At 47.4% G+C, this 60948-nt stretch overlaps 1 protein-coding gene, 1 long non-coding RNA gene and 1 other non-coding gene across 3 annotated transcripts; all 3 read right to left on the bottom strand.

Moving 5' to 3' along the window:
* Positions 1–13321: 13321 nt before the first annotated feature.
* On the bottom strand, positions 13322–41651 carry LOC149339505 (uncharacterized). The gene is made up of 5 exons (XM_089550937.1): positions 41408–41651; positions 34442–34712; positions 32715–32883; positions 23021–23394; positions 13322–13391 (listed from the first exon to the last, which is right to left on the bottom strand). The coding sequence occupies exons 1-5, from the start codon at positions 41649–41651 to the stop codon at positions 13322–13324; spliced, it is 1128 nt and encodes a 375-aa protein (XP_089407063.1).
* TRNAT-AGU (transfer RNA threonine (anticodon AGU)) lies at positions 17944–18015 on the bottom strand. Its single transcript has one exon. It is a non-coding gene; the product is annotated as a tRNA-Thr (tRNA).
* Positions 41652–43440: 1789 nt separating the features above from the next.
* Positions 43441–58858, bottom strand: LOC149339507 (uncharacterized). The gene is made up of 3 exons (XR_016283804.1): positions 58566–58858; positions 48253–48294; positions 43441–43519 (listed from the first exon to the last, which is right to left on the bottom strand). It is a non-coding gene; the product is annotated as an uncharacterized LOC149339507 (long non-coding RNA).
* Positions 58859–60948: the final 2090 nt, after the last annotated feature.

Here is a 60948-nt window from a genome sequence, read left to right on the forward strand (position 1 = left end):
GTGTTCATGCTTCTCGGCAATACACACTGGTGGACACAAGCCTTAATGACGACGTCACGTTCGGCGGTGCTATGTACGCACCTTTCTAAACATTAGGTATTGCTGTACCTAAGGCTCTTATTACGGATTGGAGTAGCCTGAATATCGTCGCCATTTTAAGGCTTTCGCACCACAATTTCAAAGAACAGCGCAAAACTACTTGGCACGCTTCATCTAAGAGCCTCATGCTTACAAATTCTTAAACCTTGAATTCTCAAAAAGCAATTTCATTTTGCTTCAAATATTAGAATTGTTTACAGATCTTCTGAACAGACGGAAATTATTCTCGACAAAAACATTTTGGAACGAGAAACCAATTGCGACCGCAATATTTTCGCATCATGCAAGATTTCATTATAACAATCAATATAACCGCAAATCACCCGACAGCAGCCTTGAAATTTTTATTCAGTTAATGTTTTTGCTATTGTCAAACGTCCCCCATTACTTTTCTAAGGGATCGATGCAATCGATGGACACACTTTAAAAGAAAGATTTTGCTATATAAGGGATCGTTCCCTTCAGTATTTCCGTAAAAATATCTTGTAATTTTCCAGGTATCAAAATTTTTGTCCGAAATTGTTGGACATGGTTCGCTCGTTCTTTTGAGGTATTGAAATATAAAACCTCACCATAAGGGCAACCCCAGCGCTCTGCCATGTGTGCGGTGGCACACACATTCCCAGTATGTGTGTGTGGCGGCAAGACAGGGAAAGAGCCAGCAGAATTGCTCATTACGCAGTTTAACAGTAAGACAACATTCTGGTGGACTATAAATATAATGTTACATACTCTGATGCATAAATATACCGGAAAATAGAAAAGTGTCCAAGTTTTAGTAGGGCTCACGTGAGGCTGCGAATGTTGGCCACCTGAATCCAAGTCATAAGGAACCCCGGACGCGTCTATACAAAGTGCACAAGGGTATACGAGGAGCCTCAGGGTGCTAAGCCAACGCTTCGACAAGAGGCAGCCTTTGTCCTCTTGAGGAAACGCTGACAATCCTCTTTCACTTAGTTTGTATTGTCAAGAAAACCAACATCGTCATGCCCTGTCTCCGCTATGGTCTCCTCACGTTGGTTGTATCATTCCGAAACTCTCCGTTCTTCATAACTGCGGGACACTTCCAAGCAGCCGTCGTTGCCGACCCGCAATTCGCTAAGCTTCTGTACCGCTGTAGAGGCGTCCTCATGTGCTGACATCCGACTGCTTTATGGCTACTCGGTCACGGGCTCTGTATAGATGTCTAGTAGTGACTATCGGGCATGGAGAGAGTGTGACGCATTATGCACCACGCACGACTGGTTTTATAAATAAGAATTCACACAAACAAACAGAGCACAAGAACATAACACGGAGGTCGTGGTCTTCGAGCAAACCCTTTTTCGGCCACATCAGGCACGCAAGATGTCCTACGGCCGCAGGGACTTTTTCAGCAGCTTTATCCGCGAGAAGCTGCCGTTCCCGCAGGTGTTAATGGAGTCGTCCAATTCGACGTCGAAGAACGCGAAACCGTGATTCCTCGGCACTTGTTTCGCGCGGAACCACTTCTCCACCTGCCGCGAAAGAAAGGAAATACATAGCTCAAGAGAAACGCAACATAGCAGTATATGTCTTCCTGCTATAAAGCAGGAATGGTTTTGTTAATGGTTTAGTTTAGGGGGTTTCAACGTCCCAAAGCGATTCAGGCTCTGAGAGGCGTGGCAGTGAAGGGCTTCGGAAATTTCTACCGTGGCGGTTGAAGCAGCAGCATGGAAGCCTTCTATGAATCTGAGCCCTGAAGTCCAAGCTACAGGTGACGCCAGCAAATAAAAGAGCGAATGATGTGAGCTATAAGCGCGTTAAAGAGGCCCGTGATTGGCCGCTGAAATGGTTATCAACAGCAGCTATGCTCTCTAGACTGCCGAATTCACCAGAGCCACTAACATTTTGCGCACGGCGCACGCAAAAATACTGGCGCCTAGCTTTCTGCAGCCTCCTGCGATCTTTTTTGAAAGCCATCAGTGACAATTGAATATAGAACCCAAAAAGCCGCCTTCCCCAATGTTTGTTTTTCGAGATTCATTTTCTCACCCGTTTACGATAGATGGTTCAGCATATGAAGCAAGTATTGACGACTAGCGGGCGATATCGCTTATTCCATTTTCCATTTTCTTGCGCTCTGATTGTCATGGGAATGGTGGCGTTGCCTCAGCCAATGGCTAAAAGTATACTAAGGAATTCGAATTGAAATGCCCATCATGCTATCATGGCCCAGGCAGCGTTAGCATAAACCTAACCCGCCAGATGGCGGTTCTTGAACAGAAGGCTTCGTTACATGACCAGCTATAATCAAGAACTACACAACAACGGATGGGCGGCAAAGTACAGTCGATATCGTCATTTGTCGCCTGCAATTTTCAACCCTTGAATAACTCAAGCTGCATGGGCCTTGGATAGCTGAGCCCTCTAGAGAGAGTTCAATGTGACCACTAGAAATGTACTTCTTGAGTTACACGAGAGGGGACTGCACACGAAAACGAAAATGACAGGTTTCCTGAGCCGCATACCTAAACAATAAATCTATCTTGAGAAGAACTGAGGATTTTTCGCTGACATAGGAAGGGCAGCCCTCGTGTGAGAAAGCGAGAAGTGCGGGCCTACGAAACGACGCGCTCGTTTCTTTTTCTCTTCTCGGCACAGACGAAAAACAAAAACTTCGTTTGTTCTTTGCGCGTGCGTTGAAACAACTCCCGATTTATGAAAGCAATTAGACCCTTAGGTCTGGGGACGCATGCAAGTGCATCGTTCGTCGCTGCTAATGGGTGATGGGTGACTGGAGCTCAGTCAAGCCGCAACGAAGCGGCTCTTTCTCCAGACATTTTTTTCGCTGTACAATGTATGCGAAAATAAAGATTGATTGATTGATTGATTGATTGATTGATTGATTGATTGATTGATTGATTGATTGATTGATTGATTGATTGATTGATTGATTGATTGATTGATTGATTGATTGATTGATTGATTGATTGATTGATTGATTGAATTAATAGAGTTGTGACCTATGTAAGTTGGAGGATTTTTGTAGACCAAGGGCGAAAAAATGAGCTTAACAACATAAGTGCATTGTGGTTTGGCAATAAGGAAGCATTACAAGCGTTTGATGCCTTGACATCGAGTTTTGTCTTTTTCACAGTTGTGTTTGCGGACCCCTACACGCTTGCACACAACCGGACCCCGCCGCGGTGGCTCAGTGTTACGGCGCTCGGATGCTGACCCGGAAGACGCGGGTTCGATCCCGGTCACGGTGGCTGAATTTCGATAAGGCGATGTTTAGAGGCCCGTGTACTGTGCGATGTCAGTGCACGTTAAAGAACCCCAGGTGGTCGAAATTTTCGTAGCTCTTCACTACTGCATCCCTCATAGCCTGAGTTTCTTTGGGACATTAAACCCCAATAAACCAAGCTTGCACACAACCAGACATCGCTTCGGGTCCTCTATCCGGTGATTAGATGAGCTATCTAGAGGTGGCGACAAGGACGCCATCCAGATACATCGCAACGAATAGTTGTCAGTTTCGGTCTGGTGACGTCTCTACCCTCCAGCCAATCAATATTATGACCTCGATCATATTTTCCCCCCTAGTGAGCCTTCTACTACTATCGCGTTAAAAAATACGGTTAACAGTTATGTTGCGCCTATACATCAAATTGCATCGACATCACAGCGGCCGCCATCTTTGGGTCTGGCTGATTTGCTATTCCGCTCATCACCAACCGGCCACTTTCTATGGTACTTCAGCGGAGGCCAGCCAAGAATGACGAGACGGTCCTTTTTCCCTGTGCCATGTCGAGTGAGTTGTTGGTCGTTCGGGCTACTTATGCGGAGGAGTGAATGATAGTTAAAGGCTTAACTTTGAGAGAGGGTGCAGGGTCGCTAGTGCTCAAGAGGCTACTCCCCATGGCACGGGAACAAAGGACTTTTTCCTGCCTCGTCTCTTCTGCACACAAATACGGCACCTCTGACGTCACGGGATAGCTAGCCATATCCCAAGCAGCACAGGTAATCCGTGCATTATTAGAAATGAATGGCTTCACTCTGGTCCTATGTAGCACCGCCCTCTGCCAATACATTTCCAATACTGGGTTGATTACCTTGGGATGTCGCATACACGCAGGAACACATTATTCCTGTTCCAAACCTTTATGTACTCTACGTTTGACGTCTCGCGTGAATTACGTATTTAAGTGCAACAGCCTTCACAGTAGGTTTTACGGAAAGACCGAGCTTATTGATGATCACCGCAGGTGCTAAGCAAGGAAACGAATGGCTGGACACGACAGAATCCAACATCGTGTGATCAAAAACACATTCCGCGCCAGTGGTTACCGTATCTTCCTCTTCATATTTGCTGGTTCCAGCGGCGTTAAACGCTGCAGCAACGAAATAATAGCAAGTCTACCGTGCTTTAGTACTAAATGAAAATACGCTTCAAACATATGGGACGGTGATATGTCCAGCCCGTCTGCAACATCTTTAAAGACACAAAATCGAGCTAACCATTTCATTTATTCTGTTTACTCAAATTGTACTAGTGTTCCAGCTTTAAAACCTAGAGCCAAACTACCTGGCCTCAAAGCACCGACTTGAGACGGCGTCCGGTACCTGGGCCTGGCAATAAACGTTGTCTCTCAAACAGAGCAGAAAATTTCTCGATTATGCATACTTCAAAAGTATTGTCATCCATCTATTGGAGTCATAAATACCATCTATCCCATTCCTTTTCCAGCGGAACAGCCACCACATGGCAGCCTACGCTCTCCTTCACTAAAACTACCCCTTATCTCCGGCCATTTTTCGTGAAGCAAGGTGGAAAGGAGATAATCCAACATTGGACGCCATACAACATACCAGTCCCAGCCATTCCTCTAAGTGACTGCCATGCCTACAGCTTTATCTTAAGTCCCATACACAGGGTATTTACGAGAACGAATAAAAAACAATTTCTTTAAAGCTAACTGCATCTAGCATGCGAATATTCAGTGCGGAGACGTGGTTCACCGAGGAAGAATACTTAATATATGCAAGGCTGACCACTTAACGACGATGGTTTAGTTTCTCCTTGATTCAACTTACTCAGCATGGCGGCATCCAATTCGCGGCTCTTCGCTGCCAGTTTATCCTGTCCTCCTAATATATCTAGGCAAGTAATTGGAAAATTCTCTAAAAAATTCGCAGGACACTTAACATCCGCCTTAAGGCTCATTCACACTTGCGAGTCGCAAAGGGCATGCGACCGCCAGTCGCTTGCGACCAGGCAACAGCTCCAGAACACTGGTGTTCACACTTGAAAGTGCGATCTGTGCGCTGCCTTCTCGTTAGATTCTCGTTAAAGCGAAAGCTCTCGGGGATGACTTTGTTCGCGCGCCTTCGAGAGTTTCGTCTCGTTTGGTTCCGTCTCCTGCATCCGCGGTCGGTCCTCTAAAGTGCTATTCTAAATGTACTGCAACGACCTGAGTGGAGAGGAGAACGTCATGGCGGTTTTGATGTGCACTGCGGCCGTACAAGCGTCATGATGGAAGGGGCGTGCTTCTCAGCGCCGGCCTGCCAGCCTGTGTACTGGCCACCGGCGTCAGAAAAATGAGTTAATATTGTTTGTTCGCGTTCATACCGAGCCCCGTACTTGAGGAAAGCCGAAAATTAATATGTTTCAGGATCGTTGTCAAGTACTGATTGCTGGTAGAAGTGATAACTGCGACACAACTAATTTTTTTTCCATAGCCGCTCTGCTGCTGCTGCCCAGGTCGGCTCGCCTGTCGTCTGCTACATCCGCTGCTGAAGATGTCGCGGAAATCGAGCATTTCTTTATTTTGTTACGAAACGAGGTTCACAGTAAAACGGCGACGAGAGTAGCAGCTTTGTTATACCGCTGGCAAGCTGCGAAGCGCCCTACGCTGCGGCATCGATGTGAAACGGTTAAGCTTGGAGACGACTACGGCAGCCAGGGAGCAGCTTAGTTTGTTGCCCAGAGCGCCCGCAGTAGGCGTCGTTGCCGATCGGTCCCGCGGTTCGCGACTCGCAGACCCAAGGCTGGAGATTCGAACGCGGAGCTACTGGCCTGCGACTGTCGCTTTTCGACCAAAACAGTTGCACAACTCTGCGACTCGCAATTGTGAATGGGCCCTTGAGGGCATTGCGCGATAGAGTTAATGGGCCCCTTCAGCGGCCTCAGTCATTTTTGCGTATCACATCGCATGCATATCGTATTTTTTCTTTATTTACCACAAGACGCCAATCAATCGCTCAACCCTTCCTCAATGTCGAGTTGTATTAGCAGGCCGGCTCACAAGTCAGTGGGCACCGCTTAGAGTGCCGGCTCAATTATTTTTCTTTACAGCGCTTTCCTTCCTTCGGAAGTACTACGTAAAGGTGATGGAATGACGTCACGACCACGCAGAACAATCAGGAATTGTGTAGTGATGTGATCACTTTTGTTCTGTGCGATCCTTTTGGAGTGCACTACCTATACGAGGTCATATCACTGTGACGCCACGATCCTCTCGACCAATTCCGATTGTTTCGACATGCCGACGCCATCTAGGGCTGTTTTTTCGCGTAACGAGACCCTTAACTCTATGGCGTTGAACTAATTAATGCACGTGACGTGAGTTGTGCAAGCAATGCAGAAAGTTGGGCGAGTTGGTAATGCATGTTGAATTTAGCAAAGCACAATAAAAAGACAGGGACAAGAAGAAGAAGCACGCAGGACAAACGCTTGGTCCTGATTTTCCGAGCAAGCGTTTGTCCTCTGTGCTTCTTCTTGTCCCTGTCTTTTAATTGCGCTTTGCTAAGTTCAACGAGTTGTGCAAGCCGCGACACATGTCTTAAACGGCACATTTCACAATTTCATAAAAATTCCAATAATGCCACTATGCCCGTCACTTGATATCCTTCATCACCCAACTCTCCTGCTGCTTCGCCGCAGAAGAGTGTGTACAAAATAAAATTAAATACAAAACATGCGTGGCGTAGACGAATACGCGCTTATCCACATAGCCTGCTATCGTTTTTATTTAATATAATTAAAACAACTTGAGACCCACCTTCGACAGCATCGTTTCGGCTGTCTCGGCGCATACCCTGAAGAACTGGGTACTCTTCCACATATAAACTTCCGCTTTATCAACTAATTCTTTCGTACCCGGGTGGTGCTTGCAAGCCTGCGAGTGCAATAATTTAAGCCATTTCACACACGATGCTTTTCTTAAACAAATTCGTGCACAGTTGCAATGATAGGGCAAATGTGCTGTAATAATCGAATACTGTATGGTTGGGTACATTGCGTGCAATCCTTAAATACCCTTAAATAAAATTTAGAGTCTCCAATCCTTAAATAAAATTTAGAGCCTCACTTCGTGTGATCTACTATTCAAAACAATAACGTCAAGACTTTTATACACGCTGCGGCAATTAGCAGGTAGCTTTGACAAATCAATTACAGCTTTTCCAGTAGGCGAAGCCGCCAAAATTCTCCTTCGCGGACTCCCGTTTTCAAATATGCTAAAAATACCAGAAATAAGTTCATTCAAGTGTGCACATTTAAAGCGACCGACGTGATGTAGTACTGTCTCACGGATCGCATTACGTAGAACCGCACAGTTGAAAGCGGTGCTATTGGCTGCTGAGAAGTTTCCGATTGTGCACCTAGGCATGGAAAGCACTCCATTGAGTTTGAAATTTGTGATCAATAAAACGGAGGTAATTTTTAACGATGAGAGAAATCAGCACAACTTTGGCGGTACGTAGTTAGGTGCCGAAAGTTAGTAACTGGTAGGTTTGTTAGGGGCAACCGTTGGCAGCAGATCTAGACAAGGCAGCTCAGAAGAGGATGACAATTGAATTTGAGCGCAACTGGCAGGCATTTTCGAGTTGTCATTAACCGCCTGCCGCTTGTGCCCAAAAACTGAGCACATAATAGATGCTTCACTCCAATACTCATCTCATAACAAGGAAACATGCTCAGCGAATACTCAGCGAATAACAAGGAGAAGTGAAAATGAAAAAATACAGCACAGCGAAATGTGCCAAAGCAATTCATCGGGGTAACGCTGCGCACAGAAAGACAGAAGCATTAATAGACGAAAAGAAGTTGAGGCGGTGATGTGCAAGCTCAAATAAAAGGCAGCAATGGTTTTTCCGAGAATCATAATACAGACAGCCACTTCTCTGTCACCGTAACCGTGGATTTCATGGGCAGTTGTAAACTTCGCTCGGATGGTGGCTGATTGGAAACTAGGGAAGGGTCCCTTTGTCCTGCTGTGGGCGTCGCTAGTGATTGTGATATCAATACTGGGATCAACGCAACACGACGGTTCCTGTCTATTAAATTCACTCATAAATGAACCACTACAGTGCTTATCTGCCACACCCGAGATGAACGCTTTCTTAAAATCCTCATCTAGAGGAATTTTTCTCCAAACCTTTTGAAAGCTAGGTGTTCTTTGATGAAGCTACGTGTCCTCCGAGTGCCCAACGTGCAGGAGCGTGTGTGCGTGTAAAAGACAGCTCGTTGCTTCATGCCCTATTGAATCTAAGCATTGAGCAGCTCGGCGTGAAAATTAACATCCCCCGAGGTGCACGTGGAAGGTCATTAGGGCACTTACCTGTGCATACCTGACGAGCCCAGCGGTCGTTGGAGTGAAGCTCTTGTCCTTAGCTGGGGCCTGGGTCTTATATATCAACGAGCCCATGCTGAACGATGTCAAGACGATGGTATTCTTGGGTACGTTGGCGTTCGGAATTATTTCATTAACTACGTCGTTCTAAAGGGAACGCACAGATGAAGACGAATAAGATAATGCAGCTTGAATGATCATTCTTAAAAAAGCACAAGAATTTTCTTTGCCTTACCTAACAGAAATATGAATGGAATTTATTGACCACATTATGGGTGACATTTAAAACGAGCCGTCCAGACGAGAAATGAAGGGTGAGCTCTCCTAAGCCCGTATTCTTTCAACTTACATTTGTTGAAGAAGCGAAGCTTAATTCGCTTTAACTAGTCGGGCGTTTCTTTATTATCTACGTGGACATTGAGAGCAGAGGTTGATGCGGCGCCGACTCCTGCTTTTCAGAAATTTAAAGAAACTGCTCGTACAAAGAAAATTCGGCAGGCAAAGTTAAGCCTGATTACGTGTGCGAATACGAAAGCATTACTGTCCTTGGATGCATTGTTTACGCGTTATGCTTATTCATGCATTAATGTTATTTTCTACGAGTTTATATGTCTGCGTATTCGGTGCGCACCAGACCGAAAACGTTCCGACCTTGTCGCTATACGGCGATGATGTTGCCCGAGTATACTCATCATGCGAGCTAGAAGTAGACGTTTGCTCCTTCGGAATGCCAACGCACAAGAAACCGTATACCACCACTCGGAACAGTGTACGACGGACGGTTGCATCATAGTTTTGATACGAAATGTTGCGAGGCATGAGATTGAAGGTGCATTTGTCATTCATTAGTATCCCTGTCGCAAGTTATCTTACAACTTGACATGAAGATGTCAGCTATATACATATTATGTTGGGGCAACCTGAGAAGATTGAAAAATAATAAGGACCTGAATGCAACACATACGTATAACAGGCTTAACCCAATTTGAAGATAAAAGAAAAGGCCCAATGGCAATGATAATTTTACCAGCTGTAGGCGGGGTAAAGGAAAAAATGGGGAGGGGGCTTGAATCTACTGTAGCGCACCACAGCCGGGGGAGCGGGCCCGGGGTGACTCCCCTGATCTCCCATGGGAGGTAGCGGAAAGGATGGGCGAAATGGATGGGATGAATCATCATCATCATCATCATCAGCCTGACTACACCCACTGCAGCGCAAAGGCCTCTCCCATGTCTCTCCAATTAACCCTGTCCTTTGCTAGTTGCCGCCACTGTATCCCCGCAAACTTCTTAATCTCATCCGCCCACCTAACTTTCTGCCGTCCCCTGCTACGTTTGCTTTCTCTTGGAATCCACTCCGTTACCCTTAAGGACCAGCGGTTATCTTGCCTTCGCATTACATGCCCTGCCCAAGCCCACTTCTTCCTCTTGATTTCAACTAGGATGCATTAACCCGCGTTTGTTCCCTCACCCACTCCGCCCTCCTTCGATCTCTTAACGTTACACCTATCATTTTCTTTTCCATAGCTCGCTGCGTTGTTCTTAACTTAAGTTGAACCCTCTTTGTTAGCCTCCACGTTTCTATGGGACGAATGGTTGTCAGGAAAGGGATTATGGGATTTGGGATTGGAATGACGACAGCGAGTTTTTGCTCTGATCCTTCAGTTACCTCGACTCCATTGCTGGCCTGCCTGGCCAGAGCAGGGAGGGCGACAAGACTGCCCAATGGTGCGGCCCCGCTCACGGGATGGCCGATCACCCACCAAACGCAACGGGCTCCGACCGCCGGAGACAGAAGAACCAAACTCAGGTCACCTACTTGGGGCCCTTCACCGACTTTCATGGTTTGTTTCTAACCTGCCAGCTACCAACCGCCGAGTGCTTTTCGCTGTTTTTCAGGCACCGGAAGTATGTGTGGTGTGGTCCGACCAGTGGAGGCTTAAGACTTCAGCCTATCGACCCTCCGGCCCACGGCACCAGGCTGTAGATTCGAATTTAAAGCGAGAAAACGTACCACGCCACTCGGAACGCTGTACAACAAACGGTTGCGTCAGAATTTTGGTGCGACTATCGGGAAAACTGGCGCCACATGGAGGTTGGCCAGATGCGAGTATATATAGACGAACGACATGTGCAGGTTTTTGCCCAGTAGCGGTGCCTTGCTTGTGTGCGTCATACGGCTGGTCGATAACCCCACCCCAGTTTCCTTGCCATCGCTGGAAATTCCTGTGCCATCTGAGAGTACACGTACACGCACACACACGCGCCGCCGGCGTTGCTCGTAATAGGACTAGTAAGGGCTCCAGAAATTTTGACAACCTGGGATTCTTTAGCGTACATTGACATCGCACAGTACACGAGCCTCTAGGATTTTGCCTCCATTGAAATTCCGTTGATATAAATGTATGCAAGCGTGTAATAGGCACATAAATTAAATAATTTTACGCCTCGCAAAAACAATAGGTATTTTAGCAAAACACCATTTCTTCCTAGCGTCGAAAATTAAGCTACATATTTGTAATCCGTTATTCTTGTCTCAACTAAACAATTGTTTTCTTGTATGGAGTACAACTACACAAACAAATATAAATCGAATATATGCACTACAAAAAAAGGCTATTCGCTATATAGCTAGAAAAGACTACTGCACTCATACCGCGCCGCCTTTTAAGAATTTCAAAATAATGCCAGTACACTATCTCTACTCGTATAACTTAGCAGTTCGCTACAAACAGCACATAACTACTTCTGAGAGTACAATGCCTTCGATCGCCAATTTAACAACACTTACACGAGCATATTCTTCGCGTTCTGCTCATAACTGCACGGTACCTTTCGTACGAACGACGTTTGGCCAGCAAATGCTCGCCCATACTCTGCCTACTCTGTTAAACTATTTTCGCCAAAATAAAGTTAATATTGAAAATGTTAATAAGAAATTAATACATTAATTTTTTCTCTCACAAATGTAATTTTTTTCTGGTTTACTGCAGTGTGTTCCTCCTATGTCTTTTTGTATTTTTGTGGGTTGGTTCCCTTCCACAATTGCTGCTATTCGCTCATCATGTTTATCATTCACACTGTGCCTTTACCCTTAACACACATACACAAAAAAACTGAACTATGTGTAGTAAGAGCTACAATGTCTGGTAAATGTACTGGTATAACTGTTATTACCGACACCTCGCTGTTTTGCCATGTAATGGGGCCCGAGCGCCGTCAAGTTAATTAACGTTCACTTTTTGTCTCGAGTCCCTCATTTCTCACTGAAATGGAAATAAACTTCAACTTCAAGTTATTACAATTTACTTGAAAGCCGACGCTCCTGTTGTCTGGTTCTTTGTCTTCGTTTTCTGCGCTCTTATACCATGCATATTAACTCTTTCGCTACCGCGCTATAGGCCAGGGGACTGGAAGTCCATAAAATCTACCTACATGCTTAGATATTCTACACATGAGATAAATTTCAGGGCCAAATAAGCAGCTAACTTTCTGTAGTCGTTTGCACTGTTGAATGCATCATTTTCAACGCTCGGTTTTCATTAAGCATTGAAATCACAAATGCGGATGTAGTTGAGTATTAACGACTGCAGCCGTCACTAAAAAAATACATCAGACAGAGCAGGTGCTAACTGCTAAGCAGCAAATATCATTATTTCACGCTTCCTAAGTATGCGATCGCCAGATACCTGTATTACGGGGTTAAATAAAACCCATCGAGGTTTTGCTGCCTCTACTTTTAAAAATTCATAACTTGGAAAAACATTGAAGGTGGTATCGGAACACAATCTATATGGCTTCCGTCTCAATCCTGCAGCGCGGTAGCTATTGGGTGCCTTTCATGCTGGGGCGCCAAACTGAAGCTGTGCCTGCAAGTGTTTTTCGTAACCCTTCAAGCGGTGGCTGCTGCACCTCTGCCATGACCAGAGCGATGAAAATTGCTTGAAGAACTCCGAAGTGCACCCAGTGACCCCTGTACAACGGACTTTGAAAGCGATCTTCCAATTTTCTCCCTATTCCTTGAAATACAATCCAGGAATAGGCAATTTTTTATATATAAGTGCAATTGAGATCTGAGCAGATATGACGACGAACTTCCCCAAGGCTTGCCTGCAAATCTGCATTATTTATACCTACACTAGAGGCTCACTTGCAACTTTTATTGCAGGAAGTGCATGATACGGTTACATTGTGACTTTGCTAGTGTCGGGTCATTGTCCCTGACGCCTTTAAGGTACATGAGTGGTTCCCAGCCTCACAGACTGATGTCTGCCTGTGCACTGCGGCTCGTCTCATTCTGTGGACAGGTAAATTATGCAAACCTATGCAATTATGCACAGGTGCCATTATGCAACTGTGGGGACGGCCAACCTCTTTCGTACATCAATCTTTTTTTTTAATACACGGTCTTCAGTGTGGCCTCAGTAGGAATGTCACGCAATTTAGATAGGTTTGACCGTAGTTATCTTCACTGAATTCGCTTGGACGGTTTCTAGAAAAAAATACTCATAAAATTCTAGCCTCCAGAAGCCCTTTGTTCCTGACATAAGCTGTGCGCTAAAATCATGAACACTTCGTCTGCTGCTGCCATAATTTTCACACACAGTAAGGCACTGTTGAGTACTTTTAGGAGTCCGCCATGGAGGTGTCCTGCGTGTGGAGCATGTCCTTGGACCCTGATGTGATGCCGCTTCGGCTGCACATAGAAACAGAGTGCTTACTAGTTCACCTTAAGGGCCAGAGTTTGATAGGCACCCTTTGAAAATCGTGTGTGTGTATGAGTGCACGAGTGTTATGTATGCTTATTTCTGTGTCACCTTTTCTTTTTACAGCGATACCTGTAAAGCGCCCGTTCTTGGGTTTCGCGTCACCGTTGCCGTGGTCGCAGTCGACGTAGTCGTCGTAGTAGTAGTGGTAGAGGTAGCAGTAAGTAGTACTAGAAAGTATTAAGGTGGTTGTTTGCGCTAGTTGGTCTGTGATCATGGTTAATGAATGCAGAGCAACAAAAACGAGGACAAAGAAGTGGACAAAATTGGCGCTGCTAGCGCCTGTCTTGTCCACTACTACTAATACTACTATTACTACTTATTACTACTACAACTACTATTACTACTTATTACTACTACTGCTGCTACTACTACTAATTACTACTAATGCTTACTACTTAGTCATTGTTAAAGAAAGCAACGCGCAACAAAAACGAGGACAAGCGAAGAAGTGGACAACGCTTCCATCGCGCCAGGACAAACAAAGAAGTGGACAAGACAGGCGCTGGCAGCGCCTCTCTTGTCCACTTCTTTGTTTGTCCTCGTTTTTGTTGCGTTGCTTTCTTTAACCATGACTAAGTAGTAAGCATTAGTAGTAAGTAGTAATAGTAGAAGCAGTAGTAGTAATAAGTAAGTACTAATAGTAGTTGCAGTAGTAATAAGTAGTAATGGTAGTATTAGTAATAAGTAGTAGTAGTAGTATTAATAAGTAGTAGTAGTAGTAGTAGTAGTAGTACTAAGTAACAGTGGTACTAGTAGTAGTAAGCAGTAGCAATAGTAGTAGCAGTAGTAGTAGTAGTAGTAGTAGTAGTAGTAGTAGTAGTAGTAGTAGTAGTAGTAGTAGTAGTAGTAGTAGTAGTAGTAGTAGTAGTAGTAGCGCTGGATGCGTTACTATGGTGACTGAGTAGTCACCGTACAAAAAGGAAGGTATGACGTTAGCGGAGAAATACGTAACCAGTGGGTTACGTATTTCTCCGCAGATGCCATTCAGAGGGTGGTTACGGAGGAGAGAGGAGGGTATCATTAGGAGGAATCCCTAAATGGAGGATGGTTACTGCGGAGGGAGAAGGGCATGGCGAGAGTGAAATGGCGAAATTCACTGCGAGGCGAGGCGAAAAGAGCGCTCCAAACCGCCTCGGAGGACAGCGAACATCGTCGACCAGCGGAACATGCAGAGCGCGCAGCGGAAGTACCGGTTCCGGGAGTTGAAGTCTGGCAATTGTGGCGCCAAAATACGCGTAACCAGACGACGAGACGCGGCGAGAACAGCGGTGAGCAAGCATTTCTTTCTCGATGGAACCTACCAGTCGTTTTCTTCACGTAACGCCTGAGGTGCACCGCATTTTGGTGAACCTCGTAGGCAACGAGGAGCACAGTTGTTCTCTAGGTAAGTTCATAAATGAATATATATCCCATGTCTGCAGAGAGGATGATTAGCGTGGAAGCTGGAGGGTAGGGCGAGAGCGTAAAAACGCGCAGCTAGTACGTGGTTGCCACCGGAAACAATCGGATGGTAGTTACCTGAGAAGGGGAAGGAGATTTCCCGTCGAAGAAGGAGGGTATAGTCAGAGCGGAAGAATGTAGCTCTGTCCAGCTGCGACTGCTTCTGCGAAATGCGCCACCGAAGAGAGGAACGCAGGTGGTGGTGGTGAAAACTTTATTGTGTTAACTGAATCTTAACCTGTACAGCCTATAAATGGGAAGGATATAGGCTGTGTATAGTGGCCGGCAACTAGTGCCGCTCAGCGACTGTCAAATCCCAGTACATAAGCACTTGTTCTACAGCCGGATTCGAGCTGGACACCGCGACCTCCCATTGCTCGAGGATGATGATCATTCGGATGGCGGTCGCAACTTAGAGCAGATGTACAGAATGCGGCGGAAGTCCGCTCGGGGTGCCCCACAAAAAGATGCATTCCGGCGAGAACAGTCCCGGGTGAATTTAGGAGTGGTGGGAGAAGGAGCGAAAGGTGCGGGATTACAGTTGGCTCCAGGTCACCAGCTGTAGTTTACTGAGAGATTTGTGAGGCATGGGGTATTGGAGGCTCCACTCGCGGTAATGTAGGGAGATTGCATTGTGGGACACCATGCCATCCCGGGCATCCCCCAAATCTTTGGCGCTCCCTGCTCTGCAGAAAAAATGAGCGTAGGACTGGAATGCTTCATTGACTACACTGATTATGCAGTGATGGCGCTGAGGTAGAGCATTCGCTTAGCGTGCAAGAGGACCGAGGCTCGAATCCCTGTGCCGCGAAATTCTCCACCAGCCTTAAAAAGGAAAAAAACTCCGCGTGTTGATGGAATTGCATAACCAGGCCTGGGGGGCGGCTTGGTCTCGGGGGCCAGAAATGACAACGCACTCCCGCACCAGAGCGGAATTTGGGCACCCTGGGGTAGTGTTTGGCCACAACCTTCTATGAACAAAGCAATTAGCCCTCGGCCCTTAGTCCCCAGCGGCAGCGAAGCAACTCTGCAAGGCAGCGGTCAGACCTGTGATGCAGAGGAGGGTGCTAAGAATCTCTGGCTCCGGACAGGCCGCCATTGAAAACTGGACCTGGCAATGTTTAACGCTAAAACATTATCCAGTGAGGCTAGCCTAACAGTGCTGTGCAAGAAACTAGCGGGTATCAAATAGGATGTCATGGGGCTCAGTGAGGTTAGGACAGATGAGGTGCATATAATACTAAAGGGCGGGCATGCACTGTGCTATAGTGGATTAGCGAACAGACGAGAACAAGATGTCGGATTACTTATCAATGAAGATATAGCAGGCAACACAGAGAAGTTTCACAGTATTAACGCGGGGGTGGAAGCTATCGTAATTAGGCTTAATAAGAGGTAGTAGGTGATGCAGGGCTAGGCATAAACATCCAGCCATGATGATCAGATCGTTTAAAGCTATGAAGACGTGGAATCGCCAGTGACCAAAGTAAAATCAAAGTATGCTGTACTAATGCGCGACTTCAACGCCAAACTAGGCAAAAGGCAGGCCGGAGCCCAGGCGACTTTCGCATAGGCTCCAGGAATAGGTGGGGGGGGGGGGGGGGTATTCGTAGAGTTCGTAGAGAGAAATAACTTGCGGATGTGAATGCTTTCGTCCGGAGACGAAAGAACAGTAAGTGGACATGGATGAGCCCGAATGGTGAGACTAAAAATGAAATACCTTCATACTCTGTCCTAAACCTGGTATCGTGAATGATGTGGACGTCATTGGAAAGGTGCGTTATAGCGACCACATAATGATGAGGTCTCGAGTTAGCTAGGCATGAAGAGCGATCGGAAGAAGGTAGTGAAGCGGAAGTCCATCAAGGAGTTAGCGGTAAGAGGGAAAGTGGAGTAATTCAGGATATCGCTGCCAAACAGAAATTCAGCTCTAACTGAGCAACACGATTTCAATGTTCAAACAATGAACGATGATCTCACAGCTATCATTATGGAGTGCACAGTAGAAGTAAGCGGTAGGATGGCTCGATAGGACACAGGAAAGCTATCTTAAGAGACGAAAAATCTAAATAAGAAACAAAATCATGAAAGTGTCTAACCCTACAGAGAGAATAGGACCGACAGAGCTATCAAAGTTATTAAATAAGCGCAAGGTAGCCGACATAAGGAAGTTTAATCTGCAAAAAATCGAGCATGCTCTAAATAATGGAGGTAGCATAAAAGCAGTGCAGATGCAACTAGGCGTAGGTAAAAACCAGATATGTGCGTGAAGAGACAAAGGGGGAAATGTCATTAGCAATATTCATAACAGTTAAACTAGCCGAAGAGTTCTACACACATCTATACAGCAGTCAAAGAAATCTGAACGTTAAAGAAAGAGGCAGCAAAGCACAGCAATCGGACATTCCGCCTGTAACGAAAGAGGAAGTTAATGAAAGAGTTAGGAGCAATGCAAAGGGGAAAAGCAGCCGGAGATGCTCAGGTAGCAGCAAATCTCATAAGGGATGGAGAGGAGATTGTGCTAATAAAACTATCCACTCTGTATACAAAACGCCTTATGATCTCGAGAGTATGAGAAGCTTAGAAGAACGCTAAAATTATCTCAATTCGTAAGAAAGGAATCGTCAAGCACTTTAAAAATTACAGACAAATCAGTTTACTGTCCGTTGCCTACAAGGTATTTACAAAAGTAATCGCCAATAGAATAAGCAAAACCTTTGACTTCAATAAACCAAATGATGAGGCACACTTTCGTGAAGGATACTCGACAATGGACCATATTCACACTATCAATCAGGTGATGGAGAAATACTCAGAGTATAACCAACCCCTATATATAGCAAACAACGAAGGGGAATGAGGGGCTCGTTGTAAATATGTCAGAAGCCAACAGCCACAGAAACCAAGGGGCACAGGGGATTTGTTTTTTTTTTTTAATTAATTTATTTATTTTGTGCTGTTGTACGATTTTAGAATGTTACTGAATATGTTATCGCTTAAAGGTAATTGATTAGAAAAGCCGAAGAAAAAACAACCACATGCCGCCGGTGGGATCCGGACCCACGACCTCCGAATTACTCGTCCGGTGCTCTACCTCTGAGCTACGGCGACGGCTGTCAAACCTTCTGCTTTTGGGGGTATTTATGTTTACAAGAATAAGAATGGGGTGGAGCGCATATGGCAGGTTCTCTCAGATCATGAATGGTAGCTTACCAATATCCCTGAAGAGAAAAGTATACAACAGCTGTATCCTACCGGTACTCACCTATGGGGCAGAAACGTGGAGGCTAACAAAGAGGGTTCAGCTTAAGTTAAGAACAACGCAGCGAGCTATGGAAAGGAAAATGATAGGTGTAACGTTAAGAGATCGGAAGAGGGCGGAGTGGGTGAGGGAACAAACGCGGGTTAATGACATCTTAGTTGAAATCAAGAAGAAGAAATGGGCTTGGGCAGGGCATGTAATGCGAAGGCAAGATAACCGCTGGTCCTTAAGGGTAACGGAGTGGATTCCAAGAGAAAGCAAACGTAGCAGGGGACGGCAGAAAGTTAGGTGGGCGGATGAGATTAAGAAGTTTGCGGGGATACAGTGGCGGCAACTGACAAAGGACAGGGTTAATTGGAGAGACATGGGAGAGGCCTTTGCCCTGCAGTGGGTGTAGTCAGGCTGATGATGATGATGATGATGATGTTTACAAGTAACCTAACCTTGAGAGTGTTCATCAGCGCCACCCACGTTCATAAGCGGCGGACGTAGACCGTCCTGATTTACCGCAGGTGTGACGTAGAACGTCATCGAACGGAGAGGGTGGAAGCTGTGTGAGAACCCTCTTATGCTTCCTATGGCATCAAGGCTGCCAGAATCGAGGCCCTCGCTAAGCAATTAAGCAAACAAGGAAGGGGAATTAGGGGCTCGTTGTAAATATGACAGAAGCCAACAGCCACAGAAACCAAGGGGCACAGGGGATTTGTTTTTTTTTTTAATTAATTTATTTATTTTGTGCTGTTGTACGATTTTATAATGTTACTGAATATGTTATCGCTTAAAGGTAATTGATTAGAAAAGCAGAAGAATATATATATAGCGTTCATCGATTACGAGAAACAATTTTACTCGGAGGAAACCTCAGCAGTTATGCAGGCATTGCGGAATAAGGGTGAAGAAGAGTGTTATGTGAAAATACTGCAAGATACCTATAACGGCTGCACAGCTACCATAGTCCTTCATAAAGTCAGCAATAAAATTATTATGAGGAAGGATGTCATGCAAGAAGATACGATTTCGCCATTGCCATTCACCGGCTGTTTACAGGAGGTGTTCCGAGGCCTAAATATGGAACAGTTGAGGATAAAAGTTAACGAAAAATACCTAATTCGAGATTAGCTGATGACATTGCCTTCCTAAGTCGCACAGGAGATGAGCTGCAAAGCTTGATAAATGGGTTACAGTGACAGAGCAGAGCAATTGGTCTTAATAAACTTGCTGAAAACCAATGCAATGCTCAACAGTCTCGCAAAGGAACACAAGTTCACAATTGGTAGCGAGGTGCTGGAGGTGCTAAGGGAATACGTTTGGTTGGGGCAGGCAGTGGCCGCTGATCCGGATGATGAAAGGGAAATACCTCGAAGGATATAAATTAGGTGGAGCGCATATGGCAGGTTCTCTGCGACAACGAATGGCGGTTTAACAATATTCCTCAAGAAAAAAGTATACAACAGCTGTATCTTAATAGTACTCACCAACGGACAGAAACGTGGAGGCTATCGAAAAGAGTTCAGCTTAAGTTAAGGACAATGAACCGAGCTACGGAAAGAAAAATGATAGGTGTAACGTTAAGAGATCAGAAGCGGGCAGTGTGGGTGAGGGAACAAGCGCTTCTTTATGATATCCTAGTCGAAATCAAGAGGAGAAATGTGCTTGGGCAGAGCATGTAATGTGAAGGCAAGATAACCGCTGCTCCTTAAGGGCAACGGAGTGGATTACAAGAGAAAGCAAGTGTAGCAGGGGTGGTACAAAGTAAGGTGTGCGGATGAGATTAAGAAGTTTGCAAGGATACGGTGGCCGCAGCTGCCAAAGGACATAGTTAATTGGAGAGACATGGAAGACGATGATGATGATGCTTCACTGACGGGGTGACCCGCATGTGCGGAAGCCCAACAAATTTTAAAGGTTCGTATAATGGAGGATGGGGGGAGAGGGGGGGGCAGCAAGTCAAGGATACGAGTTTAGGGGCCTAGGAGGCGTCCGCTGGCGAAGTTGCGGATCGCCGTTCTAATAATCACTCAAAAGAGTATGGCATTGTTGGAGGGTTTGGAGAGGGCGTTGGCCGTTTCTTCCGTCTTCAGCGAGGAAACTGCGAGGATTGAGCAGACTGCTTGTAGAGAACGGAAATTGCAGACCACACTTAATGCAAAAGCGGGTGTGGTGGAGTAGGAGGCTTCATCGTCATACACGGTGTCCTGCCTGGAGCAATAGTGCTTGTGTAGTGCTTGTGCTCGGCAGGCAGTGCGGTGGGCCTGCTGACGTTCTGGGTGCATGTTTTTGGGGAGGGGGTGCACAGTAAGCAGTTGATGTATTCCTCTCGAGACTGGGCAACTAGGGAGGTATTGGCTCATAGCATTGAAGCTAAAGCAGGCTAGGATGCTACGTCCTGTGAGGGTGGAGGAGAGGCGGTATAGTCGAGCCGTTCGGAGAGGTTCTTTGAGCTCATGTAGCGTGTTGTGAACGCCCATAAGTGGTGGACGCTGATTGGAGGTGTCTCTGGGCAGGTTCAGTGTAATTTTATGCGCCTGGCGTATGAGGGCATTTGCTTTCCATCTGCCTTGGAGAGGTACAGATATGGCAGGGAATGAATGACGCGGCTGATGACGAACGCCTGTATAAGGCGGCGGAGGTCATGCTCACGCATCCTTCTGTGTCGCTTGGCTACACTGAGTATAAGGCGCCTGGCCTGCTGTACGGTGGTTGTGAGCTTCGTGGCTGGGTTTTTGTAGTTGCTCTGGAGGTGTATACCGAGCATACGGACTGCGTCAACCTCCAGTATGGGGTTACCGCTAATGGTTACCCTCAAGGTAGGAGGGGATCCTATGTCTGCCCTTCTCTTGGGTGGCCGAAGTACAAGGAGCTCGGGTTTAGTATGTTAAGAGGCGAGCCCGACTCAAGCGGCGTGTGCAGAAACAACGCTGGCACCTGTCTGCAACGTTTCTTCCGTAGCGCCGGCGTTTCCTGCGATTGTCCACATAGAGAGATTCGCCACAGCGGAAAGGTCTCTTCCTATGGGGTTCCCGGCAGTGACGTTTAGTGTTTTCCGCATGACGGCTATGAGTGGTGGAGGAGAAACGTTTGGAGGTTGAGTATACAGTGGCTGGTAGCTACCCCTTGCGGGTGCGGGGTAGCAGCCCGAGAAGCAACCCGTCTATGTCAGGTATCTCCAGTGGGTGTCCCTCCACCGTGAAGTTGTGTAACAGAATGGTTATGCGTGTTTGGGGTGGCTGGTCGATTCATACACAGTGTAGTTTCTGAGTTAATAAGTACAGAAAGTTGGGCTAGTTGGTGTGGATTCATACTTAGCAGCGCAAAAAAACGAGGACCAAAGCGATTGTTGTGTTGTGTCTCCTCGTTCGCTTTGGCTGCGCTTGTGTCTCCTCGTTCGCTTTGGTCCTCGTTTTTTTGCGCTGCTAAGTATGTAGTTTCTGAGGTTTGCTGGGGCGATAGTCTGCAGTGCCACGAGTGTGAGTATTTTCGCTGGAGTTCGATTTAGGAGGAAGAGCTGCTGGTTGTCCGATTTTGCTTGGAAGCTCATGCTGTTCTACTGCCACACTCTAATGCTCAGTTGGCTCGCAGCCATGAAGGGTTATGATTGAGGGGTCGTAAGGGACGGAGAGATTAGTTGCGCCTTTGGAGAGCGCCTTGCTTGCCTGGGTTTGTAGTTGTGCAAAACAGGCCCTTGAGCTTTTCTTGGGCCTCAAATCGATTGGATATATAAGCCATCCAGTTTGCGCTGTCAGAGCGAAGTGAGAGCAGGGCGCGCTCTAAGGTTGTGGGGGGAGCAGTCGGTAAAGATTGTCGGCAGCGCTGCACTTCTAGAGCGGCAGATTGGAGGAGACCGTGACAAAAAACGACTGTGTGGAAAGTGAAAAAAAACGCCCTATATCTACACATATGTGAGGTTGTTCGCATAATCTCTACCAGAATATATCCTGGAGTACAAATACCAAAACAGCGGGCGCTGAATCTTGTATTAGCCAGTGTAACCACCCAGTAAATTTTCTCTTTTTTTCTTTCCTCTTCACCCCTCCTTTGAGCCTCATCTGGGGTAGTATGTCAGGTTAACTACTTGGCACATCTATCCTGCAATCATTAAAACGTCTCCCTCTCCCCAAAACATGTCTACGCCTACCTGGACAGCAGAGCAACACTCATGTATTAGAAAAACCACATTAAGGAGTTTGTGAACAGTGTGGAAAAAATAATGCTCAACATAATTTACTTCAGTAGTACAATTTAAGCACAGCAACAACCGTCGCGCAAGCGTTTGGCGCAAAAATTCCCAGAAACACATCTTTCCGGCTTTCATCGGAAGAAGACTCGACGTCGTAGAAGCGATGCTGTTTTGTACTGAAAAATTACCCTCATCAACCACGACAGCGCACTAATATTGTGCTTTCCTGAAACGTATGCTGCACTTGTAGACCTGCTGACTCTCTTCTCTATTGGGGAAGTATAGCTGCCTTTAACAGGTATTGGTCGCAAGCAAAGAATATTGGTATAGTCCGGGTGCTCCGCAAGGTGCAATATGCATCATCTTCATGTCGTAGTCGAGACTACCTCATTACTGCCTAAAACAAGTTACTTAACCCCCAATGGTTTGTTGCTAACGAATTTTCGGAGCAAATGCCTGTGACACCTCAATGATGCACTTTGCTTGACCCTAGAATAAAGCCGTGCTATTATAAGCTGATAACGGTTCTTGTTCGCAAACTGCTTCAGTTTTAAGCCTTCTCATTTTTTGACAGTAAAACCACAAAGCGTACTCCTCATGGATCACGAAATGCTGTTCGGTGTCGCCATTTCGGCGCGAACGATTCCCGCACACTCACCATATTTGGTTGTTCATACCGGCTGCTCGGGTACTCCCATGGTGTCATGCACAATGGCGCCTGGCCGGACTCCCATGAGTTGATGTGAGTGTGCACTACCACGATGGTAGGCGTCAGCTTGCTGCAGAAGCCGCCGGCAAGCATGTCGTATGAATTCCAGGTCCGAATGTTTGCAACGTACGACACGTTGCTCGGAACTTGTAACTCCTTACAGGGGTAAGAATAAGAAAGCCGCTTAACCAGGCGCACTTTTTTATGCACAAACCTGATGATGGTATTTATGGCAGCGGCCTTGTTCTTGTTGTTGCTTGCGTATTTGTAAGAGGTGAAGCCCAGGCCGACGACCAGGTGGCTTTTGGTAGCACCCCACTGATTGTGCAGCTGGCGGAAGGTCTGTACGCGCAGATTGAATGAGAGAATTAAAAGAATGGTTTCTGAGGGCGGCGGCGCATAAATCTTCAAGGATGCATAGTTAGACAGAAACAAGCGATAGAGCCAGCGAGGATTTCGCATAGGCGGTTCTTCCTCCATACCGAGAAGTAAAGGTGTGGTGACTGGGGCATTTATTGCGACTTGCCTGTCAAAGCGATCGATGACAGAAAACGGCCAATTAAAGGTTTTATTTAGGCACCGCGTTCCCATCTATATCCTCCACTTCATAAAAAAGATCTAAGTCTCATGATTCAAAAAGCAAAGCCACTTTTGAAAGAGCAAATCCTGCGAAATGACATGGAATGTGGGGCGGCTATTGACCATTTTGCTTTCACTATTTTCCAAAAACAAACAGTAGGTGCTAAAAGAAAGCAGGTTTCAAAGCTAGTTATGCTGGCCTGTGACCACACATTGAGAGTATGACATTCGCTGTCAGTTTCATCATAACAAGAAGTAAATTCAGAAACTTTTCTGTAGTTGCAACTAGTGCGCATTATGTCACACACATAGAGTCAGATCAGTTTCCCTCGAGATGGAATTGAAAGATTAGGATTTATGGGACTATATAAACATATTCTTCAAAATAGGGAAATCCTGATCTCGTATTTGGTAAAGGAAAACATAGCAAAAGCATATCTGTCTATTTCGAATTAATAAATAAATATACAAGAAAATTATTTTCAAATAGCTGAGTCTCGAGAAGCATGGCACCAGCCTCTGGTCATTCCAAGCACCTTCCTCATTAGTATCGAGTCAAAATCGAGTCAAAAACCAATCAGCTAACTTCACTCTAAACTCTATCACTCCATTATTAAGGCAAGGAAAACACTTCCGCCAAACCAGTAAGGCCCTATCATTTTATCCCTAATTTTCGAAAACCCAGTAATTTCCCTTTTCTCCTTACGCCTTGCCAAGCATCCTTGGTTTTTTAGGGATGCTAAGTATTCACAGACACCGCACGCAATAAGCGCATACAGATTTAAGGAGAATTCTTCGCAGAAACAAACTCAGACATATAAGGCGTTATTGCTTATAACTCGAAGTCCTGCACGCACACACGCACGCAGCTTAGCGGCAACCGATGTTTTAGGAACCCATGAGGACAAAGAGCGCCTATAGCGTCTGCAGTATTTCTCTGCGTACGTGATAACTAGCGCCAATGAGTGGACATTCATAATCTTAGCGAACTAACTGTTATTACACTTTGTCGCGCAGCGTGTTACCGCAGTGCCCGAATGTGTTGCCATCCGCAGTGAATTATCAAGATTGACTTCTCTTCTTTGTGCATTTGCATTGCTATATGCAGATCAAAGAACTAATGACGCCTAGAGGGTCTAAAAACAACCGCACATGTGAAGGGCTAGGAGACAAAAAAAACTTGAGGGGACAAATTAGCTCTGCCTTAAAAGCATGGCGCGATAGCGAAAACGGGCGCCCCATCAACGGCGTGGAGTCCTCTTTGCGTACCAGTATGAAAATACGGACAGTTTCTTTTTCCTTCACCATCACATAACGCTTAAGCTAGCCTCACGAGTACATGCAATAACATTAGAAATTCCTGCCGTGCAAGTACTCCTACACAGTCGCCTATTTGTTGTCTACCTCCATATATGCCGAATTGGTAATTCTCTAATAAACATACTGTACAGGTGCGCCTTCGAAGCGCAGGTCGGATGCCGTTGATCGAAGACGCGTCACGGCAGGCACACTCCCAGGAGTCACTGAGGAACCAGCACAGCACTTCGTCCACATCTTCGTCCCACCGCGTGAATGGCTGCCGGTCGTTCCCATAAAACTGCGAAGTTCTTTTAAGGTGGTCGATTTGGGACAGTCAGCGACGGCACGAAGTTTGGAAGGGTCAGGAAAAACGCCATCTTTGGAGATGACATGGCCTAATACCGTCAGCTTCGTGGCACCGAAGTAAAATTTCTTCAGGTTTAATTGTAGCCCGGCTGCAGTAACGCACATGAGAACACGCTGGAGGTGCAGTAAATGGGAAGAAATATCGTTGGAAAAACGGCAAAGTGATCCAGATAGCACAGACACGTTTCCCATTTGCGCCCGCTGTGAATATTATCCATCATTCTCTCGGATGTGGCTGGGGCATTGCATAGGAAGAATGGCATGACATTGAATTCATACAAACCGTCTGGGGTGACGAAGGTGGTTTTCGGCCGGTCAGCGGCAGCCATCGCGACTTTCCAGAAGCCAGAGCGTAAGTCTCAGGACGAAAAATACTCCGCTCCCTGCAAGCAATTCAGTGCGTCGTCCATTCGGGGTAGAGGATAAACATCCTTGCGAGTAAACTGAATGAGACGACGGTAGTCCACGCAGAACCGAATGGAGCCATCTTTATTCGTCACCAGGACCACAGGAGAGGCCCAAGGGCAGTGAGAGGGCTGTATGATGCCGCGCTGTAGCATATCGTCGACATTGTCACGGATGACGCGGCGCTCTGTGGGCGAGACGCGGTACTGTCGCTGGCGCAAGAGGGCGTGCGTACCTGTGTCAGTTTCGTGAGAGACGGCCAACACACAGCCCAAGATGGTTGGAAAAGGTCAAAAGACGTGCTGAAGCGTTGGAGAAGTGTCAGTAGCTGGTTACGTTGAGCGGGCGGAAGGTCGGCAGCGATGGCGCGATGAAAGACGTCGGCGGGAAGCGGATCGAGCGTGGTCAAGACGTCGGCGGGAAGCAGATCGGGAGTGGTCGCACAAATGTCCAGGAGAGCAGCCTCGGGACAGGCACGGTGATCGGAGAACTCGTAGGCAAGAGCAGGGTCCAGTTCTTCGATACGACCGAGGCATTCCCCGCGAAGAACAGAAGACGGGCAAGCAAAAAGGTTGGAGACACAAATGGCACAGTGACCATCGGAAATCGTGAGAACGGCGAAGGGAATCAGAAGACGGTGATGGCGGCTGGCAGCTGTGGTGGATGTGAAGAGAACAGGGCTGCTGAAGGCAGAGTCAGGTAGGAGCGGGACGAGGGCAGAAGAGAAGGGAGGTATGGCGGTGTCGGCACCTACGAGAAGTTTAGCGGAGGGCACAGGCAGGTCGCACAAGGAAGCGTTACAAACGGAAGATAGCGCGAGTTCTGCACGGGCACAATCAACAACTGCAAGGTGGGTTGAGAGAAAGTCGCATCCTAGGACGACATCGTGAGAGCACTCACTCAGCACAACAAACTCGATGGGATATGCTACGTCGTTGATAGAAACGCGTACCATGCAGACTGGGATGGGGTGGCTGCGCTGCGAGCTGGCCGTACGGAGCGATAAGTCACAGGGGCGTCATGACCTTGCGAATTTTGCGGCGAAGAGAGTCAGTAATCACAGACACGGCAGCGCCCGTATCAACGAACGCGAGAACAAGACACCTTCTACAAACGCCTGAATCACGTTAGCGGGAGGAAACGGAGGACTTGACGAGTTCGCAAAAGACGCAGTTCTTGCCTCCGGAACTGCGGCATTTAGTTTTCCTCTCGGAGCGGTTCCGGTCGCCGAAGGATTGGGGAAATTTAACGGTAGAGATAGGAAGGCGAGCTGCGAGTCGGATACTGGGGCATGGTATAAACGAGCCAGAAGAGCCACTTGGCAAGGGCGGCTCGTGATCGTATCCGTCAGGGTTCACAGCATCCCCAGAGTGAGGCAAGCGCTGACGACAGAGACGTGCGTCGTGGCGAGGAAGCCCACAAGCGTTGCAGATGGGCCGATTATGGGTGGTGCGCCAAGAGTTCGTAGGGTGTCGTCGTGTGCGAGGAAAGGAGGCCGGAGGAAGTGGCATGGACGGGGGTGGAGCATAATAGGCAGGACTGCTGCGGTACGCGGGAGGGGCAAGCGAACGCGGTGTCCGGGTGACGGCTTCAGCATAGGTGAGTGGTGCTGCGACAGGAAGAGGCGGGGAGCTGAATGGTAGGACTGCAGCGCCCTGCTCCTGAACAACACGGCGGATAGTCGGCGCAAGAGAGGGCGCTATGTCGGCAGTAGGGCAGGCAGGGTCTGGAACGGGATGGAGAAGAGAAAGCTGGCGTGCGACTTCCTCGCTTATAAAATCTTTGACGCGCTCCATGAACAGGGATTGCTCCGAAGACGAGGGATCAAGGGCCAAGCCAGCAAGACTCTCGGTAGGCGCACCAGACTACCGTGTAGAAGCGCCTTGCGTGCGCAACTCGTCAGAGCTTTGGCACAGCTCGATGACGGCACTGACGGAGGTGGGGTTCTTCGCCAGGAGCATTTGAAAAGCGTCATCGGCTATTCCTTTAAGAATGTTGTTAACTTTATCGGTCTCGGACATCGAAGGGTTGAAGCGCTTGCATAAATCGACGATGTCTTCAATATAGCTGGTGAATGTTTCGGCCGGTAGCTGAGCTCAAGCACGGAGACGTTGCTCGGCACGATGTTTCCGCACGGCGGGGCGGCCGAAAACGTCGGTAAAGCTTGTCTTAAATGATGACCAGGTGGGAAGGTCGGTTTAATGGTTACGAAGCCATAAGTTGGCTACGTCTGTGAGGTAGACGAGGACGTTGCTCAACTTGACGGAATTGTCCCATCGATTGTAAGTGCTGACGCGCTAGTAAGAGGCCAGCCAGTCGTCGACGTCATGGTCGTCCGTACCGCTGAATGGAGAACGGTCGCGCTGGCGTTGCACCCCGGAACCGAGGACTGTGGCAGGGATGGCCGGCGATGACTGATTTGGAGCGTTTGGCATTGTTGGTGGGGTTAGTAAAGTTCCGCTCCTAAGTTCCAGGTTGAGCACCGGGACGGGGATCGACGCACCTCCACCAAGTGTACAGTTGCGTCTTCGAAGCGCAGGTTGGAGGCCGTTGATCGAAGACGCGTCACGGCAGGCCCACTCCTAGGAGTCACTCAGGGACCAGCACAGCACTTTGTCCGCCTCCTCGTCCCATCGCGTGAACGGCTGCCGGTCGTTCCCATTACAATACATATATCGCGGGTAGTCATACCGTTTCTGGCGCAGTGGTGCAGCGGCTAAACGATCCGCCATTGCGGAAAAGTGGTATGAGAACTACCCGCGATATATGCATGTAAAATAGAGAATGACCAAATCGGCATGCATGCATTCATATATCCCGAGTAGGCCTTATACTACTTCTGGCGCGATGGTGCAGCTAAGCGATGCTCCACTGCGCTGGCAGATTGTTGTTTCATAGTCCCGGTGGGGCTTGTGAAACCCAGGTTGGTTTCTCTTCCCAGCAACCTCTCGCGACCAATCATAATTTAACTGACAGGTGCCACGTTGGACACTTTTCTCACACCCTAGTGGGCTTGCGGTGGTGACGTAACAAGATCACTTGACCTAAGACGCGCCGACGCCGAGGTTACCGCTAAACGGGACCCTTAACATGACCACCAGAAAATACGAGGTCTGTTAGAAAAGTATCCGACCTTTGGCCGAAGAAAAAAAACTGGCATAACTGGAGCGTTAGAAACCTAATAACCTTCAAAGTAGTCTCCTTGGGGCTCCATATACATCTCCCAGCGGTGCTGCCATTGCTGGAAGTATTCCGAAAAGGCCCTTTTCGGAATGGACTTTAGCTCTGCTGTCGTTGCAGCCATAATGTCCTTTCTTTTATGAAGTGGCGCTCCTTTCAATGGCCTCTTCATTTTAGGAAACAGCCAGAAGTCGTAGGGGGACATATCAGGAGAGTAAGGAGCCTGTTGAACTACAGGAGTCTGGTTTTTCGCCAGAAAAGTCTGAATCAAATGAGAGGAATGTGCAGGAGCAATTCCGCGAGGGATGCGCCAATGTCTTGTTGACCTCAATTCCGGTCTCTTGAGCCGCACAGCGCCACGTAGGCGATGGAGGACATCCCTGTAGTACTATTTAGTCATTCTTTGACCCTGTGGGGTGCGTACTCGTGGTGTGCCACACAGAGGGAGTCAAAAAAGCAGTCAGCATCACTTTGACACTGCTGCGCACTTGGCGGGCCTTCTTTGGTCTTGGTGACGTGAAATGCGTCCTCTGTGACGACTGGGATTTGGTTTCCAGGTCGTACCCGTACACCCAAGACTCGTCACTAGTGACTACGGCGTCGGTGAAGTCAGGGTAACTGTTTGTGGAATCCAGCATCTCCTGTGAGACTTCAACACGAAGCTGCTTTTTCTCCACCGTCAGCAGCTTCGGCACGAATTTCGCTGCCACTCTCTCCATGGTCAAATCTTCGGTGATAATGGAATGTGCAGAAATATTGCTGATGTCCACCTCTCTCGCAATTTCTCGGATAGTCACGCAACAGTCCCGCATCACCACAGCGTTCACTTCGGCAATTACCTGGTCATTTCGGCATGTTGATGGCCGACCGGAGCGTGGCTCTCTCTCCACGGATGCGCGGCTGTCTTTAAACCAGTTGCACCACTGCTTAATCTGTGTGCTGCTCATAGCATCATCACCGAAAGCCGTCTGAACATTTTGAATGGTTTCCACTTGGCTATCGCCAAGTTTCTGGCAAAATTTGAGGTAGTTGCGCTGCTCCTCTCGCTCCGCCGTTTTCCTTGCAATAAAAAACCGACGAGAGCACTGCGCACTGCCTCACTCAAACGCTGCTTCCCAGCGACTGACGCTATCGGCAGGCGGGGAAAAATTCGTGCATGCGCACGAGGGTTCAAGGTCGGCTGCTGTAAGCGCGCTTGTTTCATATCCATCAGGTGCTCGCAAAAAAAAATAAAGTCGGATACTTTTCTAACAGACCTCGTATATTCCTGGTTTCGCACATTTCTCTAGGGTCCGCAGACGTCGTCACGTCAACTCACCCCCTGGCGCTGGCATTAAGGGCTATTATTGATCCCTACCCTCCGCAGTAAACTGACTAAGGAGAAAAATTACAGACGTCATCAATGCAAACACAAACGCAGCAAACACTCAGCGCAGCAGCTTCGCAAGGCCGGTCATATCCGTGTATTATGACATCCGGTACAATTCTGGCAGCACTCCGGTGCTCCGAAATGTAAGACTACACTAAATCCACGTAATAACGGAAGCACTACTGCAAAGTTAAGCGCGGTAAGCAGCTTCTAGTGTGATGCAGCTGCTACAACAAAAAGTCTTATGCACCTAAATATTAGTGGCAACAGGTTGGTACCACTAATACTTTAGAACGATTCGACTTTTTTGTTTCCGCCGAAAATTAGGACGATTAGACTTTTTTGTTTCCGTCAAACATCACTAAATGGTACTAATTTCCTCTTTACAAGTGTTCCCGCAATGTCAAATGCAAATCTTGGAATAACCTTTCGCTACCACTTAGTACATTCAGGAAATCTACACGCAACTTTCTCGAAAATAGTGAATCAGCCCTGCACAAGCCTGCAGACCTCATGTTGTGATGGTACAGAACTTAATAAACGCTTTGCAAGGGCCAACAACGTGGGCGAAGCTAGAGCTCTGCAGTATAGCACGACATACAACCCATACAATCCCCTCTGAAGGGAAACATGTAGTAGCATGTTGTTGATAACATCTAACTTATATAAATATTACTTAAGGGTTTGCTGTGAGTGACAGTGGCGAATAGATGGTAACCAGAACGTTATAACAAAATAATGGGGGGGGGGGCTCTGTATGCAATAAAATCTCTGCCTCTCCCGTAACCGAGAGTAGAGTAAGCATGAAATGTTTACGGGCATAACACATTGGTTGTAGATGGTACTAATGAAAATCTTGAAATGGGTCTAGTGTTCAACACACCACACTACACATACTGTGCACTGGTCCATGTGGACGCAGTCGTTTTCTGTGCGTGTCTGGGGAATCTTTTCCGCTCTGCCTCGTCAGCTGTATCCGGTTTGTTTGCCTTTCATCTTTGTAATCGTTGTTTTCATTCCTCGGTTATTTGTACCACTTTGCCTATGTGACACTGGTGACGTCACCACTGGATTACGTCACACATAATTGATGATGAAGTAATGACAAATTAGTAATTAGTGGCTAATTACTGATTGACAAAATATTAATTACCTACTAATCAATGACGCTTAAGCTTCGCCTTTAGGAGAGGTACGCGATTGCGTGTTGTAGCGCTACCAGGCAGTCCACGGAACGCCACCACCAGTTCGTCGCGATGCCTTGCCCTTTGATCGCGACGCTTTTTGAGGAAAGGAAATAACGCAGTAATTCTCTGTCATCTCGGTGGACACCCGAGCCGCACCGTACAGGAAGGGAGGAACGCCACCGCCCGTTCGGCGCGATGCCTTGCCCTTTGAACGCAATGCTTTTTGAGGAAAGCAAATGGCGCAGTAATTCTCTGCCATCTCAGTGGACACCCGAACCACACCGTAAAGGAAGGGAGGAACGCCACCACCCGTTCGGCGCGATGCCTTGCCCTTTGAACGCAACGCTTTTTGAGGAAAGGAAATGAAGCAGCAATTCCGTCATCTCGGTGGACACCCGAACCGCACCGTACAGGAAGGGAGGAACGCCACCACCCGTTCGGCGCGAAGCTACCGGCGCTTGTATGCCGGTCCTGTGGGAGGGCTTAGAGAGCCTCATTAAATCTCGTTAAATCTCGTACGGTGCCCGGATGCTCTCGTTTCAGCTCCCGGATGTGTGGAATTCAGTGCCCGGATGAGTGGAATTCAGTGCCCGGATGTTGGCTTTCGGTCTCGGCGTGACGTCACCACACTGCCGACAACGGGAGCTAAAAGCATTTCATGCTTAAAAACCGTCGGTAAACATGGTATCGCTTCGACCTCTGTTCCAGGCTCCGGTTAATTGCGTACCCTACGGCATACTTTTCGACTGAAGGCAGCTGATACCTTTTTGGGAACTTAAGGGTTGGTTGGTTGGTTTATGGGGTTTAACGTCCCAAAGCGACTAAGGCTATGAGAGACGCCGTAGTGGAGGGCTCCGGAAATTTCGACCACCTGGGGTTCTTTAACGTGCACTGACATCGCACAGTACACGGGCCTAGAATTTCTCCTGCAAAGAAATTCAACCGCCGCGGCCGGGATCGAACCCGCAAACAAACGCAGCAACATTGATTAAAGCAAATTTTTTTTGCTTCTTTTGAAATTAGTGTCTTAAGCACGGTTACTGCATGTGTCATGGCTAATCTATACGATAATGACTTGTATGTCCACTAGACACAGTACCATTTCTTTCTCTTGGGGTCTTTCCTAGATGACAAACTACGCTAGTATTTATTAGCCAGTAAAGTCACTATGCTGCCCCTAAATGCAATGCCGATGCGGCATTTTCACAATTTCCTCCTAATCTAAAGCGCACTGAGCCACTGAATTTGCGAGATCGTCAAAGGCAGATCACTCTTACGTTAATCAAGCCAAGCTGCTTGGAGTCTCCCGCGGCATTAGTCAGGGCGGTTTCGGTGCCCTTGGCGTTCAGGATGCCGTGGTGGACGATATTCTTGTCGAAGTACTCCTTCAGCATAGCCTTGCCTTTGCCCGAACCAGTGAAGGCGTCCGAAAATTTTGAGATGGACCTGTAATGAGCCCAAGCGCAAGATTACCGCTTTACTGAGCCCTGTATAAAAGAAGAATGGGCATTCTCTAAAATCGCTGAATCACTAAAAAGAGGCTAAACGATTTACACTAAGCAGATCACACTATTATGCTGGTAGAAGTAAGCTCCGACTTTGTCTCACAGCGTCAGTTGTTCATTCCGGTTACTGGGCACGCAATAATTCTAGGTACTGTTTTCGGGAAACTCAAGCGAACATTTTCCCAAAAATTCCGCGACGTTGACACCGAGACTGACCGCTACCAAAGCCGCATTTTCCGTCCAAACACAATCCAGCTACAAACTTTTGATATGTGCGCATTCGAACCGACGCTCAATGAGGTACCAATAAGGTTCAATTGAGTTCAATGAGGTAGAAGCGTAAAACATGAAAAGATGTAATGGACGCCAATAGCGCAGCCCAGATGGAAGAAGCGGCTTATCAAGACTAAACCAGCCAGGGAGATCGAATCTGTTGATAAGCTGAAAAACCAGGTGCTCTCGAAAGTGGAGGTGCGTCCAGCAGCCAAAGAACCTAAGAGTGACGTATCTTTTTAAGGAGTCTGACTGCCCCACCTACGTGCAGTCTGAGAAAGCTGCGCGCGGATCCCGCAATGCACTGCATGGTAACAACCAGTTTCAACGATGAGTGAGACTGCTATGTTTTGCAGCATCAGCAGCATCAGAAACCTGTTTTCAACGGGAAATAAGCACATCGTTCGCATCGTGCCACTGCACGTTCCTGCATACGTCCAAGCAAATGAAGGCATCTAACATTCTTTATTACTTTTTTTCCTGCCTTAAAAGCAGAGACTACAGCAAGAATAAATGCATTTTAGTGGCTTCTTCCGGTAATCGCCGCATGCTCAAAAAAAAAAGAGGAACACAGCAATCAAAATCATTCTACCCGAGGAGGATTGCAAGAAAAAAACTGGAGAGGGACACTTAAGCTCTGCCTTAATCGTATGACTCGATAGAGTAATGGATTAATTCCCATATACGCAGAAGGGCACTCTATACATTGATACGTCGTTGGGAGTATTCATACCCCCCTGGCGCAGTGGTGAGTGGGTAAGCGAAGCGCCGCTGCCTTGCGATGGCATGCGCCCCCCGTGGTGGGCCTTGTGTGACCGAGGTTGCTCTTCCAGAGCGACCAATCATTAATTCAACTACCATCTGCTACGGTGGGCGCTTTGCTCACTATCCGTTGAGCAGGTTGTGATGACCCCTGTCACGTCACGTATATTCTGGCGTATCACGATACCTTTGAATTTGTCAGGTGTTGTAGCACGATAAGTATGGCAGAACCGTGCTTTTCTTGCGATTATAGGATAATATAGCTATCACAACACTGAGAATGCACAGCTATTCAGTATTACGTAAGAACGCTTCTGAAGCACACACATTTGTATCGCGCAAGGAACGATCATCAGCCTAGCTACGCCCAACGCGGCACAAAGGCTTCTCTATACCTCTTCAATTAGCCCTGTCCGCAACAATGGCAGACACTTATTCGAGACCTAGGAAGTGTGTTCTCTTGCCTGAAATCAGCAGACACGCCGTAAGTAGTCTTGTTGGATAGCTGGGCCACTTCCTGGAAGGTTGCCCAGGTATCTGAGAGCCGTTTGGTCATTGGATGCCCACTTCCGCGGAAGGTTCCGTTGTCGTACACCAGCTCGGCGAAGAAGGTCAGGGTACAGAGACCGTCCTCCGGGAACGAAATAATGACCCCCTGTTGCCCTATCACGCACAGCAGAGTGTCATTCTGCTCCCCTGGCTGTGGCTTGGGCGGCGCCTTCGTCACTGGTGGCTCTGCGCAAAGCAAGACTGGCTGTAGTTATGAAGCTGGCTTGCTCTGTGTGAGAAGCTGTGAACAACTCATCAGCGGCCATATGTGGCTGTATGAAGAAAGAGGAAAGTGCGTGGGCGTGTCGAATGGCACTAACTGGGCCGCTGTCCCTAGTAGCGCTGACATGAATGCGACAGACGTCTACTGCAGTCCACGTTTTCAGGAAGACTGCAAAAACGACGAGAAAGAGAGTAGAGGACGACTCGCGCCTTTCCTTTTCAAATCCTGCTCTTTCTGTCGCAAAATCAACTCAAGGCGCACTCTGACACATTCACGTAAACGCGGCTACTGCCGCGTTTACATGACTACGAGCTATACAAGCGAGAGGGTAGACAGGAGTGAAGCGGAAGTGGGGAAAGTGTACACGTGCCTCGCAGCCACCGCAAGCAGCGAAGCGACGACGACTTGGATACCCTCCATTCAGCAGCCGCTGCGACCACCATTCCTCAGCACACAGATATACCAAACACACCGCAGAAGAGAAAAATCGTGAACGTACTAGACCAAATGTGTCCTAGAGAGTGTTCTAAAACTAGACTTTGGTCTGGTCCGAGAAAACAAACGGGCGGCCAACGAGAGGAGCTTCCGGTCTCAGCTCTAGTATTGCCATTCCAAGAAGAAAAGCAGTACTAATGATGCCACCCACGTTCTATAGCCAACCGTTCTTAAGCTTCTTTCTGGGTGTTTCTACGCCTGATTTTGCCACGCTTCAGCCAAGGGTTGTCAGTTTTTTAGTGCTCATAGCGCAGGTTCTCCTCTTAATGAAAAGGAATTCATCCGCATGCCACGCTGGAAACACGCATGAAAATAAGCGGCTGAAGTTAAGCCTTTCTAGAGGAGGTTGCCTATGTGTAGACATTCACCTGTACTGGCGTATCATACATTTAAGATTCTCCTGTACAGCTTCGTCTGATACGCCCTTTTCATTCACTAAGCTGAAAGCATGGCTTTTTATCCAAAACGAAAATTTTTATCCACAGGGCTGGGTCAGAGCTTTCAGTTTCTTCGCCGAAAACTGCCACAGTTTCAACCTTGTGTTTGGCACTCGACAGACTTAGCTGCTTATTTGCCATAATATCCAACACAACAAATATTGTCCAAGCCAAGGGAGTGGCGCTTTGAAGGAAGTGCGCGCAGCCCCTGCTCTCTTGAGATCTGAATTAGCATTGCACCTGCATTCCAATATGAAATCCCGCCAGACTACTGCAGACTATAGGCGGCGATAAAAAGTAGATTACCACTCTGGCACTGCTCCTGTATACCGTGTCTCATGTCGTTTCTGCCTGCACGATACAACGAACTGGCGATTATAAATTATTGAAGCAACTATCGGCTGTGGGTCACTGTAAAGGGAAGCCACCTATCCTGCGTGTGCCACTTTTAGTAACACCACGTTTTTACGGGTCATCTAGTGGCATGGTAAACGCGTTGCCACTATAGAAGTCGGTCATTCAGCCAATCAATCAAACAATCAGTAACTCAAACAATGAAAGCGTTTAGTTTTCTCTCAAGAAAAGAACACGACGAAGAAAAGGGCTCCAAAGAAAAGTCAAGGCGCCCTCCTGACGTGCTTTTAGCCCCTAGCTGTGAACACCGGGACAAAGACTTCATGATCATGTTGCTAAGATTACGAACAAGAATTCCTTGGGAATAAACCTGGAGAGCAGCTTGGCCATGTTGGTTACTCATTTGTGATGGAACAGCGCAGAACACCGAGACAAGGACTAAGAGCAACTTGATGATCATGTTGCAAGACTATGCATGTGAATTCCTTGGGATTAAACCAGGACAGCTGCTTGGGCATGTTGGTTACTCATTTGTGATGGAACAGCGCAGAACACTGGGACAAGGACTAAGAGCAACTTGATGATCATGTTGCTAAGATTATGCACAAGAATTCCTTGGGAATAAACGAGGAGAGCAGCTTGGGCATGTTGGTTACTCATTTGTGATGGAACAGCGCAGAACACCGGGACAAGGACAAATAGCAACTTGATGATCACGTTGCAAGATTATGCGCGTGAATTCCTCGGGAATAAACCAGGAGAGCAGCTTGGACATGTTGGCGCTGTGTGCGTTGGCGCTGTGTGCGTGGCATCGTAGCCGAGATCTAATTAAAATTCTTCCGCATCATCAAAAACACCAACTACACCTATATTTAATGCCTAAGAAGTAATATGGAATGCAGGAAAGTAAATTAAACGAGCTGTCAAATACGTATTTTTCCCAATTTGGAAAACTTAGATGCACCCCTCACCTTCCTTGTTGACGGCCGTCAATTTTTCAATATAACATTGCCTCTTAAAATCAAAACTAAAAAGGTAATTCTTTAATTTTATTTAACTAATCGTTTAATTATTGATCCATATGAGCTTCATTACGTCCACCTTGCTGTGCAGTCCAGTTTAACAGATCGCACCAGTGTATCTCTCGCAGTTTTTTTTAATGCATATCGTTTAAGCTTAAAAGAAAAAGCACCCTGTATATTATCACGCCGCCGCACTGACGTCTCAACAGGCATTTAACAAACTTGTCTGCGTTTCCGGGAAATACGGCTTAAGTAACTGCATTTGAAGCCCATCTTCAACTGAAGAGCAACATAGGCGTCAGCGTCACCTTGACAAGCCATTTATTTCCGACAATGTTTCTGCGGAACGAGTACATCGAACAGCAGAGGATGCTTATCTACGCCCCAGTGCACTTTCGGGACGATGACGCAGGCAATGCACTCTCGCTGTTTACGCGCACGACAAATTCTTCAGAATCAAGAGAGTGCGACCATCATACGCACTGAACGACGAACTACTCATTGAAGAGCAATGCGAGCAATTATACACATTTGGCGATTAGGTTGACCTCATCTACGTCAGAAAAGCGGCTGTTCAGTGGACTAGGACTACCTTTCTTCAAAGAGGAACAAAATTTCCGATGTTCACTTTGAAGCTCAGTGGCGGTGTAAAAAAAAAATCTGGAAATTTTATACAAATTGTAACTAGTATTTCCAAAAAAAAAATTTTTCCAGCGACCATATACCTAACCGTCACGTGGCGCCATCTGGTGCCATCACGGAGGTTCTTGCGTGAACGGCCGCGTTCCGCGCGGCGTCTGTGCGCGCACGAGCTCAATGCTGCTCCGGGTGGCGACTGCTTAGTGTTTGAACATTACCCTTTGTGATACCATGCGTAGCTGCCTTCGTAACATCATTATTGTACGCGATAATCTGAAACCCTGCGTAGCCGGCTTAGCTGGAATCGACGATTTCGTGAACTCTTCGAAAGGAGAATTTTTGAATATTTTGTAGCGTGAGCTAGACTGCCCATAGTCTCGCCCTTTCGCGCGCTCTCTTGCACGGCCATACTGCGCATGCGTAACGAGCAAGTGACGTCACTACGCACAGCTGGCGGGCCTCGCCGCACGCGCTCGCCTTCCTTCCCTTAAAATGATCGGAGTGTAAAACGCTGACAACGCCAACGCCAATGAACACAATGAGCGCCGACGGCCTATGGCTTCAGCGCCGTGTTTATGGCACAACCTTGTCAATGCCTGGAGCCCACATTTCTTTCTCATCACCCAACCTACCTATAAGCACGATTCAGGCGCCCACTGTCCCAGAGAGCCATTATGCGCACTTCCTTTCCTTAAAATTATCGCAGTGTAAAACGTTTGCACCCCAACGCCAATGAACACAACGAACGCCGACGCCCTATGGCTAAATAAATTGGTAAATTGGTTTTTGAGGAAAGGAAATGGCGCAGTATCTGTCTCACATATCTCGGTTCAGCGCCGCGTTTCTGGCACAACGTTGTCAATGCCAACACAGGTAGCGCACACCGGTCACTACCGCCACTTAGCTCAAAGCGCGATTGAGGTGTCCACTGTTCCAAGAAGGCAGTTATGCGCCTTCCCTCTGGTCCAGGTGTCCACCGAGATGTGGAAGCCCCGCCCTCAACTTACGCTACGTATATCTTGGCATAGCAAAGCTAAACCACTGCGAACTTTTTAAGGAACACCTTGCGCACTTATGCAAGCCCTAGAGGACAACCTGGACGCACACGGGACGTGCAAAATTCGCGAACAAAGAGAAGTACTGCGGCAAGTGAGGTCTGGGCAAAACCGGCATTCATGCCTTCTATCGGAGGCCATGGCTGATAATTCTCGTCCCTCTCATCAACTCAGATTTGGCACTTGTTTGTTCGCATTTGTAGTCAATAACATAATGTCATTTTCCGAAGCGCATGAAATGACGGTCACAAATAATGTGCTGATTTTGGGCTACGTCCCTCATATCCGAGGCTACTGTTGCGTCTTCCGAAAGCTGCAGCGTTAACTCCATGAGTAGCAGTGCTGCATCTATCTCTCCGCTATTTCTCATTAATTTTCGTCTTGAACGAGTATTCGCACAAGTAGCAAAATAAGTATTAAAAAAAAATTCAGGGGGGAAATTTGCTGACCTCAAGTGCGGTGAGGCGAAAGCCTTAAGCGCGGTGTTGCTGCTTGTGTCACTGATGAGTGGTTAAGATGTTGAGCTTCGCCTCTAAGAGTGGAACGCGACAGCGTCTTGCAACGCTGCCAGGGAGTCCAAAGAACGCCAACGCCCGTTCGGTTCTACGCCTTGCTCGTGGGTAAATTGGTTTTTGAGGAATGGAAATGTATCTGTCTTGCATATCTCGGTGGACACCTAAACCTCGCCGTAACGGGAAGGGAGGAAGATGGGAGTGAGGGAAGACACCGTATTCACTAGACGCGCCTTTGTTCATTCCAAACCTTCGAGCTGGCATGGCGGAGTGGTTAGCATGCTCCCCTCGCACTCTGGAGACCGGGGTTCGATTCACCAACTTAACTGATTTACTACTCGGTTTTATTTGTTTATCTAGTCTTTCTAGACAGGTTAATTAGGCTGATTGGGTAATTAAGCAATTAACTAAACTCAGTCCCACTTGAAGCATTACTATACGATCCCTTTAATTGGTTGCATGGTTACTAGCCAAAGTACAATTGGCCCCGTTTGAAATTCGCGCACTGTGACGTCACGACCGTTTCGACCAACTGAAAAGCGTGAAATTTCTGTCGACAACTCCTGCTTACAACGATGAGGCATTAAAGGCTTCCGCCTTAATATTCGATTCGTATTCAATTCGGTTTCGAAGAAGTACTGTTCCTGCACCCCTACAGCACCCCTAGCACCACCCTACGGCACTGTGATTCGTTCGCTTGCTGCCTTGAATGAAAATCTCTGCCTCTCCCGTAAACGAGAGTAGAGTAAGCATGAAATGTTTACGGGCCTAATGTCATCTCGGTGGACACCCGAACCGCACCGTACAGGAAGGGAGGAACGCCACCACCCGTTCAGCGCGATGCCTTGCCATTTGAACGCAAGGTTTTTTGAGGAAAGGAAATGGCGCAGTAATTCTCTGCCATCTCGGTGGACACCCGAACCGCACCGTAAAGGAAGGGAGGAACGCCACCACCCGTTCGGCGCGATGCCTTGCCCTTTGAACGCAGCGCTTCTCCCCCGGATCACGTATGACAACGAAGTGTAACGTGGCATTTATGTGCTTTTCGCACGCGTTATTAGAAATCGGAAATTATAATTCCGTGCATTATCAAACCCACAGCTCCACTGATATCTTGAAAAACATTGAGAAGGCACTGGCAGCAGTTATTTTTTGTCTCGTTTGGAGACCGACCGGCGCTTGCATGCCGGTCGCGTAGGAGGGCTTTGAGAGTCTCGTTAAATCTCGTTAAGTCTCGTACGGTGCCCGGATGTTCTCGTTTCAGAGCCCGGATGAGTGGATTTCAGTGCCCGGATGAGTGGAATTCAGTGCCCGGATGAGTGGATTTCAGTGCCCGGATGACTGGAATTCAGTGCCCGGATGAGTGGAATTCAGTGCCCGGATGAGTGGATTTCAGTGCCCGGATGATGGCTCTCTGTCTCGGCGTGACGTCACCACACTGCCGACAACGGGAGCTAAAAGCATTTCATGCTTAAAACTTTGGCGTTGGTTTACAGCGAGTTGACGCAGTGTGATGATGGTGAAAGTATTTCAGGAAGTACTGTTAGAGGATGGGGAACAGGAGGTAGCGTCCCTAGTAAGGGACTTCAGTGGTGAAAGCTGCTGCTCTTGCTTGTTCTATATACTAACGTTGACATCCTCCATCCTAGCTAGACAGTGTTACCTCCCACATCTCCTGCGTTGGCTGAGTTATAATATCAATGACTTGTTTTCTTTGGCAGATTTATACCACATGGCACCTGCCTTCTGCCTTCTCCCCGCAAACTTTACATTTTCGATTCGATGGTAGTGATTAATCAGTCGGGCTGGATTCGGTGGCTTGCGAGTGGCTTGCGGCTGTGCCGCCACCAGACAGGTCGTGCATGTGATTGGCTGTTCGCCACCTGTCGTCGAATTCGCCGAGATTTATAATATCCTGAAATGATCCTGGATACAAAATCAAATGAATCATTTGATGACGCGGCCTCCGCATCGCTTCTTTTCTGGCCTAGTGTGTGGTAAATAATAAAACCTGATCTCTTCGAGCCCGACAGAGCATCTCGCCGAATACGCTCATGTGTTTGGAATGAGGTATTTGGCTGAGCTGTTTTTGGAAGAAGTGTGCCCCCCCCCCCCCTCCCCCATAGCGGGCACCAGGCACTCACCAGCAAACTTGTCCGCCGACGGAGACGGCGTCATCACAGTCGTGCTGGTCTTGCGCGTGCGCCTGGTCGTAAATGGCGCCGGAGTCGGACGGTCCTTGTATGTTCCCGGACTGCCGCCGGAAGGACTCGAGCCCTTCTTTCCAGAATCCTCACCGTCATCAGCGCCGAATTCCTCGTTTGGTCCACCTACGAGAAAAAAGGGGTGACCAGCGAAGCCATCCTTCTGGTTGATTGGAATTCGCATACCGGACACGTATCAGCGTATACGTGTACCGATTTACCGGAGACAGGCTGCGCATTTGTAGCGGCATGGGTGCGGCGGGGCGGGGCCACTGCCCGTATCCGTCTACGCCAAGTACGTCTCCGCTGCGTTAAATTTCTCTGCTGCAATGGGCGACTATAAAGACGACGCCGTCGTGCTTAAGTTCTGTCATATTTCCTCCATACGCCCTTTACTGGTACAGCACCACTGCGTGCCACGCTGACAGCAAGTGTTAAATGTGCTCTCAGGCCAGAGTCTCTCGAGCGAGTGCTCCACATTACACGACCGCCCGTGTGACCCTTTATTATGAAACTCTTAAAGAGTACAAAAAAAAACAGACAAATGTATGACCCTAAGCCGCGTCATCAAAGCCAAAGGAGACGAACGCCCTAAAGACCACCCTTTTTCACCCAAGTGGCTTCTGCTCAGTAACGTCACCGCAACCACGCCCCCAAAAGAAGAGGAGGGCTAGTCGCAAATTTAGATATCGCGAAATCATAAATCGCCGAATCATTCAACAGCTGCGTTCCATTAATGGCAGGCATAACCTTCCAAGCGTTTAAATGCTTAGAAAAAAAGTTGAATTCCCGGTAGCTAATCCTTTCGGGACTCTCGTCTTTTCCTGGCCATGAAAACGTGCTTCCATTACTGAGAGCTTCAGGGTTGGTTTAAATGTTCTTTCTCGACACTTCACATAACCTAGCGACGTTGGCTTCGTCGAGGCAAAAGTGCAGTTCACTTGCGATATACTAAGCATGGCATTTTTTTTACTGGTAAAGGTTGAAAAGACTGCGAAGAATGGGCCCGGCGACGGCACATTAGAAACTACCTCCATCTTCTCAAAACGGGGTGCATACTGACAAAATACGATCAACGTGGCACAGTACCCCAGCCCAGCATCGGTGATGACTATCCAGTGTGTACCGCAGAGCTGAGGAAAGATATATTTGCAGCGGTGGCTCTACATTTTGTTGAAAGCAGTTAAATTAATAATGGGTTGCAGTCTTTTTTTCTAACAAACAGCCTTCTTTATAAGCAAGTGTGCCAGCGGAATGAAATATTTTCAGCGGTGTGACGCAAGCAACCTGCTGAATGGTAAAGACGGGCTATTTCGGAGCTGTTCGTCATGAATATGGGGGCGCAAACAAAACGGGGACACAGAATGAAGACAACAATGCAACCTTTTTCACAACTGGCTTATTCCCGTGCCTGCAAAATGAAGCATAAAGTGTTATTTGTGAGATGTGAAACTGGTCTTGCATATCAAACTCCGCTCCTATCTTGGTTAGTGCGCAAAGGCCAAACTGGGCGATGTCTGAACATTCGCCTTAGAGAGCCCAAAAATGTTTGTTCGTCAGGGGTGAGTGAACATCTTCGAGAATGCAACCATTACCTTCCTCTCCTTGAAGGCACTCCGTTGTATCGTCACCCCCAACAAAGAACAAGAGAGAGGATAGAAGCTTTCATAAAGCCTCGTATGAAAACTTCGTGAGCAAGCGTTCGCTCTCGCTATCGAACGAAGTAGGCTATCTGCGCAGGTTTTATTTTTTCGTCTTCTTTGTCTTTTTTTAACCCTGATAGGATAACTTTTTGCGCTGCCTATGGTATCGTTTTGTATTTAAGAGGTCGTTTCTTTCCAAATGAACCAGTTGTAATAAAAGGCGCTCGTCCTGTTGTCTTCTTTCTGTGTCTCCGTTTTGTTTGCGCCCCCATTTTCATCATAAGCAACCAGCTACTGTTAAAAAAAAATATGAACCTCACCCATTGTTGTCTTGACGCCTATGATGGCAAGAAGCAGGAGAATAGCCAGTATGACCAAGGCAAGGAAAACTTTGTTCTCCCGGTCATCTCTGCCAATAAGGATAAGAGATTAAGGTGACTTATTTAGTTTCTTTTATTGTTTTTCACTGACTAGAAAAAAACGCGATTGAATCGCGAGTATAGTCGAACTCCAAGGCGGTGCTTTTAAATACAGCGAAGCTACTCCTTACACTTCAATGTGGGGCTCTTAAATGCGAAGGATTGGTCGAGAGATGTCACGTGACCTTGTGACGTCATAAAAGCCTCCCTCATGGCAGTGAGCAACTTAATTCTTAGTAGGCAGCAACGTAGAGAGAGAACCTAAATCAAAAATCTCTAAAAAATTGTTATATGTGCAAAAGGCGGCCATAGTCACAGCATAGCGGAACCTTCGACTGCAGTTAGCACTCCGGATATGACGGCTGATGAAGCGAACATTGCAAAAAACTTACTAAAACACATGCAGAAATGCAACGGAATCTGCGTTAAATATGAAATCCAATGTTAACGCGTTCCACTCTTAAAATTACTTAAGCGTCCCCAGCTTTTTTCCCTCAAATTCAGGTGATATATTTTCCAAATTTACATTGTGCAAGCTTCCTTCATGCAACCTCTATTTGCCCCTTCCAGCTATATGTATACACCCTGTTAAGCAATGAAGCGGTAGAGCCGCTCTGTTTTTTAACCATAACTGAAGTGGTTGTTATCACTCTCTACGTAAACACCCATTGGCACAGTATAAACAAGATAGAAGGCGAGAGGGAGACTTGTGATGCAACGACGATATTTTTGAGGGTACAGCAAATCTAACTTATCTTAATTATGAGGCATAGCTCTTCATATTTCGTTATAGGAGCGAAACACACGCAGGCACAAGGAAGGTAGACGGCACTGAGCGCCACTCGCGAATATTTTATTGGGAGCCAAAACGCACAAATATACAGGGTGTTTCACCTAAGACTTTCTGCAATTTTTAAAAATAAGCTATTTGAATTAGATGCCCGCTTTTTCTGGCATTGCATTGTCAGTGCTGTAGTACATCATAATGCAGCTAAGACGTGCTAACTAGCAGGCTTATTAACCAATATTTAATAGTTAACTTTTAAACTATTACCCTTGGGCTCCTTAATTATTGAGAGGCATGTAGCCCACCGTAAGTAATGTCCATATCCGTTTTTAGAATTTCGAGAACGCCATTATCCTCGGCGCTGTGGCCCAACAAATTTTGGCTATTTCGACGAGTTAGGTTCACTGGAGAGGTTGCTTTGCCTGCAAGCTTCTCAAACCGCATGCATTTTGGCGCGATGTAGGCGAAATGTGTTGGGCCACAGCGCCGAGGATAATCACGTTCTCGAAATTCTAAAAACGGATATGGACATTAGTTACGGTGGGCTACATGCCTCTCAATAATTAAGGAGCCCAACGGTAATAGCTTAAAAGTTAACTATTAAATATTAGTTAACAAGCCTGCTAGTTAGCACGTCTTAGCTGCATTATGATGTACTACACCACTGACAATGCTATGCCAGAAAAAGCGCGCATCTTATTCAAATAGCTTATTTTTAAAAATTGCAGAAAGTCTTAGGTGAAACACCCTGTATAGCCATATATAGCCGTCCTACACGCAAGGAACACCCCCATGTTTCCAGTTTGACATGAAAGCGAACGGGAGAACTATTTGTTCCGGCTTTATTCAAAGCTCTAGATGTGTCGCTGACGCAGATGCTTCCTTTCATTCCGATAAAAAAAAAAACATTCTCTACCTTTGGTATCTTTGCTTCCTGACAGAATCCGCGCACCAGCAAAACATGGCTCGCAAGAGCGTTACGGGCAGGACCTTATATGTTCGGTAAATTTGGGCCTCCTTCATCTTACTCAACCTTGTTTTCGTGCTTTGTGGTTCGCTCCCAATCGGTCCAAAAAATTGGCAGTGGTTTAGCTATGGTTAAACCTCGAGGATTGCGAAAGCAGCGAGGAGAGAGAGAGCGCCGATGAAGAGCGCGCGGCAGCGGCGGCGGCCCCGGCACGCTAGCTATGCGCCGCTACTGCGCATGCGCAACTGGCGGGCGCGGCGGCGGCACTTCTGAGTCACCCGCGCAGCGACGGCGGCGGCGCGCCAGCTGTGCGCAGTGTGACGTCACTGCTCCTCGCGCTTGCGCAGTATGGCCTTTTTGTCAGCTCCGCGAAATGGCTCGGCGACTCGCGTAGTGTTGCTTTCGCAACGATATTCGAAAATTTTTTGGCAAGAGCTGGTCCAACAGAGGGCCAGAGTGAAACCATCCATCTGCAGTACTGGGCCGATTACCTTTTCTGCTTGGGTCGTTAACGCAACACCCGATTTGCCCTATATAAAAGCGTCCGCGCGATAGAGAAGAGAGACTTTCAAACACCATCCGTTCGGCGCACATCATGAACTATCGGCCATGCTTGATACGAGAGCAAGAACGGAAGAAATATGTGCGTCAGCGACGCATCTATAGCTTCGTATAAGGCCGAGAACAACTATTTCACCCGTTCGCTATCATATTAATGTTGAAACATGATGGTGCTACGTGCGTGTACTAGGGCTACGTATTCGCGCGTTTTGACTCCGAATAAAGTAGTTGTGAGTGCCGCTCAGTCTCGTCTACCTTCCTTGTGCCTGTGTGTGTTTCGCGCCAGTAACTAAAAATGAATAGTTAGTGACTCGCCGTACAGGGCGTTCTATGAAGCATATCGAAGTATTTAAATGCCCGACAAACGAACGCTCACTGCATATAGATTAAATGACGGACGATTTAGCGTAGTTAGGCGAAATATAAATTAGGTGCGCTCGAACTTGGGTTTTCACTTCCGTTTCGGTTTCTGTGCGAGCCTCGTTCTAAGAGGGCAATGGGTAGTGGTAGTGCATGAGCCAGAGGTTGTACCAAGTGCGCATGCGAGCGGATAAGCGGCGGAGCAACAAGCAACAAAGATAATTCTGAACCCTCCAATACGGCACCTCTGCCTCCCTCTCTTCTTTCAATCCCCCTTTCACAAACTGCAGGAGTGCGAATTTGACCTAAATTTATCAGCGTGTAAACTTGAGAAAAATCAATATTTAGCACTAAATCAGTGCGACTTACTCATTGCCTCGAGCTGTAAATAAAACAGAAAATTTATCGACCTTATACTGGGCCAGTACCACAGAGCCTCAGTGAATTGCATTAGAGAATAGTAAACTCCCTAGAAAAAAAATATCAGCTTACTCCTCAACGTACTCTACGCAGAAAACATGGCGCATACAAAGCGCTGTGCGAAGCCTTTCAGTTATGTCGCCAGATGAATTGCCGCGGATGGAAACGAGAAACATTACATTCCTCCAGACACGAACGGTCACCCGCTCGCCTGCCTTGACAACCAACGCTGCAGTGAAGCGTCGCGTAATTCCAATTTGACTGACGTTGTCGGGGTATACAGAACTTTTGATCCTGAATGTACAATAAGGCAGCTTGGGTGCACTTCATATGACTGCACTTCGAGAGCGCTTTACATTTCTTCTCACTTGGTCTGATGTTTACTGCAATCATCTAAGGTGAGAGATTTGCAGTAAGAGTAATCACTAGCCGTCCCGGTAAGCTCTGTTGATATAGCGACTGTCCCGCTCAGGCGGTGGTTCTGGGTTCGTACCCTGAGCTAGGACAAAATTATCAACTGCTAAGCTTCTGCGGAAGCTGTATAGTGTTCCTTTGTTGTTCTATGCCCGTGCTTGGTTGGATGCTAACGAGTAAATACTCCCTTGCACTTCTCTCTTCCTTTAATATAAATGTTTTGAGTGCAGTCCTCAGTTTCATTATCAACTTGTACTGTCATTATCTTCTAGTAACAAATAACATCCCGTGAAGCACAGTACAAGGTTTTATGTTTCTTCTCGAAATTTTAGAGCCTCTAAGTGACTTGAACACCAGCGTTTAATGTTTTTAGAACATTGTACTATGAAAAATGTCAGTCTCTACAGAGTTAGAAGCCATATTCCCAGGCATACTGCTACAAATCTACACAAGCACTGCAATCAGTTCCCAAACGCATTTACCTAGCACTATAGAAGTTATCCTAACCCACACTTTTCTGAACTCAACTCTGACTTACGCGTGCTATTATTTCCCGTGATTGATTCAGGCAGCAAATTCTGAAACCCATATTCTTTCGTAATTCTCATGCACGTCTCTAAATTGTCTAGCGTTGCGTAAGTTACCCATTTCTTGTATGAGACGTGCTTTTTACGGAAGTAGCGACACAAGTCAGTGTCCTAAAAGGACACATTGATTGGGTCCACATTTGCATGAAGTCAGTATCCACCAGGTTGATTGGATCCGCATTTGCATATTTCAGTGTGCAGAAGATTGTCAAAAACAGGTTCCTGATGATACGAATAGACAGCTTAGTCTCCTTGACCAATACAAGATACTACGACTAGCGAGTTGTCTGGAAGCGCCTCAAATTATTTGCAAGAACAGCACTCATAGAATGCGTGAAAGAGCTCCTTTGAGGTTTCGACAGTTTGCTGATGGCATTGAAGTAAGCAAACAATCTTATTCAGAATCCCACATAGAAACTAGAAAATGAGGCCCCAATTTGTACGTCTTAAAGGATGAGCCCAATTGCAGCATGCCATTTCTACATCCCGTCTCTAACCCAATTGATCTAGCGTGAAAAAGACTAGCCATAACACAGTCTAGTGAATGTAGGAAGCAGTTCAGAGAAGAATGCAAAAACGAACGAATACAGGCCCATAATAAAGCCTGTTCGGCTGAACTGAACTCACGTGGTGGAGCGTCCACTACAGATGACTGTATCGAAGACATTTCTGGACGAAAAAAATAAAAAGAGTTAGTGGAGTGTTTTCCGTTTCTTGAAGTACTTATGTTGAACAAAAAAAATTGTAGGGCAGCTTACACTCTCGTGTAAGCCTGATGACACAGCGATGGCGTTTGAGTTTGGTTCGACTGCGCGGACTCGGAACTCGAATCCTTTGTTAGAATTCGCCGACATCTTGGCGCATGCTCAGCAGCATGATATTCGGGATTGGACCGAAGTCGTCGCATCTGTTCTCGAGCAGCGGCACGTCGGCTTTCGCGCCGCGCTTCCTCTTCATCGGGAAATTCTTTTTCCGCGGCCCCATCTCTCTTCGTCGGAGACGCGTTCGCACTGTCGTCGGGCGCCGGAGCGTAACTCCTTTTATTATACCATGGGGTTACGCAACGCCCCCGAGGGCGTCTGCCTTTTTTTTTTATTAGTTGCTGTTCGCTCCGACATGGGGCGTCCGGAGCCCGTCCGGAGACCTCATTACTGCGAACACAGCCACCGCTGTCCACGACTAACGAAACAACCTCCGGCTTAAACAGCATCGCTGTTAGAACTCCTCAATACGGAACTTTTCAAGCAAAATAAGTCACTGCACTTATCGCTATCGCTTGAATTTTCGAAGTGTTCAGAGGGCAACATCTTGCAAAGAATATTTATATGCTCTGCTGTGACCATGGCAAATATGCCGTGGTCAGAAATAAGATTGACGACGTCGTTACTTTCAAAGACCCATTTTTCCAAGCTTTTCACCAAAAAAAATCCGAGCGTCAAGCGAGAAAAAAGCTGCCGCACACTGCAAATCCAGTGGGTATCCGGTGGACCTGGGAATAGAGCCCTGTACCTTACGCATACGAGGCAGACGCTAGGGCACAATACAAATGCAACATTAAAGCGATACTGAGGAAAAGGTTAAGTATCAGATGTATTAGAAAGATGTATTAGAGCATTAAAAATTAGATTAAAAAGATGTATTAGAGCATTCTAACTATAAAGGTGCTACTTAAAACCCGGGGTTTTATAAGCTTAAAAAGTCAAAAGAATTGCACACAGATTTTGCCCCCACCGAACAATTGCGCAAGTAAACTGCGGTGCGTTGACAGTTCTCCCCGAATCCCAGAGGCTACACCATGGTTACATGGACTTTAATGCTGTGCTCCCGGAGTCTTTTAAGGTATTCATGTCGCGAATTTAAGTTGAGTGGCGAGAAATCCGATTTTCTCAGTGACGAATGCCTTTTTTGCTGCCGGAGAAGCGTCAGCCTGCCCAGAAAAAATTACAGAATCGAGTTTCACTGAGAGAAAAAAAGAAGAGCACAGCTATATTCAAAACCTCTTTCACAAAAAGGAAAAAAATTAAGTGGCAAAATTTTAAATGCCGCTTCCCGAAAAGTTGGTACGTCTTTCCACGTTAGCTGAAGAAAGCACTTTGGTAATTGCCCTGGTGCGTGCTGGTAATTTGCTACACCTATTAAGCCTTTTATTCCACCATGTCCGACACTATAATAAAACACCGCCCTTCCTGATTGCTTCTATGGTACCCACGTCCCGACCTTCTTACCCCACCTTTAAGTGTGTAGCGCCGATCTCTAGCTATCTTCCATGTTCGGAGGCAGTACATGATGCATGTTTAGGATGCTGTTTTAAAGAACTAGTGTGTTGTAATTGAAACTGACGCATTATTAGCAGTCTCGCAACCAACTTCTTTTTAAATATTTCGCTTGTAGCGACTCAGAGGAGATCCGTGTCTTCTCTACTTAGTTGCATGTCTGCGTTGTGCCATCCCCCTCAGTACGCTCGCAAGCGAATTTTTCACTGTCATTTTCTCTTTCTACAGCAAATACTCAAGGAGGGGCCAAAGGCCTATTTCCAAAGCACTCCACCTCAGGTAAGCCGAGCACTTGACGAGAGGAAAGTTTCTACCCATTGTATTAGATGGGTACTCCGCAGTACTGGGGATCGAAGCCCCCCCCTCCTGTAACCTCTAGGACACAAGTACAAGATGCGCCTCAGGTGATCCTCAGGTACACGGTGCGCCGGAGGAAATTCGGACTACTTGGTTTAATAACGCGCATCCCTGGAGCTTTTTGCATTATGCAACTTTTTGATGCAGCCATCAAACTTCGAACTCGCTATCCGTGACAGAATGAGTCGGCCGATTATCTGCTGCTGCGGCAATTTATGATACAGTCACCATTAGCTACTCACATCCAACACTTCAGTTTTTAGTGCGTACAATCTTCAGTGCTAGTCCAGAGCTTGAAGCGTGCAAAGCTTCAAATGCTGTAGTAGTGCTTTAGAGTTTCTTGCCGTTTCAGCTTCATATACATTGTTTTATGTAGTTACGAGCTCGCATAAATTGCATGTATAGCACAAAAAAGTAAAGAAGCGCAAGGTAGGCTGAATACAATTTTTACTTCACGGCTGAAAGTGCTCCCTGATTCCTGCACTTCATCAGGGAGACAATAAATTTTGACTTACCAGGTGCAGCACCTGCAATGAAAATAACATTCCATTAGTAATGTTTTGCTCTATTAATATACAACTTACGTCGATTTTGTTTTTGAGACAAACGTGGGGACACTTTGACAGCGCAGAGTAAAAGCAGTCATAGAACGGGATCAGAAAACACCGCCTATAGACTCCTTCATCTGCGCACACAGAAGTCGAAACACCCTGAGGGAATTATAGCTAATAGGGGTAGAAAGTTCGCGCTATCTGTTCCACCGTGCCTCTAGCAAGTGAACAAAATAGTCCAGCAAAAATCATGGCTGCTCAAACGAAGAACTTTTTAAAAAGGTCTATAGACCCTTCCAGCCTAAAGTCGTTGGAGTGTTGCCCACTGTACTGCTATGTAGTATTTGGAGCAAACGCCGTGGTTCCGCAGGAGCACAAAGCCGCCCAGCGAGCAGTATGGCGAAGCCCAACCTACAAAGGTCTGGACCTTTCCACGAGGCTCCCGAAAAGCACGCATACCACAAAGGGAGATCTCCTCCTCCGTTGGTTCTCCTCTAGTCTCACCTGCATCCGAGGTGGGGCCCGCCTCTAGAACATTCGCAAGGCAATATGGCGGCAGCCCGGTAATAAGGTTATATAGGAAAAATTCGAGACTAGAAGCGTTTCTTCACCCCACACGGTCACGCTTGTTTTGTCTTATAGCCTTACCAGAGCCGATAATGAACACAGGGTGCTCAGAAAAGCAAATTCCGCGTGGCTTCTGAATCCCTGAAGTTGCACTTAAATTTGGTTTATCAGATTGTGCACCTTCAACACGCGAAGGCCGGCGAAATATTAACAGCGCGAAGAAGCCTCCAAATAACATTCGTGGTTGACAGTGCATTTGCGATGTTATTTTAAATGCACACATGTATATATATATATATATATATATATATATATATATATATATACGCGAACCCCTTGTACAGGCGTACTAAAATACAGCTTCACAAGAACGTTCACTAAGCAGAGTGGCAGGAAAAATGGTTTTATGGGGGTTTAACGTCCCAAAGCGACTAAGGCTATGAGAGACGCCGCAGTGGAGGGCTCCGGAAATTTCGACCACCTGGGGTTCTTTAACGTGCACTGACATCGCACAGTACACGGGCCTCTAGAATTTCTCCTCCAAAGAAATTCTAGCCGCCGCGGCCGGGATCGAACCCGCGTCTTTTGGGTCAGCAGCCGAGCACCATAACCGCTGAGCCACCGCGGCGGTGCAGGAAAAATCGAGTATCGTTATCAGCAGTTTGGGACAGCTGGTAGATAATGCCGCTTGAATGGGAAAAGTGGCATTCTTTGGTGTAGGTAAACTTACAGATGAACTGAGTTTTCCCAAGGATTTAGGCTTCATGTGATGAGCCCTACACGCCAAAGGCAGCAAAGTTTTGATGTCTCGCCTAGCGTTTCTTCCGTGGCCAATAAAAAATTCAGGGGCACTTTGACTGTCTAAAGTGCGTAGAGGCGACAGCGTTTTCCGCACCACTTTGGCTGCTTCTGTGGCACTGGTGGCGTCACATGTAATTGAGTACTAATTACTAAGTGATGACAAATCACTAATTAATGGTTAATTACTGATTAATGCATGCATACTAATTAACTGCTAATTTATGACGCTTAAGCTTCGCCTTTAGGAGTGGAACGCGACAGCGTGTTGTAGCGCTGCCACGGAACGCCACCACCCGTTCGGCGCGATGCCTTGCCGTTTGAACTCAACGCTTTTTGAGGAAAGAATATGGCGCAGTAATTCTCTGTCATCTCGGTGGACACCTGAACCGCACCGTAGAGGAAGGGAGGAAGTGGGAGTGAAAGAACAAAGACAAAGATGGCCCGTAATGAAGAAAATGAAAATTGTATTTGAGGAAAGGAAATTACGCAGTAACTGTCTCACATATCTCGGTGGACACCCGCCAAATTTCGGGGGCGGGGGGGTTGCACTTTTCTGACCTAAAGTGCGGTCACTGATGTGTGGTTAAGATGTTAAGCTTCGCCTTTAAGAGTGGAACGCGACAGCGTCTTGCAACGTTGCCAGGGAGTCCATAAAACGCCATCGCCCATTCAGTTCTACGCCTCGCTCGTCGGTATATTGGTTTTTGAGGAAAGGAAATCTGTCTCTCATATCTCGGTGGACACCTAAACCTCGCAGGAAGGGAAGGGAGGAGGATGGCAGTGAGCGAAGACACCGTATTCACTAGACGCGCCTTTGTTCATTCCAAACCATCGAGCTAGCAACACAGTTAACGGCCTAACTTTCAGAGCCCGCAGTGCAACACAAGCAGAAGAGGTCGCGATTGCTCTCGCGGCCTCACATTCCAATTCAAAATACATAATCACCGACTCACGAGGGGCCTGTCGGAACGTCGAACAAGGCTGCACTCCCTTCCTAGCCTATCGAATATATCAAAATTGCATACGGGATACGGACCCCGCACACCGTTACCTCATATGGGCCCCTGCTCACCAGGGGTTGGCAGGAAACGAGGCAGCAGACGCAGCCGCCCGCGCGCTCTCTCACCGGGCTGTTTTCTCCTCCCCATCCGATCAGGAACCCGATTTTAATCCGGTCTATACATTCAAAGATATCACAACATATTATCAAAATTGTCATCGCCTTTACCCTAGCCCATGTAAAGGCTTGAAGAAGGCGGATGAGCGGCTCCTTCTCCGCCTTCTCACCAATACTTTGCTGTGCCCGGCAGCGCTAAAACATTTTGACCCCTCCTTTAGCGGCAGCTGCCCACACTGTAGTGCAGTGTCTTCTGACACCTATCACATGGTGTGGGCCTGCCCCTCCAACCCCGCTATTCCCCCCATCCCCAACCCAACCCGGGAGGACTGGGAGGCGACCCTGCTCGGCTGCCACGACTTACAGGCCCAACAAGCCTTAGTCGGGCGCGCCCGGGCGGCGGCAACCGCCACTGGGGTCCCATACTAGGGACCTCCACCTAGTGTTTGTGAGGATCGGTCCCTTACGGGCTGATCCAAACATACCTCCTGTTCATTCGTAATAAATGTTTTCACCACCACCACCACCATGGCGGAGTCTCGCTCTCGTCTCGCACTCCGCTCGTCTCGCACTCCGAAGACCGGGGTTCGATGCCCGAGCTCGACCAATTTCCTACTCGGTTTTATTTATTTATATGGCCTGACTAGAAAAGGTAATTAGGCTAATTGGTAATTAAGCAATTAACTAAGGTCAGTCCCACTTACTTGGAGCATCACTATATGATCCCTTCAATTGGTTGCATGGTTACTAGCCGAAGTACAATTGGCCCCGTTTGAAATTGGCGCACTTTGACGTCACGACCGTTTCGACCAACTGAAAAGCGTGACATTTCTGTCGACAACTGCTGCTTACAACGATGAGACATTAAAGGCTTTCGCCTTAAAAGTTAGAGATTGGACGTCAACGTGAGTAACGAAAGTTTAGAACCCTAACAAGGGACTCAGTTTTTTTTTTATTATCCAAGTCTAATCGCTTTTTTCCAGCTGCTACAAATAGAACTGAGAGGAGGCTTCTGATAATACAATGCCGATTTTGTCGACAGAAGCAATGAAATTGTCCAAAATTGATATTTTTATGGCTACCGAATCTAACGCTGCATAGCTCCAAGCCAAAGCGTCCAGGCGCCGTTCACGTCGCGCCGTAGAATAGTGGAAATTCTCAGCGCTAATCTTTCGCTACCGACATTTTACAGCAGAAATACAGCGCTTAAGCTTCTTCACACGCAGATCGTGTTGTGTTGGCAAAAAAAGTGTCCTTGACCACTGTCTCTCAATCCTAACACCGATCAGCGAAGCTCGCCACTGACATTTAAAGGAGGGATATAAGGATGGCTTTCGCAGCATAGTGGAGGCGGGCAAGTGCAACAGGTGAACCGTGGGTCATTTGAGAAGATGGTTAATAAGCTACTAAGTATGAATTAACGAAACCTTAAATACTCTCGAAAAATCCGAAATAAGTTTATTTGATTTCAGCTATCACAGTTTGGTACGTGGTTGGGCCCAGTGATTTGTGATCGGTCGTTAGTAGCAGCCCTATCAATTTCAAGAATTTCGAAACCGCAATTGCACTCGCCACTGTTGAACTACGAATTATGTGCATACCAACAGGCTTTTGAAACTCTGGAGCATATGGAGAGTACGCGGGGGGGGGGGGGGGGGGGGGGGGGGCATCATCACATGTGACTTTGTGGCTCACCTGTCCACCAGAATTGCAGACAAGCACAAGTGGTGAAAAAGCATTCGCTTCCACTGGCCGTTCCTAAATTCGGTGTCATGTCTGCCTGTCATTGAAACCGGATCAACTGCAGAGTAACAGCTACGGCATCCACTGCGGGCAGCGCACCTTCAAATGCGATAGCACTTTCCGGGACATAAGACGCCCAATCGCTATGTAGGTTACACCTGTTGCTAGCCCAGTACGTCCAATCATTCGACTCACTATGCGCATCATTAAAAATGACTCTGCATTGTTACTTCGCTTGCAGGATGTGAGCCTGACCGTAAAAGTCGAAATAGAGGACAACTTTTTTTCTTCGTACATCCTCGTTCGTGTGACCTTTATTCTGTCCGTATACGTGCCTGTCGGCCAGCGAAAAAAATTGGCTGTGGTTTGACCAATATTCATCCCGAATAGAACTGCGGAAGCAACGCCGCGGCAATCTCAGCGGCGACGGCATCTCGTGGGGCACTGACTGCCTAAAGTGCGTAGAGGCGAAAGCGTTTTCCGCACCACTTTGACTGCCTTTTACGTCACCACTGTATGACGTCACACATAATGTAGTACTAATTATTAAGTGATGACAAATTACTAATTAATGGCTAATTACTGGTTAGGTTTGGTTTGGTTTATGGGGTTTAACGTCCCAAAGCGACTAAGGCTATGGGGACGCCGTAGTGGAGGGCTCCGGAAATTTCGACCACCTGGGGTTCTTTAACGTGCACTGACATCGCACAGTACACGGGCCTCTAGAATTTCTCCTCCAAAGAAATTCAACCGCCGCGGCCGGGATCAATGACTAAATACTAATTAACTGCTAATTAATGAAGCTTAAGCTTCGCCTTTAGAAGTGGAACGCGACAGCGTGTTGCAGCGCTGCCACGGAGTCCACGCAACGTTACCACCGTTCGGTGCGATGCTTTGAGGAAAGGAAATGGCAGTAATTCTCTCCCATCTCGGTGAACCTCTCGTGAATCTCGATGAATCTCTCACCTCACCTCCGGCATACACTCTATGCCGATGATATCACGCTATGGACCACCCATGGCAGTGATGGAGACATAGAGAACACCCTACAGTCCGCGGCTATCCTCACCCTAACGCATGCGCGGAGTATCGGACTCTCCTGCTCACCGGAGAAGTCGGAGCTCCTCATAATCCGCCCCACAACACGAAACTGCCCCACAGCCCCCAACACCGTGACACTGGAAAATCGGCCCATCCCGGAGGTAAACACTCTCCGGGTACTTGGCCTCCACATCCAGAACAACGGGAAAAACACACTCACCATACGGAAACTCAAGCAGACAACTGTGTCGATATCACACCTAATCCGCCGCGTTTCTGCACACCACCGGGGCATGAAGGAGCATGACCTATGTCGTCTCATTCATGCCTTCGTCCTCAGCCGCTTTATCTTCACGCTCCCCTACCTGAAAGTCTACCCCCCACCTCATCCTTCCCTCGACAATTACCATCAGACACTTTGGAGGCGGCTCCAAACACGCACTTTGCCCTCCCCTTATATACGCTCGCGATATCACCCAATCCACACGAACCCTTCCTGTACCCTCTGCCACCACCCTAAAGCCACTCTCGACCATATTCTTTTCCTCTGCCCGGCGGATCCTCCCCCGTGGGGCCTGGAGCACCTTACCACTTGGGAGGCTTGGGAGACCCTACTGCGCTCCGAGGACCCGGCCAAGCAAGCCATCGCCACCGGCCGGGCTGCCAGCGTCATGAGCCTCCGAGACATGAACGTTTGAGTGCAGTGGGGTGGTGGTGAAAAACATTTATAATGCAATAAATATTTACAGAGAGGTGATTGGGGTAGGCCCTATTGGCCCTTTCCCCTAACAATACTAGGTGGAGCCCCTATTCCGGGGCCCCATTGGCAAGCAACGCCGCCCGCGTCCGGTGAACCAAGGCCTTTTGGGTCTTTAGGTCCTGACAGCCGAGCAGGGCCGCCTCCCAGTCCTCTCTGGTGGGGTTGGGGGGGGAAAGATGGGTTTGACTGACACGCCCAAACCATGTGGAAGGTGTCAGCCACCTCCCCACAGAACTGGCACGCGCCATCAAAGGATGTATTGAAATGTTTAAGCACCGCCGGGCACAGTACAGTGTTAGAATTTTGATGAGGAGGCGCTCGACAGCGCGATCCAGACCCTTACAAGGGGCCGGGTAGCGCCGGTGCTCCTCCTTGTAGTAATCGGTGATTTGTTTGAATGTAATGGCCAGATTGTCTGATTGGGAGTACCCTTCCAAGGACAGGGAGATAGCCCGGGGAGAGAGTGCGCGGGCCGTGCGGGGGCCCAAGGACCGACGTGTCCAAAACTCTCTTGTTACAAATAAAGTTTTCATCATCATCATCATCAACATCATCTCATCTCACCCGGTACGGTGAACCGCACCGTACAGGAAGGGAGGAAGTCGGAGTGAAAGAAGAAAGAGAAAGAGGGGCCGTAATGAAGAAAATGAAAATTGTATTTAAAGAAAGGAAATTACGCAGTAACTGTCTCACACTCCCTCCTCGCGCATGCGCAGTTGGGGCTCTCCGTGGCTCCGCGAAATCGCTCACGCCTAGCGTAGTGTTACTTCCGCAACAAAAAAAAAACATTAAGCACAGATCTACCAGTGGGCTTATTCGGCGAAGTCGCATCAGAAGAACGAAAGAGCTAAAGACTAATAGGGCCCTGCTACCGTGGTGTCTTGCTCATCGACTTCCAGGACGCCGGCGTGATAGCCATTGCTTCCGCTGATCGAAAAAATAGCCATTTCCACCTTCTTTAACAAATCTTGTTTTTTTGCGTCCACCAGTCGCGGTTGCACCGTGGCTTTTGGCCGGCGCAATGGCATCCCTCATAGACCTCATGCCGCCTCTGGACGCTCATACCAAGTATTATACCAACTGCCGTGGTGGCTTTGCAATTCGGCTGATGATCCACAGGTCGCGGGCTTATTTCCGGCCGCGGCGGCCATGTTTCGATGGAGGCGAAATAAAAAAATGCGCGTGTAGTGTGCCATGTCAGTGCACGCTAAAGAACCCTAGATGCGCTTAATTAAAGCGGAGGCCTCCACTATAACCTCCCCCGTAGCTCATGTGTCGCTTCTGGACATTAAACGCCAACAATTTACGATTTATAATTTCCATGTACGATACCACCTTGCTAGTTCAGAAGTTCACCGTTGCGTTGAAGGACCAGTGATTCGTCCCGCCGCTAAGCAACCCTAAATCCGCCTCATGCGGTAAAAGCCTACTTGTGGCCATTTTTTTATTCTCAGGATCGGGACAAACATCCATTTTCCGAGCATTTCACCCTAAAGAAGCCGGACACCAAGCCATGGGAAAGCTTGTATGCCCTAAGTATCACCAGTGGGTACCCGGCAGCACTGGGGATCGAACCACGCTCCTCCCGCAAAGGAAAGCTCGGTACGCAACGGGACAGGGCAAGGGGTCTAAGCGCTGCGTTTAAAAGCACGAATACAAACGCGGAAATGCCCTCAGCGTAACGGATGTCGTTGCGAGGATAACAAGATAAATTATCTCAGCAGACTCACTCATGGTTGCTGATGTGGGCCGACGTCAAGGCTGCGGACGATTACGGTGTGGTACCCTCGGACTCTACGACAGAGACAGCAGCGAGCAGCAGCAGCGGCTAGGGGTCGCAGGTGACCGGAACCAGGAAGTACCGTTGGTCGATTGGCACCTGGAATCCTCACGAGGCCTGAGAGGGCAGCGGTGTCAACGGCAGCGGGCAACACCTGGATGTGGTGAAGAGAGCGCCAACCGACACGATGGTCTGCTAGAAGGAGTAGACAAGCCTTCAGGGGTCGTAGTGCTGGGCAGAACGTAGCGCACACGGCTGGAGTCGTTGTTCTTCCGGAGTCGCGAACCGGCATGCGCGTTCGTGGCGCGAGACTGTGGAACGTGCTCGGGTCAGGCGGTTGAACTGTCACATCTTTTTCGTCGCAGTGAAAAAATTTGTCCTCTAAATCAGTAGTTGTACAATTAGGGGTTTTACTTTTCAGTTTTATTTTTTTCGGTGTTTATTTAGAACGCGTCAGATTCTAATTTATACGGGAACTCCTAGAAATGCGAAACGTCTGCCATGGTTTGAAAATTATGTCGAAGATTCGTCTTCCACTTAATTATTTGAATAGATTCCCAGTTCTGAGGTGGGATTGTGTGCAGAAGGGTGAATTGTGGAATGCTGAGAAGAAGCGCGGGGCGAGATTCATAACTGCTGAATACTATGCGAAATTTTACTTCTGCAAGCGCCTGCAGAGCGACTTGCGCACTGACCCAGAACACCTACAAGCACTTTCTTTCGTGCTCCAGCGCAGTGACAATAGTTTTGCAGTAAGTTTGATGTCAGTACGCGTGCCACTTAGGTTGATGTTCTTCACTGATGCAAGAACCGCCGATAGTTCATCCAGAAATGGGTGTTCAAGCCTTAGCGATTGTCGAAAACAAATCCACATTCTATTAAGTACGAACGAAGGCAGAAGACCTTCCGAAATACTGGCTTGGCACCAAAGTGCATGTTATACATTTCAGTCCTGGCTTTGTAACGGTTACGGCGGGAATTTATCTTGAAGCATACTATGTTCACCTGCTACTGATTTTGTGCTTTGGTAAGTTAGCTAAATTAGGCTCTGCGCGATAACAACAGAACACTCTGCACATGAACAATGAATGTCGGAAGGGATAAGTATTAGAGGTCACACTGTCGTTTCCGCGAATGTGAGGAATACTACTGCCGTCCAAGTGCGTCCTGAGCTAACTCGAATCTTGCGAGTGCACTACGAATATCCGCTTAGTACAGGATCATAGCCGAAGTGTTACCAATAGCGATGTTTCCCTTCGAAATGTTCGCATTTTAATCATGTCCCTTCACATCAGCTCATTTCATAAAAACACGTTTGCTGGATATCCAAGATTGCTGCCATACGGAGCTGCCTCGATACCTTGAAAGTGTCAGTGAGATGAATTTGCACTTAATTAAACTCTGTAGACAAATTAAAGTTGTCCTTTACTAGTAGTGTACCGCGTTCTAATCACAGAGACCACTCTCACCGAAAACGGAGCCATTATAAGGTAGAAGTCACCACAAAACGAAATACAGACGTCGCCCCTGGAGGCCGATTTCGCAGTTGAAATATGTGCGCAGCTGAAATATTTTTGGACGTGGAGCTCAGAGGCTAGTCTACACTGCCATTCACTTCAAAACGGCGACGACCGGACATTTTCAGTACGGTTGTCACGGGTTTGAATCAGTGGAAGAAATACTTTTAAGCTGATTTTTCTCTGCCATCAATTTATTTTCCTGGTGGACAAAGGTTAACACAGCCAGAAAGAGCCAAAGAATCAATTTTACATACAATAATAATTGAATAGTCATGCTCAGTGCCCCTTTGAGGTCATTGCTGAGTCGTTGGAGCAGAAAGATTTTTTTAGGTTATATCTTAGACGTATAAGAGTCAAAGGCTGCCTCGGGGCTACTTTGTTTATATTGTATATTATTTTTAGTTCCTTTTCCAAACAACCAAGTCAGTGCTGTGAATTCCTTAAAGTTGTATCAACGAATTGAACCAGGATTTCTCGAAGGAGCTTCTCATTGGAAAGGCCTTATGGTGGCCCCTGCGTCTGTGCGAGCGTGGGGGATAGATAAATATATGTTTATTTGAGGGTTTTCGCAGCAGACATTCAAAATATTCCGCGCGGAGGTTCTAAGACCTTCTTAGGTTGGCTGACTGCAGGGGCGTCGGCAGTTTAAAGGCGTTTAGTGCGTCCTTAAAGGTAACGGAGTGGATTCCAAGAGGAGGCGAGCGTAGCATGGGGCAACAAAAAGTTAGATGGGCGGATGAGATTAAGAATTTTGCGGGAATACGGTGGGCTCAGCCGGCAAAAAAACAGGGTTAATAGGAGAGACATGTATGA

The sequence above is a fragment of the Amblyomma mixtum genome, chromosome 6, assembly GCF_055824585.1.
Source record: "Amblyomma mixtum isolate Tamu chromosome 6, ASM5582458v1, whole genome shotgun sequence".
NCBI lineage: Eukaryota > Metazoa > Arthropoda > Arachnida > Ixodida > Ixodidae > Amblyomma > Amblyomma mixtum.

Coding starts and splice junctions, on each gene's coding strand:
- LOC149339505 (XM_089550937.1), bottom strand. CDS start 41,651: ATGCGAATTCCAATCAACCAGAAGGATGGCTTCGCTGGTCACCCCTTT. Junction 23,395..32,714: donor AGCAGCTTGGCTTGATTAAC/GTAAGAGTGATC, acceptor CTGCGCGTACAG/ACCTTCCGCCAGCTGCACAA. Junction 13,392..23,020: donor TGGGAGTACCCGAGCAGCCG/GTATGAACAACC, acceptor TTCTATGTGCAG/CCGAAGCGGCATCACATCAG.